This window comes from Ruditapes philippinarum, unplaced genomic scaffold (assembly GCF_026571515.1).
Source record: "Ruditapes philippinarum isolate M1 unplaced genomic scaffold, ASM2657151v2 ctg6194_1_1_1_1, whole genome shotgun sequence".
Classification (NCBI taxonomy): Eukaryota; Metazoa; Mollusca; class Bivalvia; order Venerida; family Veneridae; genus Ruditapes; species Ruditapes philippinarum.
This window is the reverse complement of record NW_026860964.1, coordinates 1-53252: the sequence shown is the minus strand read 5'-3', so window position 1 is coordinate 53252 and position 53252 is coordinate 1. Positions and strand designations below refer to the sequence as shown.

The 53252-nt window shown below is 32.6% G+C and overlaps 1 protein-coding gene across 1 annotated transcript; it reads right to left on the bottom strand.

The window, feature by feature from the left end:
• Positions 1-14207: 14207 nt before the first annotated feature.
• Positions 14208-29058, bottom strand: LOC132714040 (uncharacterized). The gene is made up of 6 exons (XM_060696771.1): positions 28523-29058; positions 21681-21930; positions 18408-18576; positions 17193-17435; positions 15286-15398; positions 14208-14794 (listed from the first exon to the last, which is right to left on the bottom strand). Exons 1-6 carry the CDS (start codon positions 28542-28544, stop codon positions 14494-14496), a joined length of 1098 nt encoding a protein of 365 aa, XP_060552754.1. The 5' UTR covers positions 28545-29058; the 3' UTR covers positions 14208-14493.
• Positions 29059-53252: the final 24194 nt, after the last annotated feature.

The window sequence follows — 53252 nt, the reverse complement described above, 5'->3', positions numbered from 1 at the left end:
ATTTTCATATATAAAGTGTCTAGTAAAAATATCATCAAAACTTAAACAAATGATATTTAAACATGTATTTCTAAAGTCAGCACAGATGACCCAAAACTACTTTGTGTTAAGATGCAAAGCAGACACTCTTCATCAAAATGATATATGCTTTGGATTCAAGTTGAAAACGAGACAGTAGATGGATGGTACTGCACGTGCAGGTTTGGCTCAACAGTCGTTGGAATGTGTGCCCATATTGCTGCCATAGTAAGGTATCTGTCCAACGGACGTCATAGCGGGAGAGAGAATTATGGTGTTCGTGATTGGGGTTTACACCTTTTAGACGCCGCAGAATTTCAAATCGTCGTGGCAATTGACGAATCATCTGGCAGTGAGGCAGACTGATTTATCATATCTTGCCGACGTTGTTTACGTCATTACCATAAGACAATGTTGATACAACTTTCATCATTATTAACTTTTTCATTTGTTAAAATCTCTGTAAATAGCAAGCAACATTTTTTATTTACACAGTGTTAAAACATGGTGTTAGAAATGATACAGAAAGTCTTTATGGTGTTATGATGCTGAATAACAACTGTTGATTTTTTCACTTATTTGTTCAATATCTAATTCAATTGACAAGCGATATCACATAACTTTTCTTTAAAAAGTTGTTTTTTTATTTTTTGTAACTTGTTGATTGTTGATATATATAATAATTGTTCAGGGTCAAGTAGTGACTTTTCCTTAGATATCGATTTTATTTTCTTACCCTTTATTTAAAAAGCAATGTTCGCATTTATCATCCTGATATTTACGCTATGTTAGTACATTTGTATTTTACTTTACAAGCATCCTAACCCAATCATTTTTTTTATTCATGCGTATATATTCATTATTTTATATGTTGAATATATGATATATGAATATAATACTTATTGACTATTCCTGCAACATTAAAAAAATTTTTTTTTTATCAATCCTTCTTCAGTAAATTTGTAAATCTAATGGTCATTCAATTCATATTCAAATTTTAAAAGCGCAAAACTTATGATTTTCAAGAAATAACATGTGAATTTTACCCCTTATCTGACAAAAAATTATAATAAACAAAAAGGCCAAAATTGTCCGAATTTTGTGTATCCGAAAATTGGTTAACTGCTTAAAAATACTTTATTCTTGGAAAACATTAAATTAATATAGTTAATTTCATCAAAGCTATCTACTTAGGTAAGGATTAGTGTTAAAGGAAAAATTCACATTAAATATATTAGAGTGACGTAATTATTATTTTGCGCGATCAAAAAACGTTTGACTTTAATATTACCGGATTAACAGGCGTTAATGATTAAGAGAAAATTTTGACGTCATCGTTACGAATTTTTGTTAAAAAATGTTTCTTTCATCAACTAGATATATTGAACCTCGAATTAAAATGTTTTCAGCTATTTCTGAGGTTGGTCCATTTTCAGTTGTTAGTGAACCTAGCTCTTTACATTGTTTAAATCATTGACTTTGAATACATTTTTATACTGGTGTCTCCTAGTTTAGAACACCATTTTATTTTGAGGTCTTGATATACTTTCGCATCAACGAACATTTCTGAAACATAATGTTTCACTAAGCTTGTTTGTTCAACAGAAAATAACTCATTAAAACTATCACTCATTAAAACTATGATCATATTTTTATAAGTTTCGTTCGCGTACGTCCAAGCATAAATTGGTAAGATGTTATAATGTTATTTTAATATGTAGGACACAATTATTACGTAAATTGTACATTTTTCACCATATCTAATTTAGAAAAAAAAACAATAAAGTGTTAAGGATTATGTATTTTTATTTAGAAAGTGCTAGGTATAGGAAGTAATTTGACCTGTTATGATTGATGACAAGTCTCATTTCCTTGTCCTATGGAGAAGATTCATTTATTTTAAAGGACATGTTAATTGCAAGGATCATAAATAAACATGCCTTGATTAATAAAGGGACCAAAGTTGTTGGACTAATCAATTATTCATGATTCTAATAACACTTTTACTAAACGGAGAATGGCATATCGAAACTGGTATCAAAATAAACGATACTAATTTTTTTGGTATCATAAAACTAATTGTATCATAGTTTGGGGACCTTTCTGTTGAAAAAGTGTCAGAGTTAAATCGTATACATATACATGCACAGTGCGGTAACTGGAGTGCAGGTATCAGTTACCCGCACTCCAGATCATGCCCGTTGATTGGCTCATTTTTGCTGGGGTTTACATATTGTGACGGCAGAGAAAGGGAAAGCGACAGAAATATCATATTCAGATGCTCGATCATTGGTTACTTTTTCCCGGGGTTTAAAATTGTGACAACAGGGAACGTGTTTTTATGTTTGACTATGATACAAAAGAGAAAGAACACCAAAACACTCGGCAATCTGATTTATACTCGGGGGCTACGCCCCCTCGTACAAATCAGATAGCCTCGTGTTTCGGTGCTCTTTCTATTACTTATTGTATTTAAGATTAATGCCACCTTGAAATAACGCATGGCTCTAAATAACTTATAAACAGCAGTCATCTCGAAAAAGCATTACAACTTTGATGACGTGCACATGACTACAATTCAAGATAAGTTAATTACTTTTTAATTTATTTTCCTATCACAACCATGCTCTTGCTTTGTAGTATCATAGTTAATAGTCTGTGCTAATATTAAATGGCTGCGCATCTGCGCATTTGAGTTCGAACATTTTTGTAAACTATTGTAATTTATACCACTTTGTATTTCCTGAATTTTTTGTTTTTCTTATTTTATGCATATGGTTGACACGAACTTACAATAAACTTTTAAACAGAAGTAAATGTATCTGCGTTCTTATTCTTTACTTTTCAAATTGCATTACATACGTAACTTATCAACACAATGCATATTTTATGTATTTCCATTCCCTTTTCATTTCCTGTCTTCTGAATTTCAGAACACTTTTATAAAACCATTTCATTTTTTCAAAACGTGTATTTTTTATTTTTCCTAAGATGGAATACAAAATATGCAATATTTCAGTTGCAACTGAGATCTAATTATCCATTGCTTTAAACTTTAAAACGTAAATGGGTATAAGATATTGAATTTACAGTGAACGCAGAATTCGATTAATGGAACAAATCTTGATAAATTAAGGAATGTAATATATACGTAATAAATTTTAATACTAATTAAAGGAATTTATTTAAAAGAAATCCAAATTAAAAAATATTGATATGCGATATTTTCTGGCATATAAAATCCAGTTTGTAAAAAATACAATAAGATTAAACTTATTTCAAATTTGTGGCGACGTAATGGTACAACAGGATTTATAGTCATACCTATGAGTGTCAATTGTTTCTCTAATATTTTGATTACAAAGCAAAGGCTAACTGCAACTGAATTAGACAGTGTGGCCGTATTACGAAAATGAATTCAGATTTTAGGATTGGAAGCAAGATAGAGCACAAATTTATTTTAAGCAATATTTTATTGCCATCAGCTGTACGAGTTATTAACTGTTTAAAAGCCTAGTACAAAATGAACTAGATTCATTAAAAAACAATAACACTTTTTACTGGTACAAACAAGACGTTTTGCATAATCGCATTTATCGTTGAAAACTAGCTACATTTATAATTCATATTTTAATTACTGTTGTCGTAATCAGGAAGTAAACATTACATGTTTCATTAAAATTAACGATACAGTTATAAATCTCCAAGATGAGATTCAAGTTAATTAGACGATATGTGTTTAAAGCAAGTATTTGTAGAAAATGCATATCACGTGGTACATTACATTAACTATCACAAATGTTATGTTTATGAGGTCGAGTTTCTATGGTAACTGATAATGATTTATCGTCAAGCACGACAGGTTTGTTGTTTTTGTTTTTGTCTCATTGGTTGGTTTGTTATATTGTTTTATACACACGTTTCTTGCGATTTTCAGCTGTCTGTGATACACATTCTTGGTTTTTACCAAAATCTTTATTACCTCTTAAACTTCCGTCTTGTGTGATGCCGAAATTGCTTTTTCATTTAGGACAAACATTTTCTTTCACTGTGAACAAAGCAAGGTGGTCCGGTTTTAACTAACGTTCTCATAGACAAAATCTCAACTCAGATATTAATTTATTCTCACCTCAGTTAACAGAAACCGAAATTTTTCTCAGTTTGGGATGAGCTAAACATTTCCGTTTTTTTAGATTTCTGTATCAGATAAACCGATATTAAGACAAAAGTTTGGCTATCTCAGATTATGTCTCAGTAATCAAAATGCCAATTTTCAGAGGATAATGCACTTTATTGTATTACATTAATTGATGTGTGTGTTTCCGTGTTGAAAAAAAGCACTGTTGCGCCCTTTGCACATAGATAAATGACCATTTCGCCAGCATATAAATCTTCAGAAAATAATAATGATTTCCTTAATAAAGGCAGAAAAAAATATTCTTTTTCTGAAACAGAGTTTTACGGAAGAGTATTAGTGCCAGGTGTATGTTTTTTATTAACTCGAAATTTCGAGTTACTAACTCGAAATTTCGAGTTACTAACTCGAAACTTCGACATACTTATCTCGAAATTTCGGCTTACTTTCTTTCGTGTGTAGCTGTTGCATATTGACAGAGCACCTATGTATTAAGAGAACAATTTAATAGGGTCAAATAATCCACACATACTGAACATATCCTTCGCTTTTTTGTGGAGGGGGTGTGGGTGTTAAATCACACTTTCCACATTTCCGTGTTAACCGGATGTTTCTTTTCCAATAAATGTTCAATAAGTTTTAAATGGCGTTAGTCTGTCACGTTTTTTTTATACTAATAATGTTTTTGTAACATTATTCATTATTTACTAAGACTTCGATTCATATTGTGCTGATAAAACTTGAAAAAAAAGTGGAACTTGTTGTTATATACATGTTGGGAATAATATAAAAGCATCCGATTTTACAAGAAATTTAGTCAGTCCAACAAATTTGACAAAGGCCTCAGCACGCCCTATTTTGGCCACTCCGTGGTACTTTCCTCAGATGTCCCACACGTGAAGTATAGGATCATTTTATTCACAGGGATGAGAAGAATATGATAAGTGAAAATATATGTTCACAAAACAACGTCTGAAAAACGTCCGAACGTACAAATTAAAGAAAGCCTTGTGTTTTGAGGTCGGGTGTGTACATGCCATTACTAAGTTTAAGTTAAACTTTAATAGTTTGTCCAGGCACCCGTTTCTCCATCTCCATTATTCAACCGCACTCCTTACTATATCTTATATTATCTAACTCATAACTTTGGCCATTCCAGTAATGTTAATAAGTCGAAATTTCGAGTTACTAAGTCGAAATTTCGAGATAAGTAACTCGTAATTTCGAGTTAGTATGTCGAAATTTCGAGTTAATAAGTCGAAATTTCGGGTTTTAGTAACTTGAAATTTTGACATACTAACTCGACATTTCGAGATAAGTAAGTCGAAATGTCGAGTTAGTAACCCGAAATTTCGAGTTAATTAAAAACATATACCTGACACTAATGCTCTTCCGTAGAGTTTTGCATGAAAAATCAAGACATATATTCAAATCATTTTCTAGTTAACGTTAGAAGCAAAATATGTTTATATGTGTGCAATATATTGAACTTATTTGATCCTACATGCCAAACCTAGTACTTCTCTGCTTTTTAGTCGTTTTAGTATTTTTTCCTGATTGTCGAGTGAAATCCTATGCGTTTTGCCTTATGAATTATCAAATCAGGTCATGCTATTCATGGTGTAAAAGTAAAACATAATACTGTGCAATTTATTTCATTTTTTAAACTAATGTGCGCATAAAATATTTGTTCATCCCGGCGTAAGAAATTACTCATATATTCTAAGGGAGTACATTTATTCTTGAAATATTGTTTTCATCCAGGCACATTCAAAAATAGTTTGCCTTATGTGAAATTACATTTGAGCCGTGCCATGACAAAACCAACATAATGGGAGTGCGACCAGCATGGATCCAGACCAGCTTGCGCATCAGGATCCACGTTGTTCGCTTACAATATAGATAAAAATACAGAATCCCTAAAGAAAGCCCAACACGACAAAATTGAAAATGTTGCAGGCTCGGTTTGATTGAGCCTGTTCATGGACGGTACTGGAAAGTGCAAGTTACTGTCCACGCCCCCTAGCACCGGCTTAAGCAGAATTCAACATTTAAACATGAAATAGTAAAATTTTGAATTTAGAAACATCCGCAGATGTGTTCATACGGCGGTTATCATGGAACCTTCAATGTGACACTTCCGTGCCATTCCATGAAGAGCGGCGTATCGTCCCCAAGTAATAAAAAGCGTGTGCCCTAAACGAGAAAACAATGGGCGGAACTAATTAAAAGGGAATTTTGAAAGGGGATCAGAGGTTATGAAGCCTGCATATCACAGATAAGACGTCAAAAGACAAATTTAAAAAGCAGGCAACATATCCTAAGGGTGATTCAACATTATTCAAGTAGGAATATTGGAACCACCCAACTAGAAAATGCCGAAAAGTTGAAAACTAAAAATACCACAAGCACAACAATTATGTCGTGCTGAACGATCTTCAAGGATCGAAAATATAACATCATTGATTAAATGTACGGGGAGACTTTTTACAGCCGCCACACGGCACAAATAACACGGATGTGATCATAAAATAGATAAAAATACAGAATCCCTAAAGAAAGCCCAACACGACAAAATTGAAAATGTTGCAGGCTCGGTTTGATTGAGCCTGTTCATGGACGGTACTGGAAAGTGCAAGTTACTGTCCACGCCCCCTAGCACCGGCTTAAGCAGAATTCAACATTTAAACATGAAATAGTAAAATTTTGAATTTAGAAACATCCGCAGATGTGTTCATACGGCGGTTATCATGGAACCTTCAATGTGACACTTCCGTGCCATTCCATGAAGAGCGGCGTATCGTCCCCAAGTAATAAAAAGCGTGTGCCCTAAACGAGAAAACAATGGGCGGAACTAATTAAAAGGGAATTTTGAAAGGGGATCAGAGGTTATGAAGCCTGCATATCACAGATAAGACGTCAAAAGACAAATTTAAAAAGCAGGCAACATATCCTAAGGGTGATTCAACATTATTCAAGTAGGAATATTGGAACCACCCAACTAGAAAATGCCGAAAAGTTGAAACTAAAAATACCACAAGCACAACAATTATGTCGTGCTGAACGATCTTCAAGGATCGAAAATATAACATCATTGATTAAATGTACGGGGAGACTTTTTACAGCCGCCACACGGCACAAATAACACGGATGTGATCATAAAATAGATAAAAATACAGAATCCCTAAAGAAAGCCCAACACGACAAAATTGAAAATGTTGCAGGCTCGGTTTGATTGAGCCTGTTCATGGACGGTACTGGAAAGTGCAAGTTACCGTCCACGCCCCCTAGCACCGGCTTAAGCAGAATTCAACATTTAAACATGAAATAGTAAAATTTTGAATTTAGAAACATCCGCAGATGTGTTCATACGGCGGTTATCATGGAACCTTCAATGTGACACTTCCGTGCCATTCCATGAAAAGCGGCGTATCGTCCCCAAGTAATAAAAAGCGTGTGCCCTAAACGAGAAAACAATGGGCGGAACTAATTAAAAGGGAATTTTGAAAGGGGATCAGAGGTTATGAAGCCTGCATATCACAGATAAGACGTCAAAAGACAAATTTAAAAAGCAGGCAACATATCCTAAGGGTGATTCAACACAATGTTAGCTTTTAAAAAAGCTAGTAGCGACTCGCTTCGTAATTTTTTCCAGGGGTGTGTTTAAATGTGAAAATGATAGTTCAGTTAGCTGGAGAGACTTCAGCGAGTATCAAAAAAAAGTGACATATAAAGTTATGGAAGCCAGTTCTCTCCGCTTAACAAAGAGGAATATTTTTTTTGTTTTGAGTTTTTACGTCACATCGATACAGTATATGTCATATCGCGACGTGCCAGCTTTACAGGTGGAGGAAAGAGGAATATGGGTATATATAAAGATGCATGTAAACAGATAGACTGATGTCCCTATGTCTATGCACATTTTCTATATGGCCTGTTGACCTTGGCCAAAATATGTTAGATAGGTAGAATTCATAAAGATGTCTCTTTTTGTAATATGTTATTTAGTATTGGAATGAGTGACAGACACAAGTCCTATACAGGAATAAATTACTGAAGAACTCTTGGGTGTGGGCGAATTTAGATTCATGGGGCATGATTAACATTTGATTTGTACAAGTTCCCAAGGCATTGGTACATATTCAATATTAAAGATGGAGGCATTGAAGTTTATATCAATAAGACTTGAACATATGTTCCCTATGCATTTAAATAAAAATTATGTCCACTTCATCTTGGTATGTGAAACATTTAAACAAATAGATATGATGTAGATACATGAACAAGATTTTAAAGTGGTCAACAAAGCAATACCACATGCCAAATAATTAAGGTTTAGGCAAGGTATAAAGGTGTGCATTGTGTTTCTATGCAAGACGTATCCTTGACCTATATGTAGAACAATATGAACAACGATGAAAGAGGACTCCTGTAGTGTGGTTAATGTGCAGTCTTTGGATTTAAAGAGAAACTAAATTACACATTAGGGACAACAGATGAATAGGGATCCCATTCCTGTTTATGCTCACCATGGATTTTCACCATTTTTGTTGATGTGCAATTGTAGAAGACTGGCAGCTTTAAAAGTTTTCCTTTGATGCTTTGAATTTACAGACGAATTGTTCTGAGAAAGTGACACAAATGGCTAATGAAAGATATGCAGGTCTATTAAGGTTGATATTCTCTTGAATATGCAAGTAGCCCACCTAATACTTAAATGACCCAGGGGTCTTTTTTCATAACTGAAGCTCTTATGTTCCTTTTTAGACAAAGTAATACTTGTTGTGGGATAAGGACTTTATCAATAAAGTAAATAAAAAATGAACAACATGAAAAGGTAATATCAAACTTTAATAAGTAGGCTATATCTTAGCATAAATATATGAAATAAACAACAAAATGACAAACCAAAATGATAGTCTGTTAACAATAAAAATTGCAAACTGCCAAAATGAATTTAATGGCCAATTTTTACATTTTTTTTTCTTTGTTTGAAAAGATTATCACTAATGCACTTGTGTAAGGAATAAGATCTATTGTTCTATTCTGTTCTGTTTACTGCTAGATGGCCTATAATCTTAAATAGTTGGCAAAAGGAACAAAGGCAAATTTGAATACACCCATAGCATAAAAGTTGGCACATAAACATGCATATAAATATAATCATAGTAGACTAGAAAGGATTAATATTTTTTACTAGAAAGGATTAATAAGTAAATATTAATGTGAATTAATAAAAACATCATTAAATAATAATTTGTTCAGCTTAGGAACTTAGTATGCAATAAAGTTTTAATTGTTTGCATAAGAAAACTGGCAAATGTATTTTTTCTGATTTGGGTATGTATGTGTGCATTGACATAACACAAGATATACAGCTTAACATCTGTGTATATCAAAATAACAATAAGAGCCCGGTTTGAGCCGGGTGATGCTCCCCGAATAGGTTTTGGACACAGGAAAGTACACTTCTTGTAGTTTCAGAGTTCTGTTCCTGGAAAAAGTTCAAAGTGCAATAATTCCAAAATTATGCAGGGCAGAGTAACTGTTCTTTGCACTGCACTTCTAATCAATGTGATCTATCAACCTACAAAGTTTCTTGTTGATATATCTTATGGTTTCCGAGTTATTCCCCAGAAAACTTCAGAAAGTAAAAAATAAACAAAGGGCAATAACTACAGAATTAGGCAAGGCAGAGTTGTGATTCTTGTGCACTGCATATCTACCCCTTGAGATATATGTACCTACAAAGTTTCATGTTGATATCTCTTATAGTTTTACAGCTATATCCTGGACAAGATTTTTCTAAAAGGGGAGATAATTCAAAAATGAGGCTTAACAGAGTTATGGTTCTTTTGCACTGCACTTCTACTCAATGAGATCTATCTACCTACAATGTTTCATCTTGATATCTCTTATAGTTTTAGAGTTATGTTTAGGACAAAGTTTAAAGTGTTAAAATTGACAAAGGGCAATAACTCCAAAATTAGGAAAAAAAGAGTAATTGTTTTTCTGCACTGCACATCTAGCCATTGAGATCTATTCACCTATAAAGTTTCATGTTGATATCTCTTATAGTTTTAGAGTTATGTCCAGGACAAGATTTTTCTATAAGGGGAGATAATTCAAAATCCTGGCAAAATAGAGTTATGGTTTACTGCACTCCCCCTCAATGCCCTCTATCAGTGTCTCAAGTTTAAACAAATTATCTCCATGGGTATTCAAGTTATGCTCCGGACAAGACAACGGACAGACAGACGGACAAGGTGCCGACTATATGCTGCCAGTAAATATTTCCGGGAGCATAATTATGCAACTATGTAACAAAGACGGAAGAAAAATACACTACCTAATTGAACTAAAATACATACTAAATGCACTTATGCAACAAATAGCAATACAAATAATTATCTTTGATAAAAAAGAAGCCAGGACTGATCTTTTACTTATTATTGTAATAAGAATTAATTAGTAGGAATGGCAACAAATATTAAAATCAATACTGGAGTACTTAGTCCTTTTTCCAATTGAGTACTCAGTTAAAAGGATAATTTCAAATGATCAGCAAAGTTTTGTGACACAATATCAACACTGTCTGCATCTTAGTTTAGATTCCTATTTAAATTTAGAATTTTTAACTATAAATAGGACAGAATTTGTAACTATAAATAGGAAAATAAGGCGGTAACTTAGAAAAACAAATTAATTAAAACAAGAAATGTCGAACGACACATATGCCCCCCCCCTTTCTAGCCCATGACTCGTGTTATCTAAAATGTAATATGATATTAAAAAATAACTGAACATGTTTGAAAGAGATTCAAATATACACACATTTTATCTAAAATGTACTATTATAAAAAAAATAACTGAACATGTTTGAAAGAGATTCAAAAAAAGTTGCTTTGTGTTCAAGGCTTTAAAACACAAAATCCTTTGACAACCTAGTAAGTAAATTTGAACTATCGCAAGACATCATGAAAGTTTCCAGATACAGAGTTTTTTTGGCTAAGGAACATAGTATGCAAAAAAGTTTAACTTGTTTGCATAAGAAAACTGGCAAATATATTTTGTCTGATTTGGTTATATATGTGTGCATTGACATAAAACAATATATACAGCTAAACATCTGTGTATAAAAAAAAAACAATAATGCAACTTTGTAACAAAGAAGGAAGAAAAATAAACTACCTAAGTGAAGTAAAATACATACTAAATGCACTTATGCAACAAATAGCAATACAAATAATTATCTTTGATAAAAAAGAAGCCAGGACTGATCTTTTACTTATTATTGTAATAAGAATTAATTAGTAGGAATGGCAACAAATATTAAAATCAATACTGGAGTACTTAGTCCTTTTTCCAATTGAGTACTCAGTTTAAAGGATAATTTCAAATGATCAGCAAAGTTTTGTGACACAATATCAACACTGTCTGCATCTTAGTTTAGATTCCTATTTAAATTAAGAATTTGTAACTATAAATAGGACAGAATTTGTAACTATAAATAGGAAAACAAGGCGGTAACTTAGAAAACAAACAAATTAATTAAAATTAAATCAATAACATTATATTTGACAACCTGAAAATAAGTTTCTACAAGGGAGATACATCAACACTAATGTTTCTATATCCCAGAAAAAAGGAGAAATTATATGTTTTAGAGTAAATGAATATCAATTTTGTTGACTGATATTTGGACATTAGATTTTGTACTCGGTTAAGTGATACCTTGTTGCCATTCCTATTAATTAGGAGATATATCATGTGTTACATGAAAGACACGAATTGTGAAAAACAAACATTTTTTAATACAAAATATATTAGAACAATAACAACATGGCCATGATGGCCCTGAGGTCGCTTACCTGTATATAGGCCCCCGGAGCGGGCCAGATTAAACCCCAGGGCTTTTATTTGAACAAGCTTGGTAGACACCCATAAGAAGATGTTTCATGTTAAACATCTAAGCTCTAGCTCATTGGTTTTTTTAAAAAAAAAGATCATTTAAGTTTTTACTATACACAAACAGTTTTTTTTTAACAAACTGGGTAGACTAACATTAGAACATGTTTCATGCTAAATATCTTAGCTCTAGCTCTTTGAGTTCTTTAAAAGAAGATTTTTTTTAAAGTTTTAACTATACGCTTAAAGGGAAAATCAATGACCCCCCCCCCCCATTCATTGTCTGAGGAGACAGAAGATACTGATGAAGTACTAAGGACAACGATGCATGTACATTCTGCACAAGCTTAAACAATTCATAACATCCCTGTTTTGCGTTACAAACGAAAATCATGAAAACATAGTTACATGTACTTACATAATGTGTAACGACAAGTTTGTACTGTGTACAATCCACGTGCATGAGCAATTTTTAACATCCCTATTTGTCTTTTTTTACAAATGTTATATGAAAGTCTTGCTCAAGCATAAACAATCTATAGCATCCCTAATCTATGTAATGTGCGTATTTTTTGCAAGGTAACATGTACATTGCGCATAATCATAAACAAATAATAGTATCGCTGTTTGCGTTACATACGCAAGTTGTGTAAACATACACTAGTTACATGTATTCAAATAATTCTAACAACAATATTAGATTGTTTAAGTATAAACGTTCTTATATCATTCTTGAAATATTTGTTGGCACATTTTGCAATGTATACATACCTAAACAAATATATATCCCTGTTTTGCGTTACATACACCAATCGTGTAAACATACACAAGTAACATATATTTCAACAATTTTCAACCATGATAATATTAAATTTCACGAAGCAAAAATACACAGAGATGTAAGTTAAGATATGCACGTTCTTTTGTCATACTTCATATAATGAACGTAAAATCAACAATGTATACGTACTTAAAGAATTTTTAAAATCCCCGTTTATTTATTTTATTTTTTTGCAAATGCGACATGTATATCGCGCATAAGCATATACAAATATATATATATATACATATCCCCGTTTTGCGTTACATACGCAAAGCGTGTAAACATACACTAGCTGCTTGAATGTCAACACTTTTCAACAACGATAATATTAAATTACATGTATACTATCCAAAAAGTGCACAGAAGTGTAATATCCCTGATTGTTAAGATATGCACATTCTTTTGTCTTACTAAATATATGTGATTGTTAATTTTACAATGTATACGTTCTTAATCAATTTATAAAATCCCTGTTTATTTTATTTTTCTATAATTATTTTTGTATGCAAGTGTGACATGTATATTGCGCATAAGCATACATAAATATATATTATATATATCCCTATTTTGTGTTACATACACATACACTAGTTACATGTATTTCAAAAGTTTCAAACAACGATATAAATTATACTATGCAAAAATGCACAGAAGTGTTACATCCCTTATTGTTGAGATACAAACATTCTTTTGTCATAATTTATATAAATATGTTCGCACATTTTACAATGTTTACGTACTTGAACAATGTTTACATCCCTGTTTAGTTTCTTTGTTTTTTTCCCCAGCAAATGTGACATGTATCACGCGCATGAGCATAAACAAATATATAAATATCCCTGTTTAGCGTTACATATACGCAAATAGTGTAACATGTATTTAACAGTTTTCAACAACGATAATATTAAATTATACTATCCAAAAATGTACTGAAGTGTAACACCCCTGATTATTAAGATATATACGTTTTTTATCCTTCTTAAATTATATGTACGCTCATTTAACAATGTGTATTTTAACAGTTTTTAAAATTCCTGTTTAGTTTTTCCCCCGCAAATGTGACATGTACATCACTCTTAAGTATAAACAAATAATAGTATTCCTCTTTGGGTTACATACGCAAATCGTGTAAACATACACTAGTTACATGTATTTAAACAATTTTCAAAAACAACAGTATTAAATTCATGAAATTGTACTGTGCAAAAAATGCACAGGAGTGAAACACCCTTGATTGTTTAGATATATTGTCAAGATATATACGTTCTTTTGTCATACTTAAAAATATACGCACATTTAACAATGTATATGTACTCTATGTATATGTACTCTATATAACATCCCTGTTGAATTTTTTTCGATATACCTGTTTATTTTTACTTGGAAATGTTACATGTACATAGTATACAAACATTAACAATTAATAACCTCCATACTTTATGTTAAATAAAACACATGCTTACACAGTTTAAAAACGGTTTGAGATTTCTTCAAATGTTTGAATGAAAGTTTAATAAAAATCCCTTGAGAGATTTATCACTAGCACAGAGAAGAAATATATTGGTTATTTAACCCGTTGGTTTGCAGACAACCTCAATTTACCTACATTTTAATTGACGGCCTGCATGGTTTTTATTTTATCACCATCAGCTACATATTCGATTTTCAGCGGCAGTTTTTCTTTTATAACCTTGTTTATGTTGTCCTGTTGAGAAATTTTCAAGGATGTTAATAGTTCTTTTAAAGCCTGTGTGAAGAATGTTAATACACTAAATCTGTCATCTTGCTGGACTAGAAATTTCCCAACATATCCATCAGCTGCACTTTCTGTGGAATATTGTACTCCACAAACTACACACTTGTTGTGACTGTCTAGTTTTTTGTAGCTGCATGAATTGTTGATACAGGCTCTGCAATTTAAATAGAAAACATATATCATAATATGTGCTGTTATAATAGACATACAAGAGCCATGCTGGGCTAAGGCAATGGTGGACTTTTTTTAATTTTTCTAAAAAGAAAACAAATTAACAGTTTAAATAAATCTTTAAAGATTTACTTTTCTCATATTTAAGTAAAATATTTTTATTACAGAAATTTACTGAAATCTATAAAATTCTTATTATGTGTAATTCGAAAAATAAAATGCACAAACTGTGTACTGGAAACTGCATTCCTTTTTTTCTAGTCAAGTGAAGTTTGCCAACTCTTACTGTGTTTACCAGTAGAGCGTTTGAGTGCAAAACATTATACATATACCTCGTGTGTACTCAAAACATGTGAAGTCGACTTTTACAAAAGAATAATGAAGCAATAATCAACATTTTCAAATATCAAATTTGAGCCCAAAACATCATAAACTAAACCAAAAGAGGGAAAAATATTTTTTATTTTCTATTACTTGTAAGTGTGAAGCTGTTGTATCCCAATGATATTTCCAATGGATTTGGAAACATCTTCATCTTCAAAGTCACTACATCCAGAGGATACATCATCACTGTCAACTGTGTAGAACTAAGAATGAAAAGAAATTAAAACCTTATGATGAACAGTAATTAATGAAAAATACTACTTAGGAAAAGACCTTTCAATTATATAGTAATTGTTAATCCATTATAATGCTAATTTCAAGATCAAGGATTTGACATGTAAACAGCATAGGAATGAAAAAAATATTGTTCATGCACTAATGCAAAACAATGTGTAAGAAAATTAAAATTTGACATATGAAGGGTAAAACTACCCTATATAAAGGCGATCTTAACTGATTATTATTATCTCCAATCATCTTATTTTGACAACCCTGTAAATTGTTTATTGTAAATTCGTAGATGTGATTTATGTGAGTTATGAAGGTTATTTCACATTTTACAACAAATGTACATGCTTTTTCAACTGCAAAAAAGTGCTTTTTTTAAACAAACTTTGTAGAAACTCACTAGAAGATGTTTCATGCTCAATATATAAACTCTAGCTATGTGGGTTTTTTCAAAGAAGATTTTAAAGTTTTTGCCATTCACATATAAGGAAAATCAATGACCCCCCAGGGTGGGGCCAATTTTGACCCCAGGGCTTTTATTTGAAAAAACTTTGTAGACACCCATTAGAACATGTTTCATGCTACATATCTTAGCTCTAGCTCATTGGAATCTTTAAAAGAAGATCTTTTAAAGTGTTTACTATATAATTTTATTATGCATATAAGGAAAATAAATGACCCACTGGAGCGGGACCAATTTTGACCCCAGGGCTTTTATTTGAACAAACTTGGTAGACACTCACTAGAAGATGCTTCATGCTAAATATCTTAGCTCTAGGTCTTTGGGTTCTTTAAAAGAAGATTTTTCAAGTTTTAACTAAATGCATATAGGGAAAATCAATGACCCCCTGGGGTGGGGCCAATTTTGACCCCAGGGCTTTTATTTGAACAAACTTGGTAAACACTCACTTGCAGATGTTTCATGCCAAATATTTAAGCTCTAGCTCTTTGAGTTTTTTAAAAGAAGATATTTAAAGTTTTTTTCTTTCAGTTGCCATGGGAACTAGAGTTCTGCATGGAATTAAATTTTTTGAACAATTTCTAAAGGTAACCACCAAAGGAATATTCCTGTGAAGTTTGGATGAAATTGGCTTAGTGGTTTATGAGCAGATGTCATTTTAAGTGAAAAGGGTTCACAAAAGCTCACCCTGTCACTTTGTGACAGGTGAGCTAAAAAGTGGTCAGCAGCAGAAATATGGTGAGAAAATACTGCAAAATTAGTCTTAAAAAGCACATAGCATGCAAAATACAACTTGTATATTGATTGTTTTTACTTTCTTAAAATTTTAGTACATTTTCCTCAAGAAATATTTTGGCTTATCTGAAGTTGTGCATATTTAAAACAAGTGCACCAGGTAGAATCAACTTTACTCGAGAAGAAAATTTTTAAGTTTTTACTATATGTATATGGTAAAAATCAAAGATCCCAAATTCTGATCAAAGGGATATAATTTAAACAGTTTTTGTAGAAATTCACGAGATGATGATCAACAAAAAATATCTAAGCTCTAGGCCTTACACTTTCTGAAGAAGATTTTTAATAGTTTCATTTAAAAAATCTATTCAATAGAGCAGAACCATCAGAACAATTTTATTAGAGCTTCAGTTAGAAAGATTCAAGGAAATTTTTTATCACATTTGGCCCAGTAGTTTCTGAGAAGAAGTCGTTTTTATAAATAGTAGAGGACACACTAGTGCAAGATGAAATGTGATCACAAAAGCTTACCATGAGCATTTGTGCTCAGTTGAACAAAAAAATAATTATTTACCTTAATTGAAGATTTTTTCCTTTGATTAGCGACCAGAGGTGTATTCATTTTCTTCATTTTATCGTATCTAGATGACACATAGAAATTTTGTAATTCCACATGATCTCCAGGTTTTATGGAAGTTTCTGCCATGTCCCGCCATAGACCTACTTCAATCAATCCTGTTTTGTCTTTAATTTTTAGTTTTTTGAAGTTAACTTCACCTTCACCTGAAGAAAGCCTTTTTCTTACAGTTGTTGAAGTCTGCAGAAAAAAGTGTAAGATATAATATGCAGCATCTTTGAAGCCATGTTTTTAATTAATTTATATTATCAAAAGTTTTCAAAGTTTTTGATAAGAAAGATTTTCTGTGAACTATGACAAAAGTAGAAATATCGTCCTGTCATATAGGCACCTTCTACAAAGCTATAGTTACCCTGCGTCGAAAAACTATAAATGGCAGCCAGTTTTGCCCTCAGTTGTCAGTGCCTTGGTAGATAGCAATCAATTCATTTACACATTATCATATATCAACTTAAAATCCATCCAGTCACCAAGAATGTAAACAATAGACTAAGTGCCAGAAAAAGTTTTAGAAAATTTCAACATTAAGGTGTTATATATTTCAACATTAAGGTGTTTATTCTATTTTGGCAGTTTGAAATAATACCCTTGCATTATACTTATTTATTGTTCCTGACATTAGACCCAAGATTCCATAATAGAGATACCCAGATACCAGGATACAACTTTACAACATTTTACATGTAGTTATATTTTACACCAGAAACCTATGAACTTCAGACATCGATGCTGGCACTGACGCCAAAAGTAATCCTTATAGGTTGCCTTAAAGGCGAAACAAAAACTTACAAATCTAATTATTTCCATGACCAGGGATCTGGTAAATTTTAACTGTGATGTGGACAATCAAAAGGGATTAGTTTCTGGTTATTTGCAATGTTCCTGTTAAGATTCATAAACTCGGGGTCATCTTTCTGATGTTGCATGCAAATTTCCTTCCAAATCTATTTGCGACTACAATGTATGACCTACATTCTTTACAAAAAAATCAATTTTAATACTAGATTTGATTATTCTCATTATTTACACAGCAAAGATTAACTAACTATCAAGTTAATAGAATATATTGGCTACCTGACAGACACAATAAGTTACAATAGTAAAATAAATATTGACTTAAGTAACCCCTGTGTGTATAGTGTTAATATTTACCTTGACAACTTTTCCTTTAACAGACAAAACACTTTTTTTTGGCGACAATGATGCTGTAAGTATGTCATTTGTTTTCTGGAGAGTTGCATCTTTCACAACAGCATCAGGTACAACAACCATGTCTGAACTTGTTACAAATATGTCCGTTTTAGATGTGATGATAATTGTGCTGAAAGAAATATATCATCATGTACATAAATGAGAAATATGAATAAATTATCAGTGTTTCAAGTTACATAAAAAATCTCCTTTCTTGTTTTAAATTTTCTTTAAATGAAGAAAGGTAGTGGGGAACAAAATTCCAGGGCATTTTTTGTCAAAATTGTGAAGGGGCCTGGGCCTGTTCATTTTGTGAAAAAAGCGCGATGCGTCTTGAAATTGTGAAAAAAAAACCCTGTAAAATGAAAACAGTGATGCATCTTTTTCAGACTTGAATTGACTTCTATTTTGTTTTATTGACATGCTGTTTCAAAGTTTAAGGTGTCTTTCTTTTGTAATTTGTATTTTTGAAATTTTCAATGATTTGATTATAGTCCTCTTCAGAGACTGAGAGTATGTATCCTTTCTACACCTGTTTATCCTATTTTATCACCATCGATTCAGTCATTTGTTCCGATGGTGGCGATCACGTTTCATGGGATGAAGGAACAGGACAAGGTTTCTCAACTACCATTATTTTACCATGATCGGATTCGATCATTAGTACCGATTATGGCGGTCGAAGGTACAGGACTCGATTCTGTAATTACCGAATCTGGTGGAAACATTTCTGCCCAGTTGTCTAGTTTTTGTTTTTATATGCCGAAATTTTGTTCTTGTGTTTTCTTTTGTATTTCCCATTTCGTGACATATTGAAACCGGAAATGTCGCGCGATGAACGCTTGATTATAATTTCTGACTAGTCTCAAATCCACTTCAAGCCGGTATTTTCAACCCGGTAAACATGCGCTATTACAATTAACTCGATTAAAACTAAGTGTTTGCAATTGGCAAAAATCAAGTGTTACCGAAAGTAAACAATGAATTGAGGAGAACAGATTAGAAGTCGAAGTCCTGATATTTTGTGAAATCTCTTTTGAGATTGTGATTTTTTTCTGCCGCATTGTGAAAAAAAAAGTGCAATTTCGAATTGTGAAGGGGCTGAACATCGGCTCCTGTTAAAGAATGAAAAAATGCCCTGAATTCTAATGAAGAATTGACATGCATTTCACTATACTACCGATTTTCTAAAATATTTCAAACTTTTGTGAGAAAACATCCATAAAAAAGGTTTTTATCCAGTGTACCTACCTATCCAATATTTTCGGCTGCCAACCCTAAACCTTTTGAGGGAAAACAGGCCATGTTTTTTTGTTTAACCACATAATAAACTTTGCATCGCATATTATTTTCTTCAAATACAAAATAATATTTAACAAGAGCCATGTCAACATGGCCATCCCCCGCCGAATGTGTTTGCTCATTGGAAGAATGTATATGTAGTAGAGCAGAATAATTCCATTTTAAGAGGTCTTTTGGTAATGAAAACTGATGGCTATAGTGATTACAGATTTGAAACCTATGTGAATACTGATGGCTGAAAATAACAAAGGGCAATAACTGAAAAATAATGCAGGGTAGGTTATCATCCTTGTGTGCTGCATCCCTCCTCAGTAAAATCTATCCACCTATGAAGTTTCAAGTTGATACCTCAAATACTTTTTGAGAAAAAAATTGAATTGAAAAATTAAGTTTGAAAAATAACAAAGGGCAATAACTCAAAAATTATAAAAGGTACAGTTATCATTCTTGTGCACTGCACACCTCCTGAGTGAGATCTATGCACCTGTGAAGTTTCATTTTGATATCTCAAAGGCTTTTTGAGTTATGCTCTGGACAAAAATTAATTTTGAAAAATAACAAAGGGCAATAACTCAAAAATAATGCAGGGCAGAGTTATCATTCATTAGCACTGCACTCCTCCTCAATGAGATCCATCCACCTATGAAGTTTCAAGATGATACCTCAAATACTTTTTCAGATAAGCTCTGGACAAAATAGCATGAAAAAAACAACAAAGGGCAATAACTCAAAAAAATGTATAGGGAAGAGTTATCATTCTTGCGCACAACATTTCTCCTCAATAAGATCTATCCTTCTATGACATTTCATGTTGATATCTCAAACACTTTTTGAGTTATGCTCCACTCAGGTGAAAAATTAGGTATGAAAAATAACAAAGGGCAATAACTCAAAAATTATGAAAGGAAGAGTTATCATTCTTGTGCACTGCACACCTCCTGAGTGAGATCTATGCACCTATGAAGTTTCATGTTAATATCTCATAGGCTTTTGGAGTTATGCTCTGGACAAAAATCAATTTTGAAAAATAACAAAGGGCAATAACTCAAAAATCATGCAAGGTAGAGTTATCATTCTTGTGCACTGCACTCCTCCTCAATGAGGTCTATCCACTTATGAAGTTTCAAGTTGATAACTCAAATACTTTTAGAGATATGCTCCGGACAAAAATTTCGGACGGAAGGAAGGACGGACGGACGGACGGACAGAGACTATTACTATATCCTCCGCCGAAAATTTTCGGCGGGGGATACAAAGGAAATAGAGAAAAATGCCTACCGACCGATTTTATTTTTTTTAAAAAGACCATTTGTAGTTCAGAATAAAATAGTTTTAATTTTGAATTGTAAAAATTAAAGTGAACTAATACTCCTGGACATAATATTAACATTTCATATGATTATTCTAAATATAATAAAGGAGTGTATAGATCATACAGCAAAATAAATCTACCTCTTAACTTAAGTTGATGTAATATTTCCTATAAACATGTTATTATATGTTAAAACTTAATTTCATCATGCCTATGGTTTCATTAAAAAGTTTATCTCAACTGGCTATATTTCAAACGATTGGCCCATGGCAGGGCCCCTTTCAATCCTAGGGGTATAATTTGAACAATCTTTGTAGAGGACCACTAGATCAGGTTAGGTGCCAAAAAAAAGCTCTACACCTTGTGGATTTTGGCAAGAGTTTTCAAGATTAAAAAAAGAGATAATTTTGGTTGCCATGGCAACAAGAGTTCTTGAAAGAATTTTATTCTTTAATTTTAAACATCTTTGGTAGAGCTTCATGCAAGGGAGATCCCTCCAAAGTTTAAACAAATTTGGCAAAGTGGTTTAAGAGGAGAAGTTGATTAAAGAAATTGTTGACACATAGACAAATGGGGGAAGGTATCATGGAAAATTTAAATATAGGAAAGTACGAACTAACCCATCTTCCTTTTTTATTGCATTTGTTATGATGATTGCTTCTCCTTCTACTAGAGCTGGGAATTTCCTTTCATCAAAAGCTATAGCTTTAGTATATGATGTTTCATCTGCGATAGTGACTTCTTTCATGACAGCATCACCAGCCTTATTTGTGTATTTCACAACTTCCTTTGATAAGAGAACCTTAACCTTTATGAAACTTAGAGATGTTTCACCCTTTTCTTTCAAAATCTTATCTAGTGTAATTGCCTCTGAAATGGATAATGGAAACTTTGTTAAGCAACTACAATCTTCATCATCTTTTTAAATAATATGTTTACTAATGTATATCAACAGCAAATCTAGTAATATACTCTTGTGGAAATGTGTAAAGACTATAACTTAGTTTAAATTTTATTAAGGTTGTGATCTGTACAATTTATGAAATTAAAAGGATCTCCACTTAAGTTTTTAGGCCTATAGGGACAATTATTTGTGCAATTATTTGATTTAGATTTGAAACGAATGGTTCATATATATCTGATAATATTACCCAATGAACTATATTTTATTTTTAAATATAATACAACATTGGTGTTTTATAGATAATCATGAAAATCAGTAGAAGATTTCGTGAAAAATTAAGTAAACAGAAAAAAAATTAAAACAATAATGTTAACATTTCCATTTATTTTCAATTAAAATGTCTTAAAAAAAATTTGATGTTCACTGTTTGCTGTATGCAAGAATTTAATAATTCTAGACATTTTGATCCCAGTGGAGTTCCTTTAAAGGAGATTCAATTAGTATTAACCTACCTGGCTGCCTGCAGCAGTATTATGAGAAGTAAAATTTGCAACACACACATAGTTAATAGTAGGATATGAATATTGTATATGAATGTAGATAATAGAAGCAGTATCTTTACTGTAGATAATAGAAGCAGTATCTTTAGAAGTTTTTGTGAAGGTAATGGTGACAGTATGTAAAATGTTGTAAGTGAAAGAAATCAAAAGTGAAACATTCATTTTGTAAGTGAAGTACCATGTAAATAGTACTAAATACTGTATAGTTATTCAGAAATCAAACAATTTAGAAGTATAATTTCTTGCAATGTAAGACTTCCATTGAGAGAACAAATGACAAGCAATGCAAGCTTCTGACAAAAGAACGCCAGCCTTCAGGGTTTATCTTTTCGGTATCTGGGGCATATGACCAATAGCCATAAACTTACATTTTTCCAGTCAAATAACTTTTAACTGAAAAAATAACACAGTATCACCTCCCCCACCCAACCCCCAAAAAATAAAAATAAAAAATCATTGGCCTTTTTTCTGATATCTTCTAGTTGAAATAATTCCCAAAACTCATTTCAGAGGCAGTATTTTTTCCACATGTGGCCTGACTCTTTGAAAAAGGGAAGTCAGTTAAAGAAAAGGGCTAAACTTCAAATGCAGAATATAAAACAGCAAAACAGTTCCATTTTTTGTTTGATATTTAGCAAACACTGGTACAATATTTTTAAACTATAATGGCTAACACTTTGTAAATTAGGAAAATAAAGAATTTCTGTTGGAGTGTAATTTTGTTTTAGAAACAGTTGAACAATAAATACTTTTTGAAGGAAAATGTGGAATAATAATTATGAAAACTGAAAAATTAAAAAGTGCACTTAAGTGACATAGGGTGTTATCACCTTAAGTTTTTATCATGAACCTAGAGTAATGCTGCTTTGAAGTACAGTACAGCTTTAACAATTTTTCCAAAGTTCTTGTGATAGTGCTAAATAGACAAAACATTCGCACAGGCAACTTGCAAGGTTTACATTATACTATAAGGCAAATTCATAGTTAAGATTGAAAAAAATATTTATCTATTTACTAAAAGAATGAAGGTTCAAATAAAGTTCAACAACAGAAGGATCAACTGTAATTTTGTGTACATTCAGTGCAAGAAGTTGAAGTCCATCCAAACTTTTAACTCTACTCAATGCCACATAAGCTTGACCATGCTGAAATATAGTTTCATCAATACATACTGCTGCCACAGGCAATGTAAGACCTTGTACTTTATGGACAGTAGCAGCCCAAGACGGTACCAATGGAAACATTTCACGAATGATATATCTTCCGTTGAACAGGAACTCTTGCCTGTACACTGGAATTGATACAGTACCATCCTGTCTACGAACTCCTGATGGAATATTATCTTTATGGTCAAAGAGAACATAAATGTATTCCAACTTTTCTGTATTTAAATTTATATGATAGCTGGACACATAACCTTGTGCACCATTAACTAAGCCATATCTGATACATATATTCCGTAAAAGCATTATTCTTGTACCAACAGAAAATGTGAGAGAAGAAGGTAAACCACCTGCATCTCTGTCATCTGATGGAATAAGGGTGGAGTTTAACACTGGTAAGTTTGGTTGCAAGTCATGTTCAGAAAAATAATGATTAGCCTGATATGTGACTTCAGGACTTGTAAGGGTAGCCTGAATGTTTGTGTTATGGTTATGTACACTTTCACGTGTAGAGAAAATATGCAAGATATTATGGTCAACATTGCGAGCAGAAATAAGGCGTGTCTTTAAAGCTGCTATGTCACTTTGATTCATCAATCCTATTCGCATCCTACCAAGCAAGCTAGAAAACTCAGTATCCCCACACTGACGAACATTTGTATTTAAAAAGAATGGACAAAATAATGGCCACAAAGTTTTATGACAGAATGCAAACTTACCACGAACTGGACACAGCTGAAAAAAGTCCCCTACAAGAATAATATTTAATCCACCAAATGGTAAATCATTGTTATAAATAGACTGCAAACGCAGGTGAATATGCTCAAGCATCAAAGCACTTACCATGCTTATCTCATCAATAAGAATTGTGTGTACATAACGGAACTCTAATCGAATCTGTTTCAATGACTTTGCTGACAATTCTGTGTAACTAGTGCTGTAAGCATGCTGTACAGGAAGATGTAATGCTGAATGTATTGTTTTTCCTTTAATATTGAAAGCAGCTACACCAGTTGGTGCTAAAACTGCAATGGGAATGCAACCACTGATTGAAGCAGTAAATAGAGTCATATATTCTACCAAAACTTTAATTAAAAAGCTTTTTCCAACTCCACCAGGACCAGTAATGAAGATATGCAATACCTTCTTACCAACTGTGTTTTGTACAAATTTAAGTACCTGCTGTTGATCAACTGTCAATGTTTTACAATGCTCATTGAATAATGAGGCATTAACACCTGTACTTAATGAATGCCACTGTTGTTCAAGTGAATGTGTTTCACCAACTGTCATATTGACATTGTTACATGTATTGTTATTAATAATATTATTTGTAACATTACAAGGAGGGCCAATATTTGAAAGCATGTCAAAGCTATCAACAGGTACTGGTTCAGTGCTGTTTTCATCTGTATTTGGAGCTGCAATAATATCTGTTTCAATGTTATGTAAATGCAGGGAGGCAATAATAGAATCTATCTCCTCCATGCGAAAGCCAATATTTACTGCAGACTTGTTAAATTGCTCATGTTTAGCAAGAAATGCATCTTTTGCAGAAGAATATGGTTGAATTAGCTGATCAGCAGATTCATGTGGATAGAACAGAAGCATTACACTGTAAAAGTAATCATCTGTTCCTCTAGCAGGCTTAGTAACTCTGACTACAGCTGGTTTTGATCTGATTTGACAGTAAAGCTGTTGACTCAAAGATAACTTGTACCATGCATTCTTACCAACTAACTCTTTTCTGACTATCCATAATCTTGCAAATGAAAAAAGAGACAGATCCTTTAATGCTGAAGGCCTAGCATAGTAATAATCGAGGATATTATTATCAAAGATATCAGTAGAATTATCAGGCATTTGTTCCAAGACAGACTGTGGCTTTAAACGTCTATACAATTTATCTGGAGGCATGGCGGTCACTCTTACAATTTGCCTTGAATACCATACTAATTGTAAATGACCTATTCGATATGCAGCTTCTTGAGCGCTTAATGTTCTATGCTTTAAAACACAAAATCCTATTTTTGACAACCTAGAACGTAAATTTGAATTGTCACAAGACATCTCAAAAGTTTTCAATGTTTCAGATAAAGCGTCTTTTAGAGTGTTTGGTTCAGATTTACAGATATAGCTGCAAACATAGTAAGCTATTCCAATAGGACCATCAACCATTTGGATGTCCATATTTGCCTGCCAATGCAAAAGAATAGTTGGATTATAGGCATTAACCATGGTGTCATTTATTGTTCTTCTTGTCAAATAAAATTTTTTTGAATGTATAATGTCTAAAGCAGAAAGAATTTGAGTTTCATTGCAGGGTTCAAATGGAAATGAAAATCTACATCTATTTCTTCTTTGGCAACTTGGCCGATGACTGTGAATCTGTAATTGTTTAACTAATTTGTGTAAAACTGGATATAAATTTTTATCGGGAATAGTTGTAGAAATTTTAGAATCTATGAATGATGTGAGCTCATGAGCATTGGAAGTATAAAGAGATGGTGCATTTTCTATCCAAATGAACATATGCATGTGGGGGCTACCTCTAGACTGAAACTCAACACGAGCAAAGTAATCTTGAACTTTACCTAGAGGAGCATTTTTTCCTTTCAGCACATAATTGAGAAGAGCTCTCCCTCTTCTTTCAAAATGTACCGCTGCAAACAATGGATTCTTCTGCACAGCATATGGCAGATCTTTCAAGGGAACCTTAAGCATTTCACTTAATTCAACCCAATGGTAATCATTTGCAGATAATGTCATAAAGAAAGTAGGGCATCCCAGATTTTTAATCATAGCAAGTAAATTGTATAGGACATCTTTCCAATATGCAACTGTCCCACGTATGTTTTTCATAAACATGTATGAGTTTCTAATAAAGTTTTGGTTCAAGTCAGACTGCAAAAGGTCAAATACTCTAGGCTGAAGTCCTGGATTTTGAACCCTCATATACACTGAAATGAGCTCAAACAGTCGTTTGCGTTCAAAACAATTGACAGCAGACAATAAATATGGAATATCTTTACGCCATCTTTCATCTTTGTTGTATTATCTTGAACGATAATACTGCAAAGGAGTCAATTTTATAGGTCTGTCACCCATAAAACCATTTCTTCCTAATGGAAATAATGTGGGAAAGGCCTTTTCTTCACCATGTTCCATGGTTAAAATGTCAACAAAATCATTATGTACAGGTAATGTATATGCAGCTGACTGCTGAGTTGGCAAAAGTGGACCTGGTGAAATATAATCTTCATTTACACTGCCCATTTCAATACAGTCTGTAATATTTAAAGGTGACATATCCCTTCTAACTGAAGTATTGAAATTAGTATGCTCAGTGTGATAATATAAAGGGTTATTTTTAGATAACCAATCCATAGCATTTCTAACTTTAGAAATATTTACTATTTGGGGTTCTTTGGAATAAGAAGATGGAAAAACACAGGCAATGCTGTTTGTGTAAGACTTAAAAACAGAAGAAACTTCAGCAACAGACATTGGAAAGTGTACAACAAGACCTCTCATACCAAACTGCCCAACTGGAAATGCAGGCAAAACAACTAATGAGAAAAAAGTGTTCACAAGAGATAAACAGCGTTTTTCAATTGTGTTTAATTGTTTCAAAACTTCAGGCACAGGTCCTGCATCAAGTTTATTGTGTACCTCACTTAGAGGACAATTGTCTTTAGCAACACCCCTATTACACCATGAGCATAGGACATCACCACACTGTACACTATACTTAGCATAACTGGTCCGAGCTCTAAAAATCTGATTGAAAAAAAGTAGTCTATTACAAACAGAGCAACTATAAACTGGGTACATCTGAATACTTCTGACAAAGTATGAATTTCGCTTTTCATTTGGCATTAAGGAATGATGATGCAACGCTGATTTCAAAAATGGCTGTGGACACAACGTGTCATATAATTCCCGAAGTGGTTCATAGGGCATACCAACATTGAGACAATTACTTTCAGAAATTTCTAAAATTCCATTGGATAAACTGTAACAGTGGTCTGAATCAATAACATTGGATTTCCTACCAAGTTTTCCATATGATGAACTGTAACAATGGTCCAAACCAACAGCTGCACTTGTATCATTAATGTGCTTCACATTAATGTCATTTGAAGACTTTTCGCCCGTATGTGCCGAATAACATATAGGACTGTTGTTACTTAAATTTGGAAAACTAACATCAGTGTAGGAAAACGAAACATTTGAAACTTCAAATATACTATTTAAGTGCCTTTCTGTTAAGTAAGATATAAATGACTCCTGAGAATTAAATTCAAGTAATACTGCAACTCCATTGTTACTTGTACACCCATTATCATCACATGAATGAGAGTCAAAAAGACTATAAATGTTACGCTGTCTGTCATAAAACAATGCAATTGTATATTCAGAAAATGTAGCCAACATAAAATCACTTTGGAGAAATGACTGTCTAATGGCTGTTTGAAAAGGAACTGCACCTGCATCATGATCTGCTTCCTGACCAACAACGCCATAAAATGAATGACTATCAACTTCCACTTCGACATCTCGGAGACCCATAAACCGATGAAAATATCTTGGGACTTCATTATGTTGTAAATTACGTATGCCTACACCAATTGATTCTACAGTTTCTATGTACCTTTGGTGTCCTTCGACAATGACGCAATTAATATCATTTCTTTGCCAGTTCGTTCCCGGGTTCAAATACGTAAAGCAAAGGGCAACTAAAGCCATAACAGTACATTGCCTACCAGCAAATCTATCAGTAAAGTAAGGATATCCCTGATGGCATTGGCCTCTTAAAAGTCTTGTCCACTTACCCATATTTATTTTGTTTTCCATTCCAATGCTCCACACTACATCATTTAAGCGCGAAACCTCCGCATTGAAGAGTCAATAAATTACCGGAAATAAAGGTGTCTTCCAATGTTCTACAACATTTAAGCGCGAACCTCCGCATTGGAGAGTAAAAACATACAGTAAATACCGGAAATGATAAAATGACCGGAAAAAAAAGAAAATGAAAAAATGCACAGAACCAGATGTACACTTATGTTAATTAACCAAACGAAAACTTTCTATAAAGAAAACTGGTGAAATCGTTAAATTAAAAGTCAATGTAAATATGATTTATTGAAAAGAATTCATGAAATCACCATAACATCTTTCCGCTCAAAGCAATACTTGCTGCTTTTTAAAAATGGCGTGAAAATTGAAGGTTTTTTGACGCTATGTAAGATTAAATTTGATTGGCTAAATAATTTTGGATCCCAGCCCGGACAGATAAATTTTGTAGAAAGCTGGAAGCCAAGCTTCGATTAAATTTTTGGATGGATTCGGAGTTTTAGGTTGTTTCTTAGTAAAATCCTACCGTAATACCGGCTCGCCGTGGCGAGCCGGCATTATTCAAGTAGGAATATTGGAACCACCCAACTAGAAAATGCCGAAAAGTTGAAACTAAAAATACCACAAGCACAACAATTATGTCGTGCTGAACGATCTTCAAGGATCGAAAATATAACATCATTGATTAAATGTACGGGGAGACTTTTTACAGCCGCCACACGGCACAAATAACACGGATGTGATCATAAAATAGATAAAAATACAGAATCCCTAAAGAAAGCCCAACACGACAAAATTGAAAATGTTGCAGGCTCGGTTTGATTGAGCCTGTTCATGGACGGTACTGGAAAGTGCAAGTTACTGTCCACGCCCCCTAGCACCGGCTTAAGCAGAATTCAACATTTAAACATGAAATAGTAAAACCTATAACAAGTAGAGAAACTGATGAATATGTGAAATTACATTTCGCTTACAAACCCTATAACAAGTAGAGAAACTGATCAATATGTGAAATTACATTTTGGTTATTTCGTCTCGAAATGATCAAACAATAATTGCGCTACTTTACGTATTGAATAGTATGTAATGTATTCAATTCACCTGCATACATTTCTTGTTTGAATAAAACATAAAACATATTATTTGGGCCCATTATAAAATGTCCATTTCGCAAGCATATGGCCCTTCATAATATCAAAATTGCAATTTTATATTCTTCAAAACATCTCTTTTGCGTATTTTGGACATGCCGTCAATGCGCAATGAGAAAAATCTCAAATTTTGCAGAAGATTAAGTGAAAGTCAATTTGAGATTTTTATCAGGTGTGAAAGAGTCTCGATGGATTTGAGAAATCATAGATTGAGAAATGTCTTAGTATAAGGAAGTTAGAGACAATAAAAAGACTAAAAGATTAAAGAATGCTGAATAAGTTCAGAAACAAATATGGAGCACTTATGTGGAAAGAGAATATTGTCTAGGCATCTAAATAATGTATCATCTAACATTACTTGGATCGGAAAATGATTTATGTCCCTTTAACGGCTTATTTTATTTTCTTCATTGCAATCATAAAACTTGCATAATCCCCAGACATCCATTTATACAGAGCCATCTATACAGATATCAAGTTTCATAAAAATATGTTCAGTACCTTTTGCGTTTTTTACGGGATTAAGTTTTGAGGACGGACGGACGTGTCAACATTTTATGGGGTTTATGTGCTTTTTCTTTGATCTTTATGTGGCACCTTTCCACATAAACCAGTAAAATCACGACATAAACTAGTCGGTTAATGGGATTTTCTTCTTTTTTAAACTAAGATTGGATGATGCCCGGACAGACGGACAGAGGGTAAAATATAATAAACAAGATCAACAAGGAAAGACGGCGTTCAACGAACGCAATCCCCACACGACCCATCAACAAGAACCAGTGGCAATAAGCCCAGGCGGACCCCAAACAAAAACAATAGAGGGCATAAGGTAGAGCACGGACAGGCTAATCACTAAAATGAAACAAATAAATGGTTGAATAAAAGGCCCACAAAGTCAAAGTGCACAGTGGAAGGGGACAGGAGACCCGGGGGAAAGGGGGGTTGATAAAATTAAAAAATAAGACTGGGGCAAAGGGGAAGATACTTACCGTAGACAAGAAAACAACAAGGGGCACAAGCAAAAGTGTCACCCAAAACAGTATGAAACAACATAGACATACATCTGTGGAAACAAAGAGGGGGGCCTTTTTGGGAAAACGGTCGGGCGGGGAAAAAAATTTACTGTTGGGATTTTAAAACCGTTTAATTTGGTGCATAAAACCCTACTGTTAGCCCCACCATGTTCCTATAAACAAAGACAGTGTAAAAAAAAATAAACCCAAGTGAAATCTAAAGTCCCCCCGGGGGTTTTAAAACTGATAGAATTAGTTTTTATAGCATGTCTTTCGTTTTTTGCAAATAGGAAAAGTGAAGGGCAAAAACAACGGAAAAAAGAGTAAAAAATTTTAAGCGTATATTCCCTTTCCTTTTGGAAAGTGTATTTTGTGCGTTTTTAACCACTGGGGACGTTTTAAAGGAGAAATTTCAGATTACATAAAGGTGGGATTTTTTGGGCCATAAACTGATATTGGAGGGAAAACGGCTTTTATCCGGGTTAAAACAAAAAAAAGAGGTCAATAGACTTTTTAAAAGTGTAAACTTAAAGAAGCTCCACTGAGGTCAAAAGGCCTAAAATATAGAATTTTAAATTTATACATAGATCAAATGAACAAATTAAAATGGAATCATCTGTGAATGATTATAAAGAAATATTCCCGAAATTGAATTAAAAAAAAATCATTTTTGTGTGTAATTTAAAGGCAGATTTGAGCGATAAACGTTTCAAAGCTTATCATTTCACATTAAAACGATGATTCAGGAAAAATGGAGGGAGGGAATGATCTTATTATTTACACACAAGGTAATGGGTTAGACCTTCATCAAATAGTACACAAATCTCGGTAAAACTATTTCCAATCCCTTCATGTCAAAAAATCTCAGTGGATTCTCTTAAACATTAAAGTGTAAAATAGCCTATATAAAACATTGTAGTCTTTAATGCTTTAATGTGCTATTTAACCTTCACTGAAACCAAGACAAATTTCAAGACATCTTTTAAGTACAAAATCACCATGTTAGCTGATTTTATTGTTATTCTAGTAAAATAGAGAGAAATAAAGAATCCCTAAAGAACGCACAAAATATGATAAACAAGATCATCAAGGAAAGGCGGCGTTCAATGAACACAGCCCCCACCCGACCCAGTAACAAGAGCCAGTGACAAGGAGCCAGGAGGACCCCCAACAAAAATAGGGAAGGGCATAAGGCAGAGTCGACAAAATTGTAAATGTTGCAGTGAGCCTGTTTATGGATGAGAATGGAAAGTACGAGTTAGCGCATATGCCCCCTAGCATCGGCTTAAGCAGAATTCAATATTTAATCGTGGTAATGGGTAAAATTTTGAATTTTTGAAATATCCACAGATGTGTTCATACGCGGTTATCATGGAACCTTCAATATGACACTTTCGTATTGACAGATTGGCGATCACGATATTGATCACACCGTTCTTAGCTAATTGAACCGTCACTGTCAAGGCTACATACATGGTGTCGTTCTCAACATCGTAATATAGTAATGCTATATTACGGGTATTACAGTTCTAATTGACCATGTTAAAAAGTTACAAACATCAATACAATAAGGTTAACTTTTCCAAATTTCCAGATCTTTTTCAAACTAATTAGGTATATCAAAATTGTTATTATTAATTTCGTACCGGAAAATGAAGTCAATGTTCTGCCTCTTTTATATGCACTCTGATTTGAAAGTTTTCAAATGATGGCTGTAAATCTCATTTGCTAAAGATTAATTGTCCACAAGGGAAATTTCCAAAAATTATCTTATATTAAAAGATTATAAATGCAGACGTATAATTTGACGCCTCTTTTTCAGCAAGAAAAAATTAATTACCATTGCAGATCGTTCAATCAAGACCATGCAATATACACGAAATATGATAAACAAGATCAACAAGGAAAGGTGGCGTTCAATGAACGCAAACACTTCAAACTTTCAAGCTGTAAATCTGGTAACAAAAATGAAAATGTAAGCTACCTGCATACATATATTGCCGATAAAATTATAAGTTACATTTCATCTTTTATAATTCTTTCGGTTCCGCTGTCTATTTAACTTGCAACTTTTGAAAAATATCGTCATTTAATACAATTATTTTTTTTCCAGTATTATGTAATAGCATGGTAAAACATATCCAGTACATGATAAAACAAGAAAAATCAATGTAACATGAAATGAAATGAAAGGCATCATACCTAGGATAACACAAGAAAGAGGACTAAATCTCTTATTTCCAGTGTGGTACGTATGTTGTATTATCCATGTAACATAACATAATAAAAAGTGTCCTGGTTGTTTTGTCTTATTTAAATGGACTATACACTGTATATAGATACACAACAATTGATACATACTGGTCGGAGAGATTACCCCAACACTTGATAAATATAATTGTTATTACTGTGTTTTTCTTTTCAACAAACAAGCACATGGTCACCAAGAAGTATAGGAGCAGGACAGAATGTGATGTTATTTTAGTAAATTGGTAACATTTCAAATGTTGTTTTTTTCCAAATAATCTTAACTTTTAAACTACTTCAAAACTTTCTTTCTTATTAAATTACAATAGAGTAGTAAGAATTGTATAACCCACAGGCCACTAGCATGGGAAAGATTTTTGAAAAACTGTTTAAATATCAACACAAAAATAGATAAAACTTCTAAGATGTAAAGACAAATTATTGATGCAGATTTTCCAGTCATTGACAACTTAAAAATGTAAGTGTAGACTTTATCTACTGTTGAGAGGCAAACATTCTGTTTTGGTTTAACCTCATTCAGACGGACCTTAAAGAAGTACAAGTTTTCCATTTTGCATACGTAAAATTTTATTAGTGTAATGTAAAAGTCTTTTCATCTGAACTTTGTTTAGTGTTTGTGGTTTCAATATTTAAATATACAGGAAAGATAATGAAAGATATCTGCAAAGATGATGTGATTTAGATGTCGGAGTTAACTCTCCAACTAGTATTGACGTGTTTTCTTAGAGTGCCATACGTAACGAAATTTTCACATTTGAATAGCTTCAATTTTAACTTAAATTCAAAAGTAATTTTTTTTTATCAAGTAAAGGCAGATAATCTTAATAAAACGTCACGAATCCACACCAATCATGTGAATCCTTTAGTAGCAAAATGTTAAAACAGGAACAATTTAAGGTATACAATGAACACACACACAAAATGAACAGCCTGCCTGAAAAAATGAACAAAAAACGAATGAATATAAACGTATAATTCTAGTAAAAGATATTTTTTAAGAATGTATAGCCTCAATCTTATATAAGCTAGCTCGAAAACATGCCAAGATTCCCGATGTAATTCAACCCCAAAGCTGTGAGGGCAGTGACTTAAAGTCGAGGACCTAAACAACTCGGCCACGGAGATAACTGCTTATTGATGTCAAACATTTTGCTTCAGTGAATATTAATCCTAATGTAATTTACGGTTTCTGTATTTTAATGATTTCAGGACTTTCGGTCTAAGCATGCATACAAATAGACTGTCAATTGATTTCGGATTGTTAGTTTATACAAATTTATTTTTATTAGTTCGATTGAGTTGGAAGCTAAACGCTTATTAAAACAATGGCAACTGAATTGATCCCCTATTAATGTGCTTATAAGTGGAGACGAAAGATGTGGGTCATGAAAATATATCATTTTACTTTTTTATGTAATATTTGTCACTGGTGACATATTCTTTTATTTTTCTATGATTACATGGCAAAACGCAATTATAGCTACTGAATTTTCTTGTCATAAATGTTCAAAATTACCCTGACGAAATGCATTTACATTGGCACATGATAAATGTGTTGAAAATTTGACTTCTTACCATATTGTTTTATAAAGCCTATGCTCTAAGACCAAAGTCAAAACGTCCGCACAAAGCAATGTAAGTAAAGAAGAAGATATATGGACGCATAAAACGTAATTACGTACTATTAATACAGTTATGAAATAGTCCGAAGAGCTTTAGCTATGTAATAAATACATGTACAACTATATTTATATTAAACATTTCCAATGTATTATATTAAATTACGTCTGCAATACAAACGCGTCATAATCATAAGGTTAACACTATTTCATTATTTACAATTACTTATTTGTACTTAGGAATTAATATTATTGTGCAAATCAAAAATGACTTATGAGTATTATGTAAACTTTGAAGGAATGTTTATATCTTCGAACATTGTCTTGTTGTGAACGACAAACATACATGTATTTATTCGTAGTTATGGTTCAGTTTTTGGTGTCTTAAATATCACGATACCAACAGGACACAAGTAAGACGAAATAATCTTTATTTTGAAATATTGTGTTTTCTTATAAACAAAAGGACATTAATATTTGATATACTATACATCTTCTGTTTAAATGTTGCCTTTTAAAATTCATTTTGAAAGTATTTTTTTTTAAATAAGTAACAATTTTAGACTCTTTCTGGAACTTTTTGCTACCTTAATGTGTTATGAACTCCTTCATGAAACTTTTTTTAGGGGGAGGGGGTTATTTGTTGTTTTTGATATATAATTATTATAAATATTATTATTATTATTGTTGTTGTTGTCGTTGCTGTTTCTATAAAATATAATGAATCTACTTTATTTAATTATTTATTTTAAAAAAAGTCAAAACACTAATGAAATGGAATACGAAATGACGACATAATTATTATAATTCTGTATTGCTTTGCACCAAGTAAAGATTAAACCCAGCGACTATATAACGTTTTGAAACATTTTGCTTAATAAGGATTGTGTAAATACAACTGCTTAGTGCTATATAACATTGTTTCATAAAAATCGTAAGCTCCAGCACTTATGCTTCATTATTATTTTTAAATTAAAACATTTTTAAAATATCTTTTGGTTTCTTTTTAAAGGTAGACACAAGCAAAATTTTCATTTCTTTGTTTTGAATTTTGTATTCATTATTCTGTTAATGTCTGAAAATGAACACACTAGGCAGTCACGTGAACAAAACATTTCTCCTTATATGGAATAAAAGGGTGGTTTCCTCACTTGACCCACGTGGGTCAGATTAGATTTCCAAAAAATTGTTAAAGTGAACTCTGAGAACGTTAAAGAACATGTCAAATGAATGACTTAGACTTGATTCAATCATGCAATATCCACAATATCTCTTATTGTAACTTCGAGGATTTGCTCAAGTCACATGACTTATTTTAAAACTACTCGTTGATTCTGTCGGCGTCAAAATTGCGTCCAACATATGTAGTTATTTTTACGCTAAAACCTAAAATATATAGAACTTGTACAGAAATTCATAGTAGGACTTTAAATTTCATTTTAGCGTGATATGAGTACATAAGATCATATTGATATTTTTGTCATCGATTTGCCTGAGTATCCTTTTAAATGCCCATTTGGTCTCAGAAATCAAATATATGAGGGATGACAAGAAAATTTCCTTATAATTATGTATTTTCTGTTATCCACTATCTATCCTTTCCATATTTCTATTCCACGCTTCATTTTCTTTTTACGGTTTAGATTGAATTTCAGATTATTTTTTTTATAAAACAAATTACATTTCTCAAATGGCTTTTTGGGTTTTTGTTAAAATTGAATTGAAAATGTGTAATTTAGCACTTGCAACTTTAATATATTAAATTATCCATTATTCTTAAGACGACGAAGTGTCAACCATAATTCTCTAATTCAAAACAAAACGTAAATGAGTATTTAATTTCAAATTTGCAGGGGAAACAGACAGATTAATTGAACACATATTGATAATAAAGCACTTTATACGTGCACGTACGTAACATTTTAACTAAAATTTGATACCAAATAGAATTTATCCAAAACAAATTTAATCAATATCTTAGTGACTGCACAAAAATGGCGTGTGATATATCCTGGCATATAAAAGCTACTTTGTGCATGTCTTATATAAAATGCCTTTAAATGGATCTTTCTCCAATTTTGTAGGAACATAATGGGATTGGAGGATCTATGAATGGTAATTCCTATATGAATTGTTTCTCTAACGTCTTATTATTAAGGCTGCAATAAACTGCAGACTGCTTAAAAGTTCAAAAGAACAAGATTCTTTAATAAAACGCGGTTTACCCATACAAACAGGGCATTTTGCAAAACCGAAAAACCAAATTATCGTCGAAAACTCGCTACATTTATAATTCATGTTTTAATTACTGTTATCCTAATCAGGAAGTAAACGTTACGTGTTTGATTAAAATTAACGATACAATAATGAATCTCAGATGAGAACTGAACTGAATTAGGTGAAATGGGTTGAAAGCAAGCATTCATAAAGAGCTAACCTCGTGAAGCACATTACAATAACTAATATAGTCATTTTGTACACCACGATGAGTTCTTCGTGACTGATAATGATTTATCGTTTAGCACGGCACGTTCTTTTGTGATACTTCTTTTACTTTTCATTGCTTGTTCGGTCGGTTAGTAAGTGTGTATTTAACTGTAAATTACCTCCGGTTTGTTTTAATTGTGACTTCTGGCAGCTTTTGTTTTCATAAATTATTGTTACTTCTGGTCCTCACTGAAGCTGTTCGATAGCTTGCATTCACCACTGCCGTTCTAAAATAGTCACATTCAAAGTTTGTCTGCAAAAAATTATAATTTGTCGAAATGAATTTTTGCCGTTTATAATTACATCTATCTATCTTTACAACGCGTTTAATGTGAAAGGTTTGTTTCAGCTATAACCAATGCTACAGGGAATACCTACCATTATCTCTTGTGAGCATAATCAAGGCAGTCACTTTGTGTTATACCAAATTATCGCAATTGTCTATAAGAGAAAAATAGGTCTTTGGCTCGTCATATCTAAAAACGTTTGACATAACAGTAACAACCCGAATTTATTGTTTAGTTTATATACTATATTTAAAGGTAACATATTGCTTAAGACTAAATTCTGGATTCTGAAATCTTAAATGAACGCAGCAATTTCTTACATGAATACAAGAACTCAAGAAAATAGCGCTTCATAAAAAGAAATAAAAGTAAAACAAAATAATAAATAAATCAAATCAAATAAAAAGACGAAATGACTTAACAAGAGAAGAATCCTGAATCACTTCAGAAACAATCGACCTATAGCACTTATGAACCTTTGTGGAAAGAGGAAATTCTGTATGCATCTAAACAATGTATCATCTAAATGTACTTGGATAAAATAATGATTTATGTTCTTTTAAATCATAACTTATATCCTTCAGGATCATATGTTACATGCTGATATTAGGACAATGACTCGATATAAAGTAATCTTGGTTCGATTAAAGTACAAACTAAGACACCTTTTAAAACATGTTCAGATAATCGAAATGGTTTGCTGTATTCAAGAAATTCAACATTCATGAGAATTTAAATTTAGTAGGATACATTCTATTTCAGATCAATAACGTTGATGGTTTGTTACATTTATTTAATTCTATTTATTTGTGTTTGTGATTGTTTGTTTTTTCACACTCTCATCAACATCAAAAGCCTGTCCTTGAGTTTGGCAAGTTTTCGTTGTTTTTCTTCAATTGACTTACAAAACAGTTCAAAATCATCTGTGTAATTGTAGTACATTATAACATGGATTAACAATGTTAACAATAATTTAGTTTCCATTTTTCATTCACAATATTTCAAAAACGGTTCTACATACGTTTAAAAATTGTCTTACATAGATAAATTGTATATCATAAAATTTGCATTTTGCATCTAGGCATCCAGAGTACTCTTTCCTTACCCATTTAGATCTAGCCAACATTTAAATAAGGACTTTTTGACATTAATTTAATAGCCCTTGCAATGCCCACATTTACTATCAAATATACTTAATTAATATGTTTAGTGCTTATGGACTATTGAGACTATTGATTTTAAAGCAATAAAAATAATTCAAGAATCAAATAAGATAAATCAATTTTAGCAAATAGTTTAAATATTTATTATAAACATAAGAGAGGGAATGTTTTCTACTTACGTGCAGTTTTCTTTAAAACGCCAATTTACGAGATGTTTGTGTCCCGGAAAACAAGAAAGTTACGTTTTTGAAAATAGTTTGGAATAAATCAAACGAACACTTTTCTAAAATGACATATAATGACACATAATGGTAGAAAGTCTGTCCAAATTCTTTTAAAATAGAAAAAGTCTGACACAATTAAATATATTAAGCCATCGTTTATAAGAAATTGAAAAGTTAAAATACAAAACAATATAAGCAAACTATACTATCAGAGTATATAATGTATACATGTAATTTAAACGAACTGAGACTTTTAAAAGATGTGTTTTAGCCGGCTTTAAGTTGTAATTACAGCTTACATCAACATAGATTTATAGCTATTACCCTGATATTGATAAGAGTTAAAAGGAAAGTGCTTGCATCCAGTCAACAAACCAATAGGTCAATAGAACCTAGAATAGACTGTTTCTTAAATTAAAAGTACGATTATTTAACGTGCTTAATAGTGCAGTCTTAAAAATGTACCCTCCATCAGTAACTTTGGAAAGTATATTACATAAATCAAATACCGAAAGTTTTACAACATAATATCAGTCTTATTGTTAACTAGAGTAAACAAGTAACAAGTAAAACAGAATTGTTTACCCTAGAATAGTTCAATCCAGATTATGCAATATGCATCACAAAACAAATGAACCAATATGAAATTAACGTATGCTACCTGCATAATAGTCCAATATCATGATACATAAAACTTTGGAAAAGCAATGAAAACAGAAAAATTATATGACAATTGCAAACTCAATTTGATAAAGTTTGTTCACAATGTGCAACTTTTCTTCCGCCCCTACCCACACCTCCTTCAACATTCTTTAACGAATCAATGATCCCGAAGATCAGCAAAATATCACAACACTGAAATAAAGTACCGGTAATCCTCATAAATGTGAACAGTAGTTAGTAATACGCCGCATTTCATTTATCAACATTTATAACGCTTCAACATTGGACCGAATTATAAGGACAGGTTCAATTATGCGAAAGCTTTGGCATCTTTATTTTGTCAAAATATTCTGAGAATATAAGACATTCACAGAAACATTCATTTTATTTCTGACAATAGCGTTGTCAACGTATATCATGATTCTGATTCAAAACAATGTCCATCATTAGCAAATTGAGTTTAAAGGTCTTAATACATACAAATCACCGAAAAGAATATTATCAAACGTAGAGGTCAAAATTATATACAAAGTTAGAATAGTTACCAATATCACAAATTGACTGCAGCAAATATTTCATATGATCATATATTTAGACAAATTAGTGGTTATACTCAGTAAATGCCCTCTATAAATTGCAATATTTTAAAAGTCTTTTCCTGATATTCGTTCTAATGTTTGGCTTCATGTTGTTCCAACAGACAGAAGTGCAAAAAATATATTATTTGCATCTTTATACATTAACTGTACAATTATAGAAAATGTACGATGTTTCAAGAGACGAGTGGTTAGTTCCGTCTCAATGAAAGAGACAAACATAATTGTGACATAGCAGAAATAATAACATCCTTTCAGCAGTAAACTAAATTGTACTTCTCGAGCAACACATTAATTCTAAGAGTTTATCAGAGATCTTTTTGGCTAGTTCCTTACTGTCAAAAAATAAAATGTTTTATTTAGAATGCTAGTTGTATATTTGAGAAGTATATGTGAGGGTCTCGACTGATAGAAATCTATTTTGCATTATTATAATGTTTATTTATTGAACGTGTTCAACAGTTTACTCTTAAGTTTAAAACAAAACATAAAAAATAAATATCTGCCATTATCATCCAATAATTTGACATGCCTATATTTATATTTATTGTTCGTGTGTACATGTACATGTTACAACGTGTGTAAAAACATGTGCGGAATTGCCAAATTGATTGCATCTTGCAGAGACATGTTAAGTGAAATTCTTTTACAAAGGTGAAGTCTCTCATAAGTATACGAATACGCTTTGAACATGTTAAATTATATATGAAATATCTAGTTCAAACTGATAAAAAATGACATATTGTCTCATGGTGAAAAAAGACAAATTTAGCATATTAACTTTTAAGCTAGTTACATATTAAAATTAATTGTTTACTTCCTGCTTTGTGGAATATATTGAGTTAAATTTAGCACATTATACACTGCTAACACTCAGACTATTTATATTGCCATCCTATAACTTTGTTGCTTGGATTAATTATAGCCTATTTCACCACGTTCTTTTTCATCTCTTTCATTTGTGTTTTCATTTTATTTTCTGAATATCATCCGTAATGTATTGAATCAGATACGTTGTATTCTTCAGAATTTAAACATTTGAATTATACAATTCATTTATATTCTAACTATTAAATTAACTTTAGATCTTCCCTTGCATTGCGAAATTTGCATTGTTTTATTTAATTTAAGAGAAGTCTCAAGAATCGTTTCATGTATTTTGATAGTCTCATTTAATTTGACAAACAAAGACATTATGTACCTCTACATGTCAATAATATTTTCATATTCAAGTACGTCGATTAATAAACGACAAGAAATATTCGTGTGTACTGACGGGCAATAGCAGTAAAATAACAAGAATAAAGATCAACAAGGCAAAAGCAACGTTCAACGGACGCTGTCCCCGGACACACCCAATTAGGACACCCAGAAGGCACCAAACAAAAACCTGGAGTGGACACGAGGGCGAAAGGAGTGGGACATGTAATGTAAAGGCAACGTTCACAGGACGCTGCCCCCGGACACACCCAAGTTAAAAATCTCACTGTTACATCTTGAAGTCTGTTCACAACATTTTCAAACTAAAGATGTATAAATTAATACAATAATATAAATTGTATTCACTTGCCCCAGAGCTTATAAATCACACGCTAACAACAGTAAGGCAAACAATACTTTTCAGACACGTTATAAAAGGGAAATATATAATAAATTGTTACTGTATAAATACTTTTTCAGTCTATATCAAAACAGATAAAGACAGTTTCCTGTGCTACTTGGTCGTGTGAGGGCTGCGTTCATTGAAGCCGCCCTTCCTGGTTGATCTTGTTTTGCATATTTCATTACCTCTGCTGAAACCTTCAAACTAGTATGCCTAAAATTAATGTTTATAGATCTAATGCTACTACGTGTACAACAAAGCATACTGATACCTTATATAGGTTTATTCCATTGTGTATGTTATGTAAGAATTTTATTACACAATGATTAAACGTTTATTTATGCAGTATAATCCATCTATATACATCAACAATCTTATTGTTCCCATAACATGAAATATCTGAGTGACAACGAAATGAAATCAGCTTTACAGCTTATCAGGAATTAAAAGTATACTTTTAGTATAATGGTTGTGTAAGAGTAGATTTAAGTAGGTAAAAAAGATGTGTCGCCTGCTTAAAGATATATTTTGAACCCTATAGGCAGTAATCTTTTGATTCTAATATTAATAAACAACTTTTAAATCTTAAAAGTTCATTGAAGCAAACTGTCCAGTTTAAAAGGTAAAGTACTTGGCAAAATGTGATATCATAGCTCATTGCTGAACAATAAACGGAGCTGTATAGAAATGAAATCAATAATAATTGAAACATGATATAAATGTTTGCCGCAGTTTACATTTACAAGTAATGCATCTTCCACTTAGTCCAGGGATCATAGAGTCGAGCCCTACTCGGGTCACGATCATGTTTTCTCATATGCCACCAGTACTGGTTAACTCCCTAAAGTGCATTGGAAAGTATTTGAAAAACAAGTTGAACGATCGAGAATAAATATTTTCTTTTACAGTAATTATGTTTGGTGAAAATAATGATTAAGTTGGGTTACTTTAAAGTTGTGTTGGCAATGTTTCAGGACATTGACATTCTCGGATAAAAAAGAGGTTAATGTTCAAACTAATTGATGATCTTTCTAAAGTTTAAACGCCTCTTGTCTAGTTTTACGCAGAAATATGACGTCAGTTCCTAGACTTCTTTCCGCATTTTCCGCCCGTTTGAATACAGGAACAGAAATGGATAATTATGACGGAGATCAAACCATGTATAACATTCAAAGCTCAGATGTATACTTAAAAGATAGAGCAGAAGTTTGTGTGGGAGAAAACATTGTGTTTGTAAAAGAAATGCACTATATCCTTTATGACTGTTGTCTAGTTTTCAACAAACTAAAACATTCTGTTTGTGTCGTTCGTTACCTTACACATGACTGTATTTATATGAACACATAATTATCCGTTTTTGAAATCTTCGTATTTTGCATTTATGTAAAGTAATTATAGAAGTAGTGTTTTATACCAAACAGTTCTTAATTATTTAATGTGAGGAAAAGCAGAATAATTTATGTAAATCAACTTGTTTCTCATAATGAATATAAAAAATTCTTTTTCGCAAGTGTGTATTTTGAGATGATTTGTTTGATACAAATCATGTCAAAATTAAAAACATATAAACATACTGATTGATGATACAAATACTTTTAGGACAAGTATTACGCATGCATTCGCTTGAAAATTAAGCTTTAAGCACGAATCAATACAGACATTAAAACTGAATATAAACCAAATGCTTCTAAATTTACTTCGAAAAGGTTTTGTTATAAACAGATAATATACTAATAATAGATAACATTATTTTAATTGTCAATAGAAAATAAAGTGGAAACCTTTACCGTTTCAGCTGTCTGTGATACACATGCTTGGTTTTTCCAAAATCTTTATTACCTCTGATTCCTCTAAAACTTCCATCTTGTGTGATGCGATGTTTGCTTTTTCATTTAGGGCAAACATATTCTTTCAATGGGAACAAAACAAGGTGGCCCGTCTTTAACTAACGTTCTCATAGTCAAACTCTCAACCCAGATTATTATTTTGTTCTCACCTCAGTAACAAAAACTTTTTGGGATTAACTTAAGATTTCCGCTTTTAAGATTTTCTTCTCAGATAAACAGATATTAAGACAAAAGTTTGGCTATCTCAGATTATGTCTCAGCAATCAAAATGCCAATTTTCAGAGGATAATGCAATTTATTGCATTACATTAATTGATGTGTGTGTTCCCGTGTTGACAAAAAGCACTATTGCGCCCCTTGCACATAGATTAATGACAATTTCGCCAGCATATAATTCTTCAAAAAATTATACTTTTTATGATTTCCTTAATAAAGGCAGGGAAAAAAATATTCTTTTTCTGAAACAGAGTTTTTCATGAAAAATCAAGACATATATTCTAATCATTTTTCACAAAGTGGACGTCAGAAGCAAAATATTCTTATATGTGTGCAGTATACTGAACTTATTTAATCCTACATGCCAAACTTAGTACTTCTCTGTTTTTTAGTCGTCTCCTAGGTTTTTTTGAGTGTGTCGGGGGCCGCGTCCTGTGAACGTTGCCTTTGCCTTGTTGATCTTTGTTCCTTTTTTTTAGTATTTTTTCCTGATTGTCGAGTGAAATCCTATGCAATTTGCCTTATGACATTATCAAATCAGGTCATGACAGTCATAGTGTAAAAGTAAAACATAATAGTGTGCAATTTATTTCATTTTTTAAACTAAATTAAATGTGCGCATAAAATATTATTTCATCCCGGCGTAAGAAATTACTCATAATATTATATTCTAAGGGAGTACATTTATTCTTGAAATATTGTTTTCATCCAGGCACATTAAAAAATAGTTTGCTTTATGTGAAATTACATTTGAGCCGTGCCATGACAAAACCAACATAATGGGAGTGCGACCAGCATGGATCCAGACCAGCCTGCGCATCAGGATCCACGTTGTTCGCATACAAACCCTATAACAAGTAGAGAAACTGATGAATATGTGAAATTACATTTCGCATACAAACCCTATAACAAGTAGAGAAACTGATCAATATGTGAAATTACATTTGGTTATTTCGTCTCGAAATGATCAAACAATAATTTCGCTACTTTACGTATTGAATAGTATGTAATGTATTCAATTCACCTGCATACATTTCTTGTTTGAATAAACATAAAAATATTATTTGGACCCATTATAAAATGTCCATTTCGCAAGCATATGGTCCTTCATAATATCAAAATTGCAATTTTATATCCTTCAAAACATCTCTTTTGCGTATTTTGGACATGCCGTCAATGCGCAATGAGAAAAATCTCAAATTTTGCAGAAGATTAAGTGAAAGTCAATTTGAGATTTTTATCAGGTGTGAAAGAGTCTCGATGGATTTGAGAAATCATAGATTGAGAAATGTCTTAGTATAAGGAAGTTAGAGACAATAAAAAGACTAAAAGATTAAAGAATGCTGAATAAGTTCAGAAACAAATATGGAGCACTTATGTGGAAAGAGAATATTGTCTAGGCATCTAAATAATTTATCATCTAACATTACTTGGATCGGAAAATGATTAATGTCCCTTTAACGGATTATTTTATTTTCTTCATTGCAATCATAACTTATATCCTTCGAGATCAAATGTTAAATGTTGATAGTGTGAAGTGTTTAAAAAAAAACCAAAGTGAGGTAGTGAATTCAAAAATCCAGTCTATGTGTTGAATTTGCCTTATTTTCAGTTTATTTGTTGCCATAGCAAACAAAGTTTTCAACATGAATAAAAGAAAACTTGCATAATCCCCAGACAGCCATCTATACAGATATCAAGTTTCATAAAAATATGTTCAGTACTTTTTGAATTATCTGTGGACGGACGGACGTGTCAACATTTGAGGTTTATGTGCTTTTTCTTTGACCTTTTGTGGCACCTTTCCACATAAACCAGTAAAATCACGACATAAACTAGTCGGTTTATGGGATTTTCTTATTTTTTAAACAAAGATTGTTGACGGAATGAAGCTCTTAGACCATTGGATAATGCCCGGACAGACGGACAGAGGGTAAAATATAATAAACAGGATCAACAAGGAAAGACGGCGTTCAACGAACGCAATCCCCACACGACCCATCAACAAGAACCAGTGGCAAAAAGCCAAGGCGGACCCCAAACAAAAACAGGAGAGGGCATAAAGTAGAGCACGGACAGGCTAATCACTAAAATGAAAACAAATAAATGGTTGAATAAAAGGCCCACAAAGTCAAAGAGCACAGTGGAAGGGGACAGGAGACCCGGGGAAGGGGGGGGTTGATAAATTAAAGAAATAAGACTGCGGGCAAAGGGGAAGATACATTACCGTGGACAAGAAAACAACCAAGGGGCACAAGCAAAAAGTGTCACCAAAACAGTATGAAACAACATAGATTATACATCTGAGGAACAAAGAGGGGCGCCGCCTTGGAACGGTCAGCAGCACAAGTACTGTTCGGGAGTTTAAACCGGTAAATGGTGCATCAAACCTCACTCTTAGCCCTACCATGTTCCTATAAACGAGACAGTGTAAATAAAATGAATCCCCGGCAAGTTGAAAACCTGAAGTCCCCTCCGGTTTTAACCGGATAGGTGACCATAAAGTTTTTGAAAATGACCCGATTCAAAGAAAAAACGAGGAAGTTCTTTAGCGTTTTTTTATATTTGAAATATATAAGGCGAACACTTTACTCCAATAGCATATAATTGTGGAAAAACGGTTAACATCCGTCTAAGCTAGATACAGTCTGATAGAATTAGATATAGCATGTCTTCGTATTTTAGCAAATAGCATGAACAACTGAAAAAGAGTAATAACTTTAGCGTATATTCTCCTGCCTCTTGGAGTGTATATGTGAGATTCTAACCACTGTGACGTTTTAAAGAAGTAATTACAGCTTACAGCAAAGTTATCGCCATAAACTGATATCTGGACAAGAGCTGACAACAGACGGCTTTTTATCCTGTCAACAAAATAAGAGGTCAATAGACTGTGTTAAATGTATAAACTTAAAGGAGCTCCACTGAGGTCAAAATGCCCCAAAATATAGAATTTTAAATTTGTACATAGATAAAGTGAAAAGATTAAAATGGAATCATCTGTTAATGCTTAAAAATCAATATTCCCGAAATTGAATTAAAAAATCCATTTTTTTGTGTGTAATTCAAAGGCCGATATGAGCGATAAGCGTTGCAAAGCTTTTCAGTTTTGGGTCACTTTTCACATTAAAAAACGATGATTAAGGAAACATGGGGTGAGTGAATGATCTAGAAATTTACACTCTAGTTAATGATCTAAACCTACATCAAATTGTTATACAACTCTTGGTAAATATATATTCAATCCCTTCATTTCAAAAGTCTAAGAGGAGTCTCTTAAACATAAATTCAAGTATAAAATAGCCTATATCAAAAATTGTAGTCTTTAATGTGCTATTAAAAATATGATAAACAAGATCAACAATGAAAGGCGGCGTTCAATGAACGCAGCCCCCATATGACCCAGCAACAAGAACCAATGGCAAGGAGCCCAGGCGGACCTCAAACAAAAACAGGACAGGGCAAAGACAGAGCACGGACAGGTTAGTCATTAAATGATAAATAATTTGTAACTGATTAGGAATTCAAAGAAAATAATAATAGGCCCACAAAGGGGAAAGGGACAGGAGACCGGGGGAAGGGGGGGGGGGGTTAATCAAAGAAATAAAAACTAGAGGCAATGGGGGAGATACTTACCGTAGACGAGAAAACAACAAGGGACACAAGCAAAAGTGTCACCAAAAAAAACCAAAGTGAGGTAGTGAATTCAAAAATCCAGTCTATGTGTTGAATTTGCCTTATTTTCAGTTTATTTGTTGCCATAGCAAACAAAGTTTTCAACATGAATAAAAGAAAACTTGCATAATCCCCAGACAGCCATCTATACAGATATCAAGTTTCATAAAAATATGTTCAGTACCTTATGCGTTATCACGGGATTCAATCTTGAGGACGGACAGACGTGTCAACATTTTATGGGGTTTATGTGTTTTTTCTTTGATCTTTATGTGGCACCTTTCCACATAAACCAGTAAAATCACGACATAAACTAGTCGGTTTATGGGATTTTCTTATTTTTTAAACAAAGATTGTTGACGGAATGAAGCTCTTAGACCATTGGATAATGCCCGGACAGACGGACAGAGGGTAAAATATAATAAACAGGATCAACAAGGAAAGACGGCGTTCAACGAACGCAATCCCCACACGACCCATCAACAAGAACCAGTGGCAAAAAGCCAAGGCGGACCCCAAACAAAAACAGGACAGGGCATAAGGTAGAGCACGGACAGGCTAATCACTAAAATGAAAACAAATAAATGGTTGAATAAAAGGCCCACAAAGTCAAAGAGCACAGTGGAAGGGGACAGGAGACCCGGGGAAGGGGGGGTGGATAAATTAAAGAAATAAGACTGGGGCAAAGGGGAAGATACTTACCGTGGACAAGAAAACAACAAGGGGCACAAGCAAAAGTGTCACCAAAACAGTATGAAACAACATAGATATACATCTGAGGAACAAAGAGGGGCGCCGCCTTGGAACGGTCAGCAGCACAAGTACTGTTCGGGAGTTTAAACCGGTAAATGGTGCATCAAACCTCACTCTTAGCCCTACCATGTTCCTATAAACGAGACAGTGTAAATAAAATGAATCCCCGGCAAGTGAAAACCTAAAGTCCCCTCCGGTTTAACCGATAGGTGACCAATAAAGTTTTGAAAATGACCGATTCAAAGAAAACGAGGAAGTTCTTTAGCGTTTTTTTTATATTTGAAATATATAAGGCGAACACTTTACTCCAATAGCATATAATTGTGGAAAAACGGTTAACATCCGTCTAAGCTAGATACAGTCTGATAGAATTAGATATAGCATGTCTTCGTATTTTAGCAAATAGCATGAACAACTGAAAAAGAGTAATAACTTTAGCGTATATTCTCCTGCCTCTTGGAGTGTATATGTGAGATTCTAACCACTGTGACGTTTTAAAGAAGTAATTACAGCTTACAGCAAAGTTATCGCCATAAACTGATATCTGGACAAGAGCTGACAACAGACGGCTTTTATCCTGTCAACAAAATAAGAGGTCAATAGACTGTGTTAAATGTATAAACTTAAAGGAGCTCCACTGAGGTCAAAATGCCCCAAAACATAGAATTTTAAATTTGTACATAGATAAAGTGAAAAGATTAAAATGGAATCATCTGTTAATGCTTAAAAATCAATATTCCCGAAATTGAATTAAAAAATCCATTTTTTTGTGTGTGTAATTCAAAGGCCGAGTTGAGCGATAAGCGTTGCAAAGCTTTTCAGTTTTGGGTCACTTTTCACATTAAAAAAACGATGATTAAGGAAACATGGGGTGAGTGAATGATCTAGAAATTTACACTCTAGTTAATGATCTAAACCTACATCAAATTGTTATACAACTCTTGGTAAATATATATTCAATCCCTTCATTTCAAAAGTCTAAGAGGAGTCTCTTAAACATAAATTCAAGTATAAAATAGCCTATATCAAAAATTGTAGTCTTTAATGTGCTATTAAAAATATGATAAACAAGATCAACAATGAAAGGCGGCGTTCAATGAACGCAGCCCCCATATGACCCAGCAACAAGAACCAATGGCAAGGAGCCCAGGCGGACCTCAAACAAAAACAGGACAGGGCAAAGACAGAGCACGGACAGGTTAGTCATTAAATGATAAATAATTTGTAACTGATTAGGAATTCAAAGAAAATAATAATAGGCCCACAAAGGGGAAGGGGACAGGAGACCGGGGGAAGGGGGGGGGGGTTAATCAAAGAAACAAAAACTAGAGGCAATGGGGGAGATACTTACCGTAGACGAGAAAACAACAAGGGACACAAGCAAAAGTGTCACCAAAACAGTATGAAACAACAGACATACATCTGAGGAACACAGTGGGGCGCCGCCTTGGAACGGTCAGCAGCATAATAATGACTGCTGGGGAGTTAAACCGGTTAATGGTGCACCCATTAACCTGAATTGAAACCAAGACAAATTTCAAGACATCTTTTAAGTACAGAATTACCATTTTTGCTGATTTTGTTGTTATTCTAGTGAAAAAGAGAGAATTGAAGAATCCCTAAAGAACGCACAAAACGACAAAATTGTAAATTTTGAATGCTCGGTTTGATTGAGCCTGTTTATGGAAGGAAATGGAAACGCAAGTTACCGCCTATGCCCTCTAGCACCGACTTAAGCAAAATTCGACAAAATTCGTGATAAGTGTGAAATTTTGAATTTTGGAAATATCCGCAGATGTGTTCATACGGCGGTTATCATGGAACCTTCAATGTGACACTTTCGTTTTGTCAGATTGACGATGATATGGTTTGATCTCTTTATGTGTAAACGATATTAATCACAACGTTCTTAGCTAATTGAACCGCCACTGAAATGGCTACATACATGGTGTCGTTCTCAACATCGTAATATAGTAATGCTACATTACGGGTATTGCAGTTCTAATTGCCCATGTTTAAAAGTTACAAACATCAATACAATAAGGTTAACTTTTCAAAATTTAACTAAATTAGGTATATCAAAATTGTTATCATTAATTTCGTACTGGAAAATGAAGTCAATGTTCTGCCTCTTTTGTATGCCCTCTGATTCGAAAGTTTTCAAATGATGGCTGTAAATCTCATTTCCTAAAGATAAATTGTCCACAAGGGAAATTTACAAAAATTATCTTATATTAAAAGATTATAAATGCAGACGTATAATTTGACGCCTCTTTTTCAGCAAGAAAAAAAATAAATTACCATGATTGCAGATCATTCAATCAAGATTATGCAATATACATGAAATATGATAACTAATTTCAACAAGGAAAGGCGGCGTTCAATGAACGCAAACACTTCAAAACTTTCAAGCGGTAAATCTGGTAATAAAACTGAGAATGCCCTAAGCTACCTGCATACATCTATTGCCGATAAAATATTAAGTTATATCACATCTTTTATAATTCTTTCGGTATGAAAAAGCAATATAACATGCAATGATAGGTATCATACCTAGGATAAGACAAGAAAAATGACTAAATCTTTTATTTCCAGTGTGGTACGTATGTTGTATTATTCATGTAATATAACATAATAAAAAGTGTCCTTTTTGTTGTTGTTTTGTCTTATTTTAATGGACTATACACTGTACATAAATACACAACAATTCATTCATACTGGTCGGAGAGTAACTCCGACACATAGATAACCCCGACACTTGATAAATATAATTGTTATAACTTTGTTTTTTCAACAAAGAAGCACATGGTCACCTAGAAGTATAGGGACAGGACAGAATGTGATGTTATTTTTGTGAATTGGTAACATTTTTAATGTTTTCAAATAAACCCAACTTTCCGTAGACAAAAACTGCTTCTAAACGTTATTTTTACTTATTTTAGTAATTAGAATTGTATTGACCACAGGCCACTTACTTGGGAAAGATTTTTGATAAAATTGTTTAAATATCAAAAAATAGATAAAACTTCTAAGATGATAAGACAAATTATTGATGCTGATTTTCCAGTCATTGTTTACTTAAAAATGTTAGGGTAGACTTTATCTACTGTTGAGGGGCAACAGATGGTTTTCTTTACCTCATTCTGAAAATTAAAGAAGTACCAGTTTCCATTTTCATACGTAATTTTTAAAGTGTAATGTAAAGCCTTTGAACTGAACTTTGTTTAGTGTTTGTGGTTCAGTATTTAAACATACAGGAAGATAATGAAGACATTGCAAAAAGGACCTCACAATTCTTGCACAAAATATACTTTTTATTTACGCACCTTACAAGTAAGCATACTACTTTCGACTTGAATATATTTTGAATGAGCCATGAGAATCGAATATAGTTAAACATTTTCTTACTTGATATGAATGTTCAAGTACATTTCAATTCCTCTAGCAGCAAAGAATTAAAACAGTTACACATTTAGTTATACAATTAACACGCACAAAAGATTCTTTAATAAAACGATGTTTACCCTTACAAACAGGGCATTTTGCAAAAACCGAAAAAAATATCGTCGAAAACTCGCTTCATTTATAATTCATGTTTTAAATACTGTTGTCCTAATCAGGAAGTAAACATTACGTGTTTGATTAAAATTAACGATACATTAATGAATCTCAGATGAGAACTGAACTGAATTAGGTAAAATGGGTTGAAAGCAAGCATTCATAAAGAGCTAACCTCGTGTAGCACATTACAATAACTAATATAGTCATTTCGTTCACCACGATGAGTTCGTCGTGACTGATAATGATTTATAGTTTAGCACGGCACGTTCTTTTGTGATATTTCTATTACTTTTCATTGTTTGTTCGGTCGGTTAGTTATTGTGTAATTTACTGTAAATTACCTCCGGTTTGTTTTAATCGTGACCTCTGGCAGCTTTTGTTTTCATAAATCATTGTTACTTCTGGTCCTCACTGAAACTGTTCGGTAGCTTGCATTCACCACTGCCGTTTTAAAAAAGTCACATTAAAATTGTGTCCGCAAAATTTCATGATTTTTCGAAATTAATTTTTATAGTTTCGTGTTACCAAATTGTATGCTACAGTGAATAGATAATCTTGCACCTACTATCTCTCTTGTAAGCATACTAAGTCAAGGCAGGCACTTTGTGTTATACCAAATTATCGCAATAGTCTATAAGGAAAAAAGTCTGCGTCTCGTCATATATAATTACGGTACATACATTGTATATACAACGTTTGACATAAAAGTAACATTCCTAATTTATTGTTCATTGGATCTACACTATATTCCAAGGTTACATAATACTTAAGACTAAATTCTGGATTCTGAAAGCATAAATGAACGAGGCATGTTCTTACAAGAACTCAAGAAAATAGTGCTCCATAAAAAAGGTAAAAAAATAAATAATAATAAATTAAAATAAAAAGACGTAATGACTTAACTAGAGTAGAATCCTGAATTACTTCAGAAACAATCGATTAAATTAAAGAATAAGGACATATTTTAGAACATGTTCGGATAAGCAAAATTATTATAAAACTATTTCAGATTAATAATGTTTAGGGTTTGTTGTATATATTTAATTTATTTACTTGTATTTGATGTTGTTTGTTTTTTCACACTCTCATCACCATCAAAAGCCCTTTTCTTTAATTTGGTATTTATTGTTTTCGTTCAATACACTCATATTCTTTCGTTTCCTTTCAATTCAGTAATATAAAATTTTCAAAGTCATCTTTGTATTTGTAGTACATTATAACCTGAAATAACAATGTTAACAATATTTTTTTTCATAGTATTTCAAAAACGGTTCTACATACGTGTAGAAATTTTCTTACACAGATGAATGATATATCATAAAATAAACATTTAGCATCTAGGCATCCACAGTACTCTTTACATACCCATTTCGATGTAGCCTATATTTTAATTAATACTTTTTGACATACATTTATATACCTTGCAATGCCCACATTTACCATCATAAAAGCTTAATTAGTATGTTTAGTGCTTATGGACAATTGATTTTAAAGCAATAAAAACAATTCAAAAATCAATTTTAGCAAATGTTAAAATATTTATTATGAACATAAAAGCGGGAATGTGTTTGTATCG

Excerpts from the sequence above, each read along its gene's own strand:
- LOC132714040 (XM_060696771.1), bottom strand. The coding sequence starts at position 28,544 with ATGGAAAACAAAATAAATATGG. Across the intron at positions 21,931-28,522 it reads GGAAAACAAAATAAATATGG|AGGCAATTACACTAGATAAG; the intron begins GTAAGTGGACAA and ends TATCCATTTCAG. Across the intron at positions 18,577-21,680 it reads GCAATAAAAAAGGAAGATGG|CACAATTATCATCACATCTA; the intron begins GTTAGTTCGTAC and ends TATTTCTTTCAG.